The sequence below is a fragment of the Chiloscyllium punctatum genome, chromosome 1 (genome assembly GCF_047496795.1).
Source record: "Chiloscyllium punctatum isolate Juve2018m chromosome 1, sChiPun1.3, whole genome shotgun sequence".
NCBI lineage: Eukaryota > Metazoa > Chordata > Chondrichthyes > Orectolobiformes > Hemiscylliidae > Chiloscyllium > Chiloscyllium punctatum.
Window position 1 is genome coordinate 175,245,392 of NC_092739.1, and position 72,089 is coordinate 175,317,480.

General features: G+C 46.5%; 1 long non-coding RNA gene across 1 annotated transcript; it reads right to left on the reverse strand.

Moving 5' to 3' along the window:
* Positions 1-12,929: 12,929 nt before the first annotated feature.
* Positions 12,930-41,729, reverse strand: LOC140481898 (uncharacterized). Its single transcript, XR_011961632.1, has 4 exons — positions 41,691-41,729; positions 33,724-33,880; positions 22,894-22,964; positions 12,930-13,738 (listed from the first exon to the last, which is right to left on the reverse strand). It is a non-coding gene; the product is annotated as an uncharacterized lncRNA (long non-coding RNA).
* Positions 41,730-72,089: the final 30,360 nt, after the last annotated feature.

A 72,089-nucleotide genomic window follows, 5' to 3' on the forward strand; every position in this document is an offset into this window, starting at 1 on the left:
GTTACCTTCTTCATATATTTTGAGGGGGTCTGATTTAGTCTGGTTTGGTCTGGTTTGGTTTGGTCTGGTCTAGTTTGGTCTGGTCTGGTTTGGTCTGGTCTGGTTTGGCCTGATCTGGTCTGGTCTGGTCTGGTTTGGTCTGGTCTGGTTTGGTCTGGTCTGGTCTGGTCTGGTCTGTTCTGGTCTGGTTTGGTCTGGTCTAGTTTGGTCTGGTCCGGTCTGTTCTGGTCGATAGTGTTGTTCCACTCTGACTACTTGTACCCACCCAGCTGCTGTGCAATGTTGGCTTGTCATTTCTCTTTCACTCTCTGAACCGACCCTCAGATGAATCTTCCACCACCATTTCCTCACTGTTGTGGTTAAACCTCTCCCTATAGTTCTGTTTATACAATTCACCTGCTCTTGAAGGAATCTTAGTGAATTTCTGCAGTGCATTATGTAGATAGTACACACTGCTGCTATTGAGCATCGGTGATGGAGGGAGTGGATATTTGTAGATGTGATGTCAATCAAGCAGGCTGCTCTATCCTGGATGGTGTCAAGCTTCTTGAGTGTTGTTGGAGCTGCCACATGCAGGCAAGTGGGGAGTATTCCATCACACTCCTGACTTGTGCCTTGTATCTGGTGGACAGGGTTTCGGGAGTCAGGAGGGGAGTTACTCACTGCAGTATCCTTAGTCCCTTACCTGCTCTTGTAACCATTCCTCTCTCTCACACACACACACACACACACAGACACACACACACACACACACACACATACACTCACACACACAGGCACATACACACAGACACTCACGCACAGACACACACACAGCAACGCACACACGCACACTCTCTCACACACAAACGCACACACTTTCACACTCAGGCACACGCAGGCACACAGACACACACACAGACACACACACACACACACACACACACACAAGATACATACAATCTCTCGCACACATAGTCTCTCACAGAAATATACTGTATCATGCACACCCTCTCTCAAGTGCTTGTATACACACACACATACACACACATATCTTTGGGGTGAATCATTTTATTGGCAGATGCATTTAATTTGGTTTAAAAAAGCACACAATTTGTAGTCACAGTTGGTCAGTGTGGCATTTTGCAAAGTCCTACTTTTGGAATAAGACCTGCCTGATGTAAAGCTCGGAGACAGACTCTGAAGGCCTCACACCAACAATTCAGTGTCTGACCTGAAATGTCACCTTTTGTATCTCGGCCTGACTGACATTTGGAAAGTTAGGCAGGGACTGATAAAACCCTTCATTATCTTGGAGCAGTGACTTGAAACAGATTCTGAATTTGCTCCTTCATCAGTTGAAACTTGTATTTCCTTTCTAACAGTGTTCTCCATCAGCCATTTTGTTCACTACACTTCCACTAGTTGTATGATCCTTTGCTGCCTCTGCTTTATAAACTGTGTTGCTGTGTGCCCTCTATCACTTCACCTGACGAAGGAGCGTTACTCTGAAAGCTCATGATTTCAAATAAACTTGTTGGACTTTATGGTGAATGTTTAACTCCCAGAATGTTGACAGTGTGAGATTCAATGATGATAACGCGATGGTGGTTAGATTGTCTCTTGTTGGTGATGGATATTACCTGGCATTTGTGTGGCATGAATGCTAAGCAGCCCAAGCCTGGATATTGCCCAGATCTTGTTGCATTTGAACACGGACTGCTTCAGTATCTGAGGAGTCATGAATGGTGCTGAACATTGTACAATCATTGGTGAACATCCCCACTTCTGACCTTATGACAGAGGGATGGTCATTGATGAAGCAGTTGAGACTGAGGATACTATCCTGAGGAACTCCTGCAGAGATGTCCGAGAGCTGAGTGATCGACCTCCATGAATCACAACCACCTTCCTATGTGTCAGATATGACTGAAACCACTGGAGTGTTTGCCCCCTGATACCCGTTGATTCCAGTGTTGCCCAGGATCCTTGATGCCACACTCGGTCAGATACAGCCTTGATGTCAGGGTTGTCCCTCTCCCCTCCCCTCTGGAATCCAGCTCTTTTGTCCATGTTTGAACCTAACATGGTCTTGGTGGAACTGAAACTGGGCGTCACTGAGCAGACTATTGTTGAGAAGGTGCTGCTTGATGGCACTGTTGATGATACTTTCCATGGTTTTACTGATGATCAAGAATAGACTGGTGGGGCAGTAATTGGCCAGGCTGGAATTGTCCTGTTTTATATGTACAGGACATACCTGCGAAATACCTGGAACAACGAGGTGGTGATTCTGGAGTAGGAGAGGGAGAGATCGCTCCATCAAAAAGTAACTTTTATTTCAGTATTCCATACGATTCCAGTGCAGTACAATGCTGTGCCAACCTGTGGAGTCAATCTGAAGCCCATCTATCCAACATTATTCCATTTTCATCCATATGTTTATCTAATGACCATTTAAATGCCTTTAAAGTTAGCGATTCGACTTCTGTTGCAGGCAGAGCGTTCCACGTCTCTACAACTCTGAGTAAAAAAAACTACCTCTGACATCCGGGACGGCACAGTGGTTAGCACTGCTGCCTCACAGCGGCAGGATCCAGGTTCAATTCCTGCCTCGGGCAACTGTCTGTGTGGAGATTGCACATTCTCCTTGTGGGTTTCCTCCGGGTGCTCCAGTTTCCTCCCACAATTCAAAGGTGTGCAGGTGAATTGGCCATGCTAAATTACCTGTAGTGTTAGGTGAAGAGGTAAATGTAGGGGAATTGGTCTGGGTGGGCTGCTCTTCGGAGGATTGGTGTGGAAAAATTGGGCCGAAGGGCCTGTTTCCACACTGTAAGGAATCTAATCTAATATGTCCTATATCTATCGCCCCTCAATTTAAATCAATGTCCCCTCATGCTAGCCATCACCATCCAAAGAAAAAAGCTCTCACTATCTAACTTCTGATTAGCTTATATGTCTCACTACCTGGTATGGCAACTGTACCATTCAAGATCGGAGATGGTTACAGAGAGTAGTGAACTCGGCCCGGACAATTACAAAGGCCAACCTCCCATCTATAGAATCCATCTACCAGGCCCACTGTCAAGGAAAGGCCACCAGCATTCTCAAAGATCCATCCCACCCTGGCAATGTCTTTCTACAACATCTACCATCGGGGAGAAGGTACAGAAGTCTGAACACACACCAGCTGGTTTTGAAACAGTTTCTACCCTACTGCTGTTAGAATACTGAATGGACTCACAAACTCTTAACATTCGCCTGTCCCTGTGTTTTTGTTTTTGCCGCTGTTTACCTATTATTTACTTATCTATACTATTTCACTCTGTGATCTGCCTGTATTGCTCACAAGACAAAGCTTTTCACTGTGCCTCGGCACACATGGCAATAAATTCAATTCAATTCAATTCAATTCATTCTAAAGAAAACAGCTTCAAGTCCCTCCACTTTTCCTCATGAGAACTTCATTCCATACCAGGCAACATTCCAGTAAATTTCCTCTGAACCCTTTCCAATAATGCAGCAACCAGAACTGTATGCAATACTCCAAGTGCAGCCACACCAGAGTTTTGTACAGCTGCAGCATGACCTCGTGGTTCCTCTACTAATAAAAGCTAATACGCCGTTTGCCTTCTTAACAACTCTATCAACCTCAGTGGCAATTTTCAGGGATTTTTGTACATGGACACTGAGATCTTTCTGGATTAGTGATGCTGGAAGAGCACAGCAGTTCAGGCAGCATCCAAGTAGCTTCGAAATTGACGTTTCGGGCAAAAGCCCTTCATCAGGAATAAAAAGCTTTTTATTCCTGATGAAGGGCTTTTGCCCGAAACATCGATTTCGAAGCTACTTGGATGCTGCCTGAACTGCTTGTGCTCTTCCAGCACCACTAATCCAGAATGTGGTTTCCAGCATCTGCAGTCATTGTTTTTACCTCACTGAGATCTTTCTGCCCATCTACACTACCAAGAATCTTACCATTAGCCCAGTCCTCTTTATTCCTGTTGCTCCTTCCAAGTGAATCGCCTCACATTTTTCCACATTAAATTCCATTTGCCACCTCTCAGCCCAGCTCTGCAGCTTATCTCTGTCCCTCTGTAACCTGCAACATCCTTCTACACTATCCACAACTCCACCGACCTTAGTGTCATCCACAAATTTACTAATCCATTCTACTACGCCCTCGTCCAGATCATTTATAAAAAGGACAAACAGCAGTGGCCCCGAAACAGATCCATGCAGTACCCCACAAGTAACTGAACTTCGGGATGAATGTTTCCCATCAACCACCACTCTCTCTCTCTTTTTACAGCTAGCCAATTTCTGATCCAAACCACCAAATCACCTTCAGTCCCATACCTCCCATATTTTGTGCAACAGCCTATCTTGGGGAATCGTATCAAACATCTTACTGAAATCCATATACACCATATCAACCACTTTACCCTCATCCACCTGCTTGGACCCCCTCTCAAAGAACTCAGTAAGGATTGTGAGGCATGATCTACCCTTCACAAAACCATGTTGACTCTCCCGAATCAACTTATTCCTTTCTAGATGATTATAAATCCTATCTCTTTTCACCTTTTCTAACATTTTACCCATAACTGAAGTAAGGCTCACTGGTCTATAATTTCCAGGGTTGTCTCTACTCTCCTTCTTCAACAAGGGAACAACATTTGCTATCCTCCAGTCTTCTGGCACTATTCCTGTGGACAATGATTTGGAGATGCTGGTCTGTACTGTCATTACAGAAGCTGGGGGTCCCCTGTAAAATGGGTTTCAAGATCCATTCGACATAGCCAGAGAAGTTTTGATGCAGGGTCCCATTGCCCTAATGGGACGTCCCAGTGTATTGGCTTTGTGTATCATAAAGATTAAAGCCAAAGGCTCTGCAATCTCCTCCCTATCTTCCCAGAGAATGCTCGGATAAATCCCATCCGGCCCAGGGAAACTTATCTATTTTCACACTTTCCAGAATTGCTAATACCTCCTCCTTGTGGGTCTCAATCCCATCTAGGAGAAAGTGACCCCCAAGTCCCTCCTCCCTACCTTTTATCTTAGCCTGCTGGACACACTTTCCTCATTCCTGAAGAAGGGCTCATGCCCGAAACATCGATTCTCCTGCTCCTTGGATGCTGCCTGACCTGCTGCGCTTTTCCAGCAACACATTTTCAGCTCAATCCCATCTAGTCTGGTAGCCTGTATCTCAGTATTCTTCTGACAACATTGTCTTTTTCAAGTGTGAATACTGACAAAAAAAATTCATTTAGTGCTTCCCTATGTCCTCAGACTCCACGCACAATTTCTCACTACTACCCTTGATTGGCTCTAATCTTTCTCTGGGTAAAAACAATGACTGCAGATGCTGAAAATCAAATACTGGATTAGTGGTGCTGGAAGAGCACAGCAGTTCAGGCAGCATCCAACGAGCAGCGAAATCAACGTTTCGGTATTCCTGATGAAGGGCTTTTGCCCGAAACGTTGATTTCGCTGCTCGTTGGATGCTGCCTGAACTGCTGTGCTCTTCCAGCACCACTAATCCAGTATCTAATCTTTCTCTCATCATTCTTTTATTTCTGACATACTGATAGAAAGCTTTCAGGTTATCCTTGACTCTGCTGGCTCTTCTTAGCTCTTGTTAGATCTTTCCTGGCTAACCTGTAACTCTCATGTGCTCTGAGTCTTCATGTCTCAATCTAATATAAGCCTTCTTCTTCATCTTGACAAGAGTTTTAACTTCTTTAGTGAACCATGCCTCCCTCACTCGACCACTTCCTCCCTGCCTGACATGTACATATTTACCAAGGACACGCAGTAAGGTAAAAACAATAACTGCAGATGCTTGAAACCAGATTCTGGATTAGTGGTGCTGGAAGAGCACAGCAGTTCAGGCAGCATCCAACGAGCAGCGAAATCGACGTTTCGGGCAAAAGCCCTTCATCAGGAATAAAGGCAGTGAGCCTGAAGCATGGAGAGATAAGCTAGAGGAGGGTGGGGGTGGGGAGAGAGTAGCATAGAGTACAATGGGTAAGTGGAGGAGGGGATGGAGGTGATATGTCAGGGAGGAGAGGATGGAGTGGATAGGTGGAAAAGGAGATCGGCAGGTAGAACAAGTCCGGACAAGTCCGGACAAGTCATGGGGACAGTTACTGAGCTGGAAGTTTAGAACTAGGGTGAGGTGGGGGAAGGGGAAATGAGGAAACTGTTGAAGTCCACATTGATGCCCTGGGGTTGAAGTGTTCCGAGATGGAAGATGAGGCGTTCTTCCTCCAGGCGTCTGGTGGTGAGGGAGCGGCGGTGAAGGAGGCCCAGGACCTCCATGTCCTCGGCAGAGTGGGAGGGGGAGTTGAAATGTTGGGCCACGGGGCGGTGTGGTTGATTGGTGCGGGTGTCTCGGAGATGTTCCCTAAAGCGCTCTGCTAGGAGGCACCCAGTCTCCCCAATGTAGAGGAGACCGCATCGGGAGCAACGGATACAATAAATGATATTAGTGGATGTGCAAGTAAAACTTTGATGGATGTGGAAGGCTCCTTTGGGGCCTTGGATAGAGGTGAGGGAGGAGGTGTGGGTGCAGGTTTTACAGTTCCTGCGGTGGCAGGGGTAGGTGCCAGGATGGGAGGGTGGGTCGTAGGGGGGCGTGGACCTGACCAGGTAGTCACGGAGGGAATGGTCTTTGCGGAAGGCAGAAAGGGGTGGGGAGGGAAATATATCCCTGGTGGTGGGGTCTGTTTGGAGGTGGCGGAAATGTGGGCAGATGATTTGGTTTATGCAAAGGTTTGTAGGGTGGAAGGTGGGCACCAGGGGCGTTCTGTCCTTGTTACGGTTGGAGGGGTGGGGTCTGAGGGCGGAGGTGCGGGATGTGGACGAGATGCGTTGGAGGGCATCTTTAACCACGTGGGAAGGGAAATTATGGTCTCTAAAGAAGGAGGCCATCTGGTGTGTTCTGTGGTGGACCACACCAGATGGCCTCCTTCTTTAGAGACCGCAATTTCCCTTCCCACGTGGTTAAAGATGCCCTCCAACGCATCTCGTCCACATCCTGCACCTCCGCCCTCAGACCCCACCCCTCCAACCGTAACAAGGACAGAACGCCCCTGGTGCTCACCTTCCACCCTACCAACCTTCGCATAAACCAAATCATCTGCCGACATTTCCACCACCTCCAAAAAGACCCCACCACCAGGGATATATTTCCCTCCCCACCCCTTTCCGCCTTCCGCAAAGACCATTCCCTCCGTGACTACCTGGTCAGATCCATGCCTCCCTATAACCCACCCTCCCATCCTGGCACCTTCCGCTGCCACCGCAGGAACTGTAAAACCTGCACCCACACCTCCTCCCTCACCTCTATCCAAGGCCCCAAAGGAGCCTTCCACATCCATCAAAGTTTTACCTGCACATCCACTAATATCATTTATTGTATCCGTTGCTCCCGATGCGGTCTCCACTACATTGGGGAGACTGGGTGCCTCCTAGCAGAGCGCTTTAGGGAACATCTCCGGGACACCCGCACCAATCAACCACACCGCCCCGTGGCCCAACATTTCAACTCCCCCTCCCACTCTGCCGAGGACATGGAGGTCCTGGGCCTCTTTCACCACCTCTCCCTCACCACCAGACGTCTGGAGGAAGAACGCTTCATCTTCCGCCTCGGAACACTTCAACCTCAGGGCATCAATGTGGACTTCAACAGTTTCCTCATTTCCCCTTCCCCCACCTCACCCTTGTTCTAAACTTCCAGCTCAGTAACTGTCTCCATGACTTGTCCGGACTTGTCCGAACTGCCTAGCTCCTTTTCCACCTATCCACTCCACCCTCTCCTCCCTGACCTATCACCTTCATCTCCTCCCCCACTCACCCATTGTACTCTATGCTACTCTCTCCCCACCCCCACCCTCCTCTAGCTTATCTCTCCACCCTTCAGGCTCACTGCCTTTATTCCTGATGAAGGGCTTTTGCCCAAAACGTCGATTTCGAAGCTCCAAGGCCACGCAGTAGCTGTTTCTTGAATAAGCTCCACATTTCAATTGTGCCCATCCCCTGCAGTTTCCTTCCCCATCCTATGCATCCTAAATCTTGCCGAATCTCATCATAATTGCCTTTCCCTCAACTGCAACTCTTTGCCCTCTGGTATATACCTATCCCTTTCCATTACTAAAGTAAACGTAACCAAATTGTGGTCACATCACCAAAGTGCTCCCTTACCACCTGGCTGGGTTCATTACCCAGTACCAAATCCAATGTGGCCTTGCCCTGTCTATATCCCTCATAATTTTATACTTCTCAATGCCTGGCCAGTGCCGTGGATGAATTTTTAGTGTTTCTCCTGGGAATCAAAGACAATGCGTTTTGAGTTCCCAATATTTATTAGGAAAACCCTTTGGCTCACTCGAACTGGATATTAAAGAAGGAGTAGAATGGTAAGAGGTGGATGTAAGCAGCCCAGCGATCCGATGAGTTGGTGTTTGTTTTTGGGTCGTGTACATAGTGGTGGTGTTTCTTCGGAGGCTTTCGCCTTGGTGAAATGGCAAGCCAGCATTTCAGTTTCTGTCCCATCATGTTGTTCTCATCGTGGATCTCGGTCCTTTGAGACCAGGAGTCTTTACATGGACTTTGTGGAACTTTGTTTTAAATTTGCTTGATTTTGTAGCTAATGATTTTATCATGACTTCTGTCATTATTGGTGCCATGGTCGGGCGGCTTAGAACAATTTTTCATTATATTTTTATTGTAAAAATACGTATGATAATGAATAAATTCTAAATGCCACCCGCAGCCCCCCACCCCCCCAGTCTCCATTAAGAAAAACAATCCCAGTCTGTCTAATCTCTCTTCATAACTCAAACTCCACAGTGCATTATAGAGTCATTAAGAGATAGAGATGTACAGCAAAGAAACAGACCCTTTGATACAACTCATCCATGCCAACCAGATTTCCTAAATTAATCTGTTCCCATTTGTCAGCATTTGGCCCATATCCCGCTAAACCCTATTCATATACCAGATGCCTTTTAAATGTTGTAATTGTACTAGCCTCCACCAGTTCCTCTGGCAGCTCATCCCATACAAGCACCACCCTCTATGTGAAAACATTGCTCCTTAAGTTCCCTCTTACCCTAAACCTATGCCCTCTAGTTCTTGACTCCCCCAACTCCAAGGAAAAGACCTTGTTTATTTACCCTATCCATGCCCCTCATGATTTTATAAACCTCTATAAGGTCACCCCTCGGCCTCCAATGCTCCAGGGAAAACAGTCCTAGCCTATTCAACCTCTCCTGAAAGTGCAAATCCTCCAACCCTGGTAACATCTTTATAAATGTTTTCTGAACCCTTTCAAGTTTCACAACATCTTTCCCATATGAAGGAGACCCAGAATTGCACACAATGTCCTGTACAGCCACAACATAGCCTCCCAACTCTTGTACTCAATACTCTGACCATTAAAGGGAAGCATACCAAACACCTTCTTCACTATCCTATCTATATGTGACTGCACTTTCAAGGAGCTATGAACCTGCACTCCTAGGTCTCTTAGTTCAGCAACATTCTCCAGGACCTTACCATCAAGTGTATAAACCCTGGTAAGGTTTGTTTTCCCAACTTGCAGCACCTCGCATTTATCTAAATTAAACTCCTTGGCCCATTGGCCCATCTGATCAAGATCCTATTGTAATCTGAAGTAACCTTCTTCGCTGTCCACTACACCTACAATTTTGGTTTCATCTGCAAACTTACTAACTTTACCTGCTATGCTCACATCCAAATCATTGAAATAAATGACGAGAAGGGAGTGAGAGAGGACACGGGCAACTAAATGGTCTGTTAGCCTTCCATCAAGAAGAGGGAGAATACTAGAATCTATTCTAACGGGTAGGATCTATAGGCACCTGATTGATAATAATCTGATTGGGCATTCTCAGCATGAATTTGTGATTCATTTTCATTTATTCTGCCTCCTAATGCACTGTGCCTGTACGTTAGCCTTTAGTGCCATATCAACAAGAACACCCAGGTCCCTTTGTACATTGATATTTTCCAAGCTCTCACCATTTCAGAAATACTCTGCACCTCTGTTTCTCTGACCAAAGTGGATAACCTCACATGTTTCCATATTATATTCCATCTGCCGTGTTCTGGCCCATTCACTGAGTCTATCCCAAATCCTCCTGAAGCTGCTTTACATCTTCCTCACACACACACACACACACATTCCCACTCATATTGCATCATTCATTGGCTCTCCGTATCAATTTTGTCTGGATCATCTTCAAAATAGTTCCAACAAGTGCACCCACGATAATTTTCCATTCACAAACCCCCTGCTGACGATTGTAACAGTTTCCCTCCTCCTGATGAAAGGCTAAGAGACCTGCAGCTGGTTGTGTTCCCTCTCACTCCCTTCTTAGATAATGGGGTGACATTTCCAACCTTCCAATCCACAGGAATCTCCAGAATTTTCGAAGATATTCACCAAAGTAGCCACTCTATGACAATATGTAATGGAGGTACCATTCGAAAGGGGCTGCAGGAGCAGAGGGAGCTGGGTGTGCATGAACACAAATCAATAAGGGTGGCAGGACAGATGGCGAGAGTCACTAAGAACAGTTTATTGATAAATGTAGTCACAGAGTTTAAGAGCAAAGAGGTAATGTTCTGCATGACACTTGTGAGACCTGAGTTGGAGGATTGCATACAGTTGTGGCTGCCACATTATAGGAAAGATATGAACACACTGGGAAAAGTTTGGCAAAAATCTGGAACTAAAATTAGGGTAGCATGGTGGCTCAGTAGCCAGAACTGCTGCTTCACTTCACCAGAGACCCCGGGTCTGATTCCAGTCTGAGGCAACTCTCTGTAGAGAGTTTTTACATTCTCCCCATGTCTGCATGGATCTCCTCCGGGTACTTCAGTTTCCTCTCACAGTCCAGGGATGTGAAGGTTAGGTGGGTTGGTATGGACCCGATGGGCTGAGTGGCCTGCTGTCACACTGTAGGGATTCTCTGGATACCATGAAACCATTGTTGATTGTTGGAAAAACCGATCTGGTTTACTGGCCCCTTCAGAGAAATCTGCCATCCTTACCTCTGGTCTAGCCTACATGTGACTTCAGACCCACAGCAAAATGGTTGACCCTTAACTGCCCTCTGGGTAATGAATGCTGGCCAAGCATTATCCTGTGAAGTGATTTCTAAAAAGTATAGAAGTGTTTGACAAGAATGGTTCCAGAAATGAGAAACTTCACAGAGGAGGATGGATTGAATTGAGATGAAATCTCACAGCAAATTGGAGAGAGATGTTCAAAATCATGAACGGGATGGATGGAGGAGCTTAGGAGAAGCTAGCCCTGCATGTTCCAGAAAACAACAATGAGAGGAAACAGATTTAAATTGATGAGTAAACAAAGTAAGTGCAATGTGAGGGAAACTTTTCCACTCAGAGAGTAATAAGGGTGTGGAATGCACTACCTGGAAATGTCGGGGAGGCAGGTTCCATTGAGGCATTCAGGAAGGGCATGGGGGCATTATTTGGGTCATTATGGTGCACAGGATATAGGGAAAAGGGCAGAAGATTGCAAATGTGAGGTGATGCATTTTGGGAAGTATAATTCTAAAGTGAATTATACAGTAAATGGAAGAGCCTTGGGAAAGGTTGATGAGCAGAAAGATCTGGGAGTTAAGGTTGCTGCACAGGTGGGTAGAGTGGTCAAGAAGGCATTTGGTATGTTTGCCTTCATCAGACGAGGTATTGAGTATAAGAGCTGACAGGTCATGTTAAAATTGTGCAATACGTTGGTTCGGCTGCATTTAGAATACAGTGCACACTTCTGGTCGCCACATTACCAAAAGGATATGGATGCTTTGGAGAGGGTGCACAGAAGGTTTACAACGAATGTGCCTGGTATGGAAGATGCTAGCTATGAAGAGAGGTTGAGTAGATTAGGACTGTTTTCATTAGAAAAAAGGAGATTGAGGGGGGACCTGATTGAGGCCCTCCACATCCTGAAGGGTATAGACAGGGGGATAGAGACAAGCTTTTTCCCCGGGGTGAGGGATTCAATAACGAGAGGTCGTGCTTTCAAGGTGAGAGGTGAAAAGTTTAAGGTGGATACACACGGCAAGTACTTCACACAGAGGGTGGTAGGTGTCTGGAATGTGTTGCCAGCAGAACTGGTAGAGGCAGGCACGGTAGATTCATTTAAGATGTGTCTGGACAAATGCATGAGTAGGTGGGGAGCAGAGGGATACAGATGATTAGGAATTGGGCGATAGGTTTAGACAGTGGATTTGGACCGACACAGGCTTGAGGGCCAAAGGGCCTGTTCCTGGGCTGTAAATTTTCTTTGTTCTTTGTTCAAGAATGATGGGCTGAATGGCCACGCTCTACATGATAACAATTCTGAGAGTTGGTGATGTCTCACACCAGGAACCAGTAACTGGTTCCCTCCTTTACCAACTATTGGAACCAATTAACTCAAACCAGAATATAGTACCATTCAGACAGCATCACCTCACACTTCCCACATGATCTTCCAGCTGCCATGTCTTTTCCCATCCACGTAACCTGTTATATCCCTCTATAAACTCTCTGTGTCACCTTCACCATGTGCCTTCCATCCTGCTCTTTGGCAGGAAGAAGACAGGAGCAACATTGAGGAAATGTCTGGATAATGGCAGGGTGTCGTCAGCTCCAGACCAAGGGCCTGTCCATAGGGTGAGTGCAGTTTGGTGTTTGTTGGTCAGTAGAGACATGATGGGCTGAAGGGCCTGTTTCTGTGCTGGATGACTCCATATGAGCTGAATATTATTTAAATGGAGAAACAGATCAGAGGGAGTGTCCATCTATGAAGCACAATAAACTGGTATCCAAGATCAGCAGATAATAGGGAAGGCAAATGGAAGGGAGGTCTTTATTTCAAAGGGAATGGGCTCTAAAAGTGGGAGTTTTTTCCTGAAATAGTACAACAGCCCAGTCCAGTCCCAGCTCGATCACCGTGAACAGTTTGGGTTCTGATCGAGGAGAACAGACTGGTCTTGGAGGCAGACCAGAGGAGCTTCACTCTGCTGCTCCTGGGGTCGGACTGTCTGATGAGGGAAGCTTGATTAAGTTCGGCCTGTACACATCAGAGTTTAGAAGATGTCGAGGTGCTGGTGTTGGACTGGGGTGGACAGTCTTCATCTGACAGAGGACAACACTCCAAAAGCTTGTGATTACAAGGAAACCTGTTGGACTATAACCTGGTGTTGTGTAACTCCTGGCCAAGTTTAGAAGAATGAGAGGGGACCTTATTGAAGCATCGAAGATGGTGAAGGAACTTGTCAGGGTGGGTGCAGAGGCTGTTTCCCCCTGTGTAGGAGAGTTTAGGACCAGCATCAAGCTGAGGCCATGAAGACAGAGCTGGGGAGTCATTTGTTCAGAGGGGAGTGAATCTGTGGAATTCTTTATCACAGAGAGCTATCGAGGCTGGGTCATTGGTACAATCCAGGCAGAGATGGAGAGGTTTTTAATCAGGAAGGGAATTGGGGGTGATGGGGAAAAAGCAGGAAACTGGAGGTGAGGATGATCTGATCAGTCTTTCAGAAATTCTTTTGATGAACATGGGTGTGAGGCAGAAGCCATCAATTTCCCATCTGCAGCTTCTTCAATATTGTCCAGGGGGAAACAGTCGATGGAGTGGATTTGCATATCATTGTTCCTTAGCTTGTAGGGATTTGGAATAATCCACAAAGATATTGTCATCGTTTCGACAATATCTGAACTGTAGACAGAAGAAAAGTGTCCAATAAATGATTAAAAAACAAGAAATAATCATCAATTCGGTAAATTTAAAGAACGTATTCTGTGTTACAGCTTCATTCTGACTTTGACTACTTTAGGGCGGCACAGTGGCACAGTGGTTAGCACTGCTGCCTCACAGCACCAGGGACCTGGGTTCAATTCCTGACTCAGGCGACTGACTATGTGGAGTTTGCACATTCTCCCTGTGTCTGCGTGGGTTTCCTCCGGGTGCTCCGGTTTCCTCCCACAGTCCAAAGCTGTGCAGGTCAGGTGAATTGGCCATGCTAAATTGCCCGTAGTATTAGGCAAAGGGGTAGATGTAGGGGAATGGGTGGGTTGTGCTTTGGCGGGTCAGTGTGGACTTGTTGGGCCGAAGGGCCTGTTTCCACACTGTAAGTAATCTAATCTTTGATGTTTACAAAACCTAATCCAGGCGTGGAATTTGAAGGGTTTATGCCCAAAATGTTGATTCCGCTGCTCCTCGGATGCTGCCTGACTTGATGTGCTTTTACAGCACCACACTCTCGATACACACGCACGCACACACACACACACGCGCACACACACATGCACGTGCATACATACGCATGCATAAACACACACACTCACACACATACACACATATCCCACACCCCAACACCCACACCCAGACATACAATACACACACATCCCCACTCACACCCACACACAGAAACACACATCCACAGAAACACGCACCCACCCACCCATCTAAACACCCATCCATACAGGCACCCAAATGCACACACACATACACCCCACCACACACACATACATCCACATAAACACACCCGCACACACACAAACCCCACCCCAACACCCACATGCACCCACACGCACACACACACAAACCGACACAAACACATACCCACCCGCGCACACACACCCAACACACATCCACACATGAACACACACACCGACACACCACTCCCCCCACACCCATAATCACACACACACCCACACACACATGCACCCACACACCTCATCTACACGCGCACCCAAATGCACACATACCCACACATGTGCCCACACACCCATCCACACACACACACCCACAAGCACACATAAAAACACACATACGCCCACACCCCCACATGCACACATACACACACACACCCACATGCACCATCACACACAAATCCCCCACACACACCCATACACACTCCCACACAACTGCACACAGATGCCCCACAGATGCAGCAGCACACACCGCCATCCAGTCTCACATACACCCACACACACATCCACACAAACACACCCACACCCACCCACACACCCACACATACGCATGCACAGGCACACAGACACACACACCCCACCCAACACACACGGACCCACATGCACCCACACTCACATACACACAGACACACAGAAACACACCCCCATACCCCACATCCACACGCACCCACACATACACATGCATAGGCACACAGACACACACGCAAACACACATACACACACATGCACACACACATTCACTCACAAAAACACATACCCAGACCCCACACAACCACACATACACACACAAACACACACCCGAACACCCACACAAACCCACATGCACCCCCACACACATGCACCCCACACCCATACACATCCCACACCCGAACATGAACACACACCCACATGCACACATACACACCATCACACACACACATAGCCCAACCACGCCCACACACACATACATCCACACATACACACGCACAGGCACACAGCCACACATACACACAGACACACCCCATCCCTTCCACATGCACCCCCACACACACAAACACATACCCACACACACATCACACATGATCACCCACCTGACCTCCACACACAAACACACCCACACACCCCTCGCCACTTACACACCCACACACACATGCACGCACACACCCATCCACACATAGCTTCCCCACCCCCACCATACACACACCCACACACAAACACACACATACATCCACACAAACACACCCACACCTGCAGACATCACCCCCCCCAACACACACCCCACCTCCAACATCCATATGCACCCACATGCACACACACCCACATGCACCCACATCCACACACCCTCACACACACCCACACAAACACATACCCACCCGCACACAAACACCCACACACCTCCCCCACACACCTAACCACACGCACACCCACAACACACACATGCACCCACACACTCCATCCACACATGCACCCAAATGCACACATACCCACACACACATGCACCTATACACCCATCCACACACATGCACCCACACGCACGCACGTGTCCCATCACACACATGTAGCCCACCCACCTCCCCCCACACACACCCCACACACACCCACATAGACACAGACATACCCTCACACAAACACCCCCACACACTCACACACCCACATACACACTCACACATGACCACACACACAACCACACATACAAAAACACCCCCCCACTTGCAGTCACACATACCCACACAACCCCCCCACAAACACACCTATCCACCCCACACACACAGTCACACATACCCACACACACCCCACAATACCCCCCCACACACACATGCCCACACACACACACCTATACTGCCCACACACAGTCACACATACCCATACACACCCCACAATCCTTACAAACACATACACACACGCACACCTACATAAACATATCCCCCACACTCACACGCATACACATAGACACACACACACACACTCATGCCCACACCCAGATACACACACACCCACAACCAGATACACACACACAGACATACACACAAACCTACTCACACCCACACCCAAATATACACACATCCACACAAACACGCACACACCCACACCCACACTTACCCTCACCCATACGCACTCACACACACACAATTCTCCCTCACGCACCTACACACCCACACTTTACTCACATGTACACCCATACACACCCACAAATATATCCACACACACCCACACAACCACACACACATACACACACACACACACACACGTGCACACAGACCCACACACACACAGGCACACGTACATGCATACACACACACTGGCACACACCTCTCCCCCACACACCCACACATCCACATGTATACCCATACACACCCACAAATATACCCATACACACCCACAAATATACCCACACACCCACCCATCCCCCACACCCCTCACACACCCACATATTCACACACACCCACACACCCAACCAACTACCCACACACACTCTCACATACTTACACCCACACACACAACCACACATGCCCACAGACATGCACACCACCCACCCATACACACACACTCACCACACAAATCCCCCCCCACACACACCCACAGGCACACATATACACACACATCCACACGCACACATACACACATCCACATGCATGCACAAGCACCATTACACACACATAGCCCCTAACACACACTCCCACACAACTGCACACACATCACACAGATGCACCAACTCACACACTCACTCAGACTCACATACACCTACATATATATCCACCTCATACACACCCACATACACACTGACATACCCACACACAAACATCCCCCCACACATACCCACACATACACACTCACACCCACCCACACACACAACCACTCATAAACACTCACATATACCCACACACACACAACTACACACACCCCTACACCCCCCTCATGCACTCAAACATACTTACACACAGCGCCCACACATACACCCATACACCCCCCCCACACACTCACATATAGCCACACATAGCCCACAATCCACATGCGCACACACACACATGCCCAGACATACAGACAACACACCTACTCACACCCACACCTAGATATACACACAGACACAGACACACCCACACACACACTCACACCTCTCCCTCACACACCTACACACCCACACTTTACTCACATGTACACCCATACACATCCACAAATACACACACACACACACACACACACACACACATCCACCCCCCACACAGACACACAGGTACATGTAAATGCACACACACACAGGCACACAACTCTCCCTCACACACCTACACATCCACATGTAAGCCCATACACACTCACAAATATACCCACACACACACTCACACCCAATCATACCTGTCCCTCACACACCTACACACCCACACTTTACTCACATGTACACCCATACACACCCACAAATATACCCCCCCCCCCACACACACACACACACACATGCCCACCCACCCATCCACCCCACTCACATGCACAGGCACATGTACATGCACACACACACACACACACACAGAGGCACACAACTCTCCCTCACATACCTACACACCCATGCACACTCACAAATATACCCACACGCTCAAACACATAGGCACACAGACACACATATCCTCACACACACACCCACACATATACACACATCCTTACACACACAACCACAACCACATGCACTCAAACATGCCCACACACATCCACCCCTCACATGCACACAAACATTCCCACACACACACACAACCACATACACACCCTCACCCCCCACATGCGCTCAAACATACCCATACATCACCCCACACACACACTCACACATACTCACACACACACCCCACAATCCCCACACATACATACGCACACACACACCTACATGCACACAGCCAAACACATGCTCATTCATACCCACACACTCACTCACACCCACACCCACTCATGCCCCTCCCTCCCGCGCCCCCACCCCCCACCAGCCCCCCCCCCCCCCACACACACACACACACACACAGGCACACACCTTTCCCTCACACACCCACACATCCACATGCTATACGTGCTATCGTAAGGACAATGGCCCTGTTGGTAAGGGATGATATTCAGTCCCTTGCGCGGGGAGACCTAGAATCAGGGGATGTAGAGTCATTCTGGATAGATAGAGCTGAGAAATACTAAGGGTAGAAAGACCCTAATGGGAGTTATCTACAGGCCCCCAAACAGTAGTCTGGATGTAGTGTGTAAGTTGAATCAGGAGCTGAAATTGGCCTGTCGCAAAGATATTACTACAGTTGTTATGGGGAATTTCAACATGCAGGTAGACTGGGAGAATCAGGATGGTACTGGACCCCAAGAAAAGGGAGTTTGTGGAGTACCTCTGAGATGGATTCTCAGAACAGCTGGTGCTGGGGCCTACCAGGGAGAAAGCAATTCTGGATCTGGTATTGTGCAACAAACCGGATTTGATCAGGGACCTCGAAATAAAGGAGCCATGAGGAGGTAGTGACCACAATACAATAAGCTTTAATCTGTAGTTTGAAAGGGAGAGGATAGAATTGGAAGTGACAATATTTCAGTTGAATAAGGGGAACTATGGGGCTATGAGGAGGAGCTGGTCAAAGTTCAATGGTGCAATACCCTAGCAGGGATGGCAGTGGAACAACAATGGCAGGTATTTCTGGATATAATGCAGAAGATGCAGGATCAGTTCATTCCAAAAAGGAAGGGGAGGCAGGGGTGGCCGTGGCTGATGAGGGAAGTTAAGGACCATATAAAGACAAAAGAGAAAAAGTATAACATAGCAAAGATGAGTGAGAAATCAGAGGACTGGGAAGCTTTTAAAGAAAAACAGAGGATTACTAAGAAGGAAATACGCAGAGAAAAAATGAGGTACGAAAGTAAACTGGCCAAAAATATAAAGGAGGATAGTAAAGGCGTTTTTAGGTATGTAAAAGGAAAAAAAATGGTTAAGACTAAAATTGGGCCCTTGAAGACAGAAACAGAGGAATATATTTTGGGGAACGAAGAAATGGCAGAAGAGTTGAATTGGTACTTTAAATTTGTCTTCACTGGGGAAGACACGAGCAACCTCTCAGATGTAATAGTGGCTGAAGGACCTGAACTGAAGGGAATTTATATTAGGCAGGAATTGGTGTTGGAGAGACTGTTCGGTCTGAAGGTTGATAAATCCCCAGGGCCTGATGGTCTACATCCCAGGCTACTGAAGGACGTGGCTCAAGAGATCATGGATGCATTGTGATCATTTTCCAATGTTCTATAGATTCAGGATCAGTTCCTATGGATTGAAGGATGGCTAATGTTGTCCCAAAATTTAAGAAAGGAGGGAGAGAGAAAACAGAGAATTATAGACTAGTTAGTCTGATCTCAGTGGTGGGAAAAATGCTGGAGTCAATTATAAAGGATGAAATTACAACACATCTGGAGAGCAGTAACAGGATAGGTCAGAGTCAGCATGGATTTATGAAGGGGAAATCATACTTGACTAATCTTCTGGAATTTTTTGAGGATGTAACTCTGAAGATGGACAAGGGAGATCCAGTAGATGTAGTGTACCTGGACTTTCAGAAAGCCTTTGATAAAGTCCCACATAGGTTAGTGAGCACAATTAGGGTGCATGGTATTGGGGGCAAAATACTGTCTTGGATTGAAAATTGGTTGACTGACAGGAAACAAAGAGTAGTGATAAACGGCTCCCTTTCAGAATGGCAGGTGGTGACCAGTGGGGTACCGCAGGGATCAGTGCTGGGACCGCAGCATCTTACAATATATATTAATGATATAGATAATGGTATTAAAAGTAATATTAGCAAATTTGCTGATGACACAAAGCTGGGTGGCAGGGTGAAATGTGAGGAGGATGTTAGGAGATTACAGGGTGACCTGGACAGGTTAGGTGAGTGGGCAGATGCATGGCAGATGCAGTTTATTGGGGGTGGCATGGTGGCTCCGTGGTTAGCACTACTGCCTCACAGCACCAGGGTCCCAGGTTCGATTCCAGCCTTGGGTGACTGTCTGTGTGGAGTTTGCACATCCTCCCCGTGTCTGCGTGGGTTTCCTCCGGGTGCTCCGGTTTCTTCCCACAATCCAAAAATGTGCAGGTTAGGTGAATTGGGCATGCTAAATTGCCTGTAGTGTTAGGTGCTTTAGTCAGAGGGAAATGGGTCTGGGTGGATTACTCTTCAGAGGGTCGGTGTGGACTAGTTGGGTCGAAGGGCCTGTTTCCACACTGTAGGGAATCTAATCTAATCTAACTAGCCATTTGGATACAGAACTGGCTCAAAGGTAGAAGACAGAGGGTAGTGGTGGAGGGTTGTTTTTCAGACTGGAGGCCTGTGACCAGTGGAGTGCCACAAGGATTGATGTTGGGTCTTGACCAGATGGACAAATGGGCTGAAAAGTGGCAGATGGAGTTTAATTCAGATAAATGCGAGGTGATGCATTTTTGGAAAGCAAATCTTAGCAGGACTTATACACTTAATGGTAAGGTCCTAGGGAGTTTTGCTGAACAAAGAGACTTTGGAGTGCAGGTTCATAGCTCCTTGAAAGTGGAGTCGCAGGTAGATAGGATAGTGAAGAAGGTGTTTGGTATGCTTTCCTTTATTGGTCAGAGTATTGAGTACAGAAGTTGGGAGGTCATGTTCTGGCTGTACAGGACATTGGTTAGGCCACTGTTGGAATATTGCATACAATTCTGGTCTCCTTCCTATTGGAAAGATGTTGTGAAACTTGATAGGGTTCAGAAAAGATTTACAAGGATATTGCCAGGGTTGGAGGATCTGAGCTACAGGGAGAGGCTGAACAGGCTGGGGCTGTTTTTCCTGGAGCATCGGGGGCTGAGGGGTGACCTTATAGAGGTTTACAAAATTATGAGGGGAATGGATAGGATAAATAGGCAAAGTCTTTTCCCTAGGGCCGGGGAGTCCAGAACTAGAGGGCATAGGTTTAGGGTGAGAGGGGGAAAGGTATAAAAGAGACCTAAGGGGAAACATTTTCACACAGAGGGTGCTATGGCTATGGAATGAGCTGGTGGAGGCTGGTACAATTACAACATTTAAGAGGCATTTGGATGGGTATATGAATAGTAAGGGTTTGGAGGGATATTACCGGGTGCTGGCAAGGGGGACTAGATCGGGTTGGGATATCTGGTAAGCATGGATGGGTTGGACCAAAGGGTCTGTTTCCGTGCTGTACATCTCTACGACTGTATGACTCTACGACACACACACCTCTCCCTTACACACCAACACATCCACACTTTACTCACATACACACCCACAAATATATCCACATACAACCACACAAATACACACCAATACACACACATATACTCAAACACACACACACAAACTCTCACACAAACCCATACATATGCACACCCACATACACACACACAAACATACATACAGACATACACACATCTGCACACAAACATAGACATACACACACACATACACGCACACACACGTACACACACACCTCCCCCACACCCACAAATACATACATGTATACACACATGCTCATATCCATACACACCCACACACCCACACACATATCCAACCACACACACCCCCACACACTCACCACACACATCCCCACACACACACACACCCAGACATACACCCACAAAAACACATACACACACATATAACCGCACCAATACAGACCCATACACACACATATACTCACACACACACAAACTCCCACACAAACCCATACATATGTGCACACCAACATACACATACACACAAATACAGACATACACACACATTCGCAAATCTGCACACACCCTCGCACCCCCCCACACATACACCCACACCCACACACCGCACCTCTACACACCCCCACCCCCACCCCCGCCCCCACACACAGCCCGAACACAGCCCGACCTGTTCTGTCCCCTCAGCGTCCCACACCATGAAGCCTGTCTCCATGTCCATTGCCTGCTCAGTCTGTCGGGACATCTCACTGTCTTTCTGCCCGATTCACCGAGAGTGAAACCCCTCCCCCCCCCTCCCACATTCTCCCCACCATATCCCTCAGCACCCCCCCTTCCTTATGACAGGGGAACACAGCCTATCCCAGGCTCCAGACAGCCTGGAGAGTTGGGGGTATGCCTGACATCTGTGCCCTCTCCCCCCCCACATCGTGGAGGGAGAGATTGCCAACCCTTGCAGTAGAAGGTCAGGTCTGATCCTGTGGGAATACTGACATCCCCATACTCCATCAGACAAGGAAACTGGTCCTCTAAGACACTGCCACTCTCCTGTGCTGGTTCTCTCAGGGTACACTGAATCTTTGTGCTCTAATACTAATATTTCATCACTGAGCCGGTGAACACTGCCAACACACTACTATTTGAGAGAGTGACAGTGTCTGAAATGGTTCCTTACTCCTTACTTGTTCAGACTGTTAAACGGTGCTCATCAGGAGCTTGGTTGTTCAATCCAGCGGAGGCATCTTTTTCAACTCTGAATGAAGAAGAAGAAACTGGTGAAAGTTTGTCCCAGTTGGTATGGTCCAGCTCTCTGATGTGTCTGACCTGTGGGGACGGGGTTAGAGAGGTCACTGTGAGCATCAGGCTTCACTGGGGAGGATGAGCAGCAGGAAGCTGCAGCAAGGAAAGCTCTTTCCCTTTCCTTGAATCCAGGAGTTACTGCACAGGAGGCAATGGGAGTTCATGGAGTGATGTGCTCCGGCTGCTCGGGGAGAAACCAAAAGTCCCTGAGAGGTGTGTCACCTGGAAGAGAGTCTGTCTGCAGTTCCTCTCAGACAACATGGAGCTGCAGGTACACTGACTTAGGCACATACAGGCACTTCATTAGGGAACTGGAACTGGAGCTGGACGAACTGAGGATTATTCGAGAGGCTGAGAGGGTGATTGATAGAAGCTACAGGGACATAGTTACGCCGGAGAACAGAGGTAGCTGGGTAACAATTCGAGGTGGGAAGGGGAAGAAGCAGGCAGTGCAGGGTTCCCCTGTGGTCGTTCCCCTAAAAAGTAAGTACACAGCTTTGGAAACTGTTGGGGGGGACAGCCTTGCAGGTGTAAGCTGCAGTGAAGGGGTCTGCGGCTCTGAGACTCAGAAGGGAAAGGGGGAGAAGAGGAGAGCGCTAGTTATAGGGGACTCTCTAGTTAGAGGGACGGACAGGCGGTTCTGTGGACATGGGCGAGACTCTCGGCTGGTTTGTTGTCTCCCGGGTGCTAGGGTCCGAGATGCTCGGACCGTGTCTTCAGAATCCTTAAGGGGGAGGGTGTGCAGCCAGAAGTCGTGGTACACATTGGCACCAACGACATAGCTAGGAAGAGGGGTGGGGAGGTCATTCAAGAGCTCAAGGAGTTAGGCTGGAAGCTAAAAGCTAGGACAGACAGAGTCATCATCTCTGGGTTGTTGCCGGTGCCACGTGACAGTGAGGCAAGGAATAGGGAGAGAGTGCAGTTGAACACATGGCTGCAAGGATGGTGTAGGAGGGAGGGCTTCAGATATTTGGACAATTGGACTGCATTCTGGGGAAGGTGGGACCTGTACAAACAGGACGGGTTGCACCTGAACCAGAAGGGCACCAATATCCTGGGGGGTAGGTTTGCTAGCACTCTTCGGGGGGGTTTAAACTAATTTGGCAGGGGGATGGGATCCGGACTTGTAGTCCAGCAAGTAAGCTAGCTGTGTGTCAGGATGCCCAAGACTGTTGGGAGGCTGTGGAGAAGGTAGCACTGACAGGGACTACTTGCGGACACGGAGATGGGCTCAAGTGCGTATACTTCAACGCAAGGAGTATCAGAAATAAGGTGGGTGAACTTAAGGCGTGGATCGGTACCTGGGACTTCCATGTTGTGGCCATCACGGAAACATGGATAGATGAGGGACAGGAATGGCTGTTGGAGGTTCCTGGTTACAGATCTTTCAGTAAGATTAGGGAGGGTGGTAAAAAAGGAGGGGGGGGGGGGGTGGCATTGCTAATTAGAAATGGTATAATGGCTGCAGAAAGGCAGTTCGAGGGGGATCTGCCTCTGGAGGTAGTATGGGCTGAAGTCAGAAATAGGAAAGGTGCAGTCACCTTGTTGGGTGTTTATTATAGGCCCCCCAATAGCAACAGAGATGTGGAGAAACAGATTGGGAAACAGATTTTGGAAAGGTGCAGAAGTCACAGGGTCGTAGTCATGGGCGACTTCAACTTCCCAAATATTGATTGGAAGCTCTTTAGATCAAGTAGATTGGATGGGGCGGTGTTTGTGCAGTGTGTCCAGGAAGCTTTTCTAACGCAATATGTAGATTGTCCAACCAGAGGGGAGGACATATTGGATTTGGTACTTGGTAATGAACCGGGACAAGTGGTGGGCTTGTTAGTGGGTGAACATTTTGGTGATGGTGACCACAATTCTGTGACTTTCACCTTGGTTATGGAGAGAGATAGGTGCACACAACAAGGTAGATTTTATAATTGGGGGAAGGGAAATTACGATGCTGTAAGAAAGGATTTGAGGAGCATACGTTGGGAGCATAGGCTGTCAGGGAAGGATGTGGTGGAAATGTGGAACTTTTTCAAAGAGCAGATACGACGTGTCCTTGATATGTATGTACCTATCAGGCAGGAAAGAAATGGTCGTGTGAGGGAGCCTTGGTTGACGAGGGAGGTTGAATGTCTAGTAAAGAGGAAGAAGGGGGCTTACATAAGGTTGAGGAAACAGGGTTCAGACAGAGCAGTGGAGGGATACAGGATAGCCAGAAGGGACCTGAAGAAAGGGATTAGGAGAGCTAAGAGAGGGCATGAAAAATCCTTGGCGGATAGGATCAAGGATAACCCCAAGGCATTTTGTGCGTATGTGAGAAACCTGAGAATGACGAGAACGAGGGTAGGTCCGATCAAGGACAGTAGTGGGAGACTGTGAACTGAGTCGGAAGAGATAGGAGAGGTCTTGAACAAGTACTTCTCTTCAGTATTTACGAACGAGAGGGACCGTATTGTTGAAGAGGAGAGTGTGAAATGGACTGTTAAGCTAGAAGAGATACCTGTTAGGAAGGAAGATGTGTTGGACATTTTGAACAACTTGAGGATAGACAAGTCCCCCGGGCCTGACGGGATATATCCTAGGATTATGTGGGAAGCAAGAGAGGAAATTGCAGTACCGTTGGCAATGACCTTCTCGTCTTCACTGGCAATGGGGTTGGTACCAGGGGACTGGAGAGTAGCGAATGTTGTGCCCCTGTTCAAAAAAGGGAATAGGGATAACCCCGGGAATTACAGGCCAGTTAGTCTAACTTCTGTGGGAGGCAAAGTAATGGAAAGGGTACTGAGGGATAAGATTTATGAGTATCTGGAAAGACACTGCTTGATTAGGGACAGCCAGCACGGATTTGTGAAGGGTCGGTCTTGCCTTACAAGTCTCATTGAATTCTTCGAGGAGGTGACCAAGCATGTGGATGAGGGTAGAGCAGTGGATGTAGTGTACATGGATTTTAGTAAGGCATTTGATAAGGTTCCCCATGGTAGGCTTATGCGGAAAGTCAGGAGGCATGGGATAGAGGGAAATTTGGCCAATTGGATAGAAAAGTGGCTAACCGGTCGAAGTCAGAGAGTGGTGGTAGATGGTAAATATTCAGCCTGGAGCCCGGTTACAAGTGGAGTTCCGCAGGGATCAGTTCTGGGTCCTCTGCTGTTTGTAATTTTTATTAATGACTTAGATGAGGGAGTCGAAGGGTGGGTCAGTAAATTTGCAGATGATACGAAGATAGGTGGAGTTGTGGACAGTGAGGAGGGCATTTGTTGTTTGCAAAGGGACTTAGATATGTTGCAGAGCTGGGCTGAGGAGTGGCAGATGGAGTTCAACCCTGCCAAGTGTGAGGTTGTCCATTTTGGAAGAACAAATAAGAATGCGGAATACAGGGTTAATGGTAGGGTTCTTAGTCAGGTGGAGGAACAGAGGGATCTTGGGGTCTATGTACATAGATCTTTGAAAGTTGCCACTCAGGTGGATAGAGTTTGTAAGAAGGCCTATGGAGTATTATCGTTCATTAGCAGATGGATTGAATTCAAGAGTCGTGAAGTGATGTTGCAGCTGTACAGGACTTTGGTTAGGCCACAGTTGGAGTACTGTGTGCAGTTCTGGTCGCCTCACTTTAGGAAAGATGTGGAAGCTTTGGAGAGGGTGCAGAGGAGATTTACCAGGATGTTGCCTGGAATGGAGAATAGGTCGTATGTGAATAGGTTGAGAGTTCTCGGCCTTTTCTCGTTGGAACGGCGAAGGATGAGGGGTGACTTGATAGAGGTTTATAAGATGATCAGAGGAATAGATAGAGTCGACAGTCAGAAACTTTTTCCCCGGGTACAACAGAGTGTTACAAGGGTACATAAATCTAAGGTGAAGGGTGGAAGGTATAGGGGAGATGTCAGGGGTGGATTCTTTACCCAGAGAGTGGTGGGGGCATGGAATGCGCTGCCCGTGGGAGTGGTAGAGTCAGAATCATTGGCGACCTTTAAGCAGCATTTGGATGGGTATATGGATGGGTGCTTAATCTAGGTTAGAAGTTCGGCACAACATCGTGGGCCGAAGGGCCTGTTCTGTGCTGTATTGTTCTATGTTCTATGTTCTATGTTCTATGTTCATTTCATCAGAGGCAGTTGGAGTGGGAGAAGTAACAGCAAGGACCTGATGGGAAGGCAAATGTTAAATATATAAAAGCTTACCTCGTGAATAGGCAGAGAGCATACTGAGCAGGAGCAGACACGGGACTGCTGAGTAAGTGAAGTAATATATTTGGGTGGTTGCTTTACCCGAAACACTACTTAGGTAGTGACTCACCCCTATCCACCTCCTAGAACTGAAACTGAAGGTTCCATGCACCGGATTGGAAAGGTAACTAGTTTGTTTTATTCTTTATTTTTCTACTGTCCCTTTGGGAATTTCGAACAGTGGGAATGGAGGTTTGGGCAGTTGAATGTTCCTCCTGCAGAATGTGGGAGGTAAGGGTCACCACTAGTGTCCCTGCTGGCTACATCTGTGGGAAATGAACCCAACTCCAGCTCCTCAAAAACCACGTTAGGGAACTGGAGCTGGAGCTGGATGAACTTCAGATCATTCGGGAGGTGGAGGGGGTTATTGAGAGGAGTTACAGGGAGGTAGTCACTCCTCAGGTACAAGAAAAAGGCAGATGGGTTACAGTCAGGGGACAGAAAGGGAACCAGCAGGCAGTGCAGGGATCCCCTGTGGCCGTTCCCCTCAATAACATGTATACTGTTTTGGATACAGTTGGGGGGGACTTACCAGGGGTAAGCAATGGGGTACAGGTCTCTGGGGAAGGGGGGAGAGGAGCAGAGTGTTAGTCATTGGGGACTCCATAGTTAGGGGGACAGATAGGAGGTTCTGTGGGAATGAGAGAGACTCACGGTTAGTGTGTTGCCTCCCAGATACCAGGGCTTGGGATGTCTTGGATCATGTTTTCGGGATCCTTGAGGGGGAGGGGGAGGGGGATTAGCCCCAAGGCATGGTCCACATAGGCACCAACAACGTAGGTAGGAAAAGGGATGGGGATATAAGGCAGAACTTCAGGGAGCTAGGGTGGAAGCTTAGAGTTAGAACAAACAGAGTTGTTATCTTGGGTTTGTTGCCTCTGCCACATGCTAACAAGGTGAGAAATAGGGAGAGAGAGGAGTTGAACATGTAGCTATAGGGATGGTGCAGGAGGGTGGGTTTTGGATACTTGGATAATTGAGGCTCTTTCTGGGGTAGGTGGGACCTCTACAAACAGGACGGTCTTTACCTGAACCAATGTCCTGGGGGGTCGGGGGGGGGGGGAGTTGCTAATGCTTGATGTAAGTTTGCTCACTGAGCTGGAAGATTTAGGTTTCCTTTGTTTGGTGGTGTCATTTCCTGTGGTTATGTTATTTCCTGTGGTGATTTCATTTGCTGTTCTTTTTCTCAGGGGGCGTTAAATGGGATCCAAGCCAATGTGGAACTCGATCAACAAATATATTGACTTGGATCCTATTTACCACCCGCTGAGAAAAAGAACAGGAAATGACATCACCACCAGAAATGACATCACCAACCGAAGGAAACCCAAGCACAGAAATAAAAAGTGGGCCATACCACCAGTGCTTAACTGGAGGCTACTGATGATGTTGCCTATTATGGTGATGAACCGTCTGAAAACAAACCTTCCAGCTCAGAACTGAGTACAGGAGTTGGGAGGTCATGTTGCAGCTGTACAGGACATTGGTTAGGCCACTGTTGGAATATTGCGTGTAACTCTGGTCTCCTTCCTATCAGAAAGTTGTTGTCAAACTTTAAAGGGTTCAGAAAAGATTTACAAGGATGTTACCAGGGTTGGAGGATCTGAGCTATAGGGAGAGGCTGAACAGGCTGGGGCTGTTATCCCTGGAGCGTCGGAGGCTGAGGGGTGACCTTATAGAGGTTTACAAAGTTATGAGGGGCATGGATAGGATAAATAGACAAGGTCTTTTCCCTGGGATGGGTGAGTTCAGAACTAGAGGGCATAGGTTTAGGGTGAGAGGGGAAAGATCTAAAAGACACCTAAGGGGCAACTTTTTCACACAGAGGGTGGTATGTGTATGGAATGAGCTGCCAGAGGAAGTGATGGGGTCTGGTACAATTGCAACATTAAAGAGGAATTTGGATGGGTATATGAATAGGAAGGGTTTAGAGGGATATGGGCCGGGTGCTGGCAGGTGGGACTAGATTGGGTTGGGATATCTGGTTGGCATGGAACGGGTTGGACCGAAGGGTCTGTTTCCAGGCTGTACATCTCTATGACTCTAGTGATTTAATGTTTGGATCAGAAGTTGTCTGGCTGAAAGAAGACAGAGGGTGGTGGTTGATGGGTAATATTCATCCTGGAGTTCAATTACTCGTGGTGTATCACAAGGATCTGTTTTGGGTCCACTGCTGTTTGCCATTTATTTAAATGACCTGGATGAGGGCATAGAAGGATGAGTTGTGGATAGTGCTGAAGATGTTGCAGGTCACAGAGGGACATACAAAAGCTGCAGAGCTGGGCTCAGGTGTGGCAAATGGAGTTTAATGTGGAAAAGTGTGAGGTGATTCACTTTGGAAGGAGCAACTGGAATACAGAGTACTGGGCTTAATGGTAAGATTCTTGGTAGTGTCGATGAGCAGAGAGATCTTAATGTCCATGTCCATAGATCCCTGAAAATTGCCACCCTGGTTGATAGGGTTGTTAGGAAGGCATACGGTGTTGTTAGCTTTTATTGGTAGAGAGATTGAGTTTCGGAGCCACAAGGTCATACTGCAGCTATACAAAGCTCCGGTGCGGCCGCATTTAGAGTATTGTGTACAGTTCTGGTCACCGCATTTTCGGAAGGATGTGGAAGCTTTAGAAAGGGTTCAGAAGAGGTTTACTCGGATGTTGCCTGGCATGGAGGGAAGGTCTTATGAGGAAAGGCTGAGGGAGTTAAGGCTGTTTTCGTTCGAGAGAGGAATGTTGAGAGGTGACTTAATTGAGTCAGATAGGTGGATAGTGAGAGCCATTTTCTTCAGATGGTGATGGCTCGCACGAGGGGACAGAGCATTAAATTGAGGGATGATCGAAATAGGACAGACGTCAGAGTTAGTTTCTTTCCTCAGGGGTGTGGAATGCCCTGCCTGCAATAGTTATAGACTTTCCAACTTTAAGGACATTCAAATGGTCATTGGATAAACATATGGATAATTCTGGAATAGTGAAGGATAGACAGGCTTCAGATTGGTTTTCCAGTTTGGTGCAACATCGAGGGCTGAAGGGCCTGTACTGCGCTGTAACATTCTATGTTCTCTGTTCTATGTTCTATATCTATATTCTATGTACTGTGTCTCGGTTCTATGTTCTATGTTCTATGTTCTATGTTTATGTTCTATGTCTATGTTCTGTGTTCTGTGTTGTGTGTTCAGTGTTCTAAGTTCTACAGGAGGCTGAACATCATATAGATCAGAGTTTCAGGAAAGTGGTTACCCCAAAGGTTCAGTCAGATCGATGGGTGACCACCAGGAGGGGCAGGCAGTGAGAGCAGGAGGCTCCTGGGGATACTCCCATCTCCAACAGTTAGATCATTTTGCAGGCAGTTTGGGGCAAAGAGCTCTGAGGGGAAAGCAGCAGCAGCCAGATCAGTGGCACCATGACTGGCACTGCTGGGCAGGAGGGAGGTTGGCAGTGTGGGTGAGTGGTACTAATAGGGGCCTCCATAGTCAGGGGAACAGATAGGTGTTTCTGTGGCTGTGAGTGAGGCTCCAGGGTGGGGTGTTACTGCCCTGGTGCCAGGGTCAAAGAGGTCTCTGAGTGGACACAGGATATTCTGAAAGGGAAGGGTGAACAGCCAGAGGTTATGCTCCATATTGGTGCCAACAACATGGGCAGGAAGAGAGATGAGGCTCTGCAAAGGGAGCTCAGGGAGTGAGGTTGAAAAACATCACCTCTAGGTTTGTAATCTCAGGATTACTCTGTGTGTCATGTGCCAGTGAGGCTAAGAACAGGGAGGTAGGACAGTTAGATACATGGCTAAAGAGCTGGTATAGGAGACAGGCCATCATCAATGTGGATCATTGGGATGTTTCCTTGGGCAGGAGGAAACTGTACAAGAAGGATAGGTTCCACCTAAACAGGAGGGGCACCGATATCCTGGCAGGGTGGGTACTCAGTGTATGGAAAATAAAGAATATGAAAGCATGGGAAGGGTTAAAGCATGAAGACTACTGGCAATCTGTGTTCTGTGGAAGGCAGGATGGGATAACCACAGTGGAACATTCTTACACCAATTAGCAGAGTAAGGTTAAGACTGAAAGATCACTATGGCAAGATGAGATAACGCAAGTAATAAAGCAAGTTTCTCTGTTAAGTGTTATTCTGACAGGATTGGGATCATAAATATTTGGGACATGACATTAAAATATCTAATTAATAGTTAGGAGAGTCAGCTTGAGACAGGAGACTATTGTAATAGATGGAATAGCTAAATATCTATCATGACAGGTTAGTCTGCAATGGAAGAACATTGTAGCAGAGTTAGCGATAAATATCTAACCGTGACATTAGAATAACATTAAGTAGAATGTACAACTAAAGAGATCATGGGAACTAACATCACTGGTTTATTGTGTAGATAGAGTGAAGTACTATGATTAATATAATTGGACATGCTGATAAGCTAACAGAAACATGATAAAAAAAATAAAAATCCACGGACTCTGAGGTTCGTGGGCATTCAAGAATCTGCTTTCTCAGTGTCACGGTTTTTGTTTGCAAATAAAAGACCTACTTCTTGAGGAACTCTCTGCGTCTCCTGGTGATTCTCTATATTTTCTCTACAACAAGTGCCACTTGGGAAGTGTGGTGTTGGGGGCTGGGGAAAAGGGGAACCTGACCAGAAGCTCAGCCCGTGGAGTGATTGAGGAGACAGTGCTGGTTAGCTCAAGTCAGTCTAATGGGAGGAACAGGCAGGGCCAGATTAATGAACACAGTAGGACTGACGGTCGGAGGTGGATTTATTTTAACAGGTTAAGCAGAGAAAAAAAGAGCCTGGATGAGTACATGGGATGACAATGTTGTAGCCACGACAGAATCTTGGCAGCTCAGTGTTTCGGGGTTCAGATGTTTCAGGTGAGATACAGAGGGGTCTAAAAGGGGTGGGGAGTTACATTACTGATTAAGACGAATGTCACAGCCATATTAAGAGAGGACGGGGCGAATCAGGGAAAACAAAGGTGCAGTCACTATGATGGGGTGATGCTATAGCCCTCCCAATAACCAATGGGAGAGAGAGCAACAGATATATAAACACATCATGGGAAGATGTTAAAAGAACAGGGTTGTAGTAGGGAGTGATTTTAATTACAGAGAAAAAGAACAGGACAGCAGTGAACAGGCCCTTCAGCCTTTCAAGCCTGTACTGACACATGCCGCCTCCCTGAATAAAATCCCCTTTTCGCCCCTCCATGGTCTGTCGGTCTCCATTCACTGCCTGCTCATGTTTCTGTCAAGATATCTTTGAAATGTTGCCATTGTACCTGCCTCCAGCACCTCCACTGGCAGCCTGTCACAGGCACTTCACAGACTGAAAGATTTGTGGTAATGCAGAAAGAGGCCACTCAACCCATTAAACAGAATAGTGGGCAAGGGATCTTTTTTACACCAGAGGAAGGTTTGTTGTGGAGTTCCTTGGGGTTGAGTTGCCTTGGCACCTTATTAATAATCTGGGTAATGTCAATGTTTGCAGATGAGAAAGATGAGGAACATGGAACATAGAACAATACAGCGCAAAACAGGCCCTTCGGCCCTTGATGTTGCACCGACCTGTGAACTATTCTCAGCTTGTTTCCCCACGCTATCCCATCATCATCCATGTGCTTATCCAAGGATTGTTTAAATCTCCCTAATGTGGCTGAGTTAACTACATTGGCAGGTAGGGCATTCCACACCCTTACCACTCTCTGAGTAAAGAACCGACCTCTGACATCTGTCTTAAATCTATCACCCCTCAATTTATAGTTATGCCCCCTTGTACAAGCTGATGTCATCATCCTAGGAAAAAGACTCTCACTGTCTATCCTATCTAATCCTCTGATCATCTTGTATGTCTCTATTAAATCCCCTCTTAGCCTTCTTCTCTCCAATGAGAACAGACCCAAGTCTCTCAGCCTTTCCTCATAAGACCTTCCCTCCAGACCAGGAAACATCCTGGTAAATCTCCTCTGCACCTTTTCCAATGCTTCCACATCCTTCCTGTAATGGGGCGACCAGAACTGAACACAATATTCCAAGTGCGGCCGCACCAGCGTTTTGTATAGTTGCAGCATGATATTGCGGTTCCGGAACTCAATCCAGAAGTGAGGTGATGCATTTTGGTTGGAAGAACATTCACAGACAATGTGGGCGGCATGGTGGCACAGTGGTTAGCACTGTTGCCTCACAGCGCCAGAGACCCGGGTTCAATTCCCACCTCAGGCGACTCTCTGTGTGGAGTTTGCACATTCTCCCTGTGTCTGTGTGGGTTTCCTCCCACAATCCAAAAATGTGCAGGTGAGGTGAGTTGACCATGCTAAATATGGTGGGGGTAGTTACAACTGAGGCATTCCGAAGGGGACTGGATGAAGATGTGGACAGGGATATGGGGATAAAGGCAGTTGGTAATGACTCCTGTTGAAAGAGCTGGTCTGGGTACGATAGTCTCCTTTGGCACTGTAAGAATTGGATGCTGCTGTGAATAGCTGATGGGTGTTACCTTGTGCAGGTTAACTGAGCAGCAGCTGATAGTCCAGGTGGTTTCCTGCAGACAATCCCCTTTCGCAGAAGCAGCTTCGAGAGTGAATATGTCATGACGGCTAATGTTAAAATTGGCACCACGATTCCTGTCCACGCACTGTTTGAATCAGGCTCTTCTGTGGGATTGAGAAGAACAAGGTCAGAGGAAGGTTGGATAGCCCCAGGCACCAGCTCAGTTTGTAACTGAGGTGCTGAGGGTAGACACAGCTCCTGCTGAGGACACAGCAGTAAATTACTCATCCCCTTCCAATGTATTCCCCTCAGTATGGACACAATGCATCGCTGCTGCTTTCATAGACTGCAGTTCAGGAGATCACTCCCTGCTCCAACAGTGACATCTCAGTCTTGGCCAGGACTCCATCCATCTTGCACACCCAGCTTATACCCTGATTACACCTTGTCCAACTATAAAACCATTCGACACAGGAGCAGAAACTCGCCCATTCAGCCCATCGAGTCTTCTCCATCATTTGATCATGGCCGATAGATTTCTCAACTCCATTTTCCCCCTTTCTCCCGGTAACCTTTGATCCCCATGGCAATCAAGAGCCTATCAATCTCTGTTTTAACTATCCTCAATGACCTGGCCTTCCCAGCCTTCTGTGGTAGTGAATTCCATCGATTCCCCACTCTCTGGCTGAAGAAGTTTCTCCTTATCTCTGTTCTAAAGGATCTTCACTTTCCTCTCAGGCTGTGCCCTCGGGTCCGAGTCTCTCCGACCAATAGAAACATCTTCCCAACACCCACTCTGTCCAGGCCATTCAGTATTCTGTACGTTTCAATTAAATCCAATTAAAAACAAAGCATTTAAGCCTCAAATTGAAGATTAGTTCCCTTTCAGAAACAGCTTCCCAGAGCAAACTCGATTATTCACACCCCATCAATCACAAATTGCTAACTGTAGTGTAGCTGTATGACTTTACACTTTATAACAGAATTAATATTAGAAATCTTAGCACAAGACGATGAGAAGTATTAGCGGACTAACTGGATTTGACAAAGGCAGCACTTTGAAAACAATGAGGAACAGAATTTGAGCTGTTTTTAGAGATTAGCCAACCTGAGGCAGATCCGAAGGAGCCTAGCTAAGTAACTTTGGAATGCAAATGAATAGGATGCACAGAAAGATCCCAAGGCCCAGCGATGACAGTGTCTGCTAAACACCATGACAATAGGGGAACATAGGGCTGTCCAAAGGGATGCTCATCATTGATGAGGTGTTCCCTGGGATTGGGTAACCAAAGTAAGAGGGAGAAACATTGTGATTATTAACAGCAAGTGGATAAAAATATTGTTTTTTATTGTAGAATTGTTGGGGGGGACCAGGCCAGACCACCCATTCACCCCACTCCCCACCCCCCCACCCCAAAATATTTGAACCCAAACTTTATCTTATTTTAATGACAGATGTGAAGTAGATATTCCAGGCATGATGCAGCTGGTCAAACCAGTCAGCTTTAAGCAAAACAGAATTTATTTCAACATTAGTGATGAAACACCAAACAAAACAAAATGGGATTTAGAATAATGTAAGTCCTGAAAAACTGAACCAACTTGAGACCGCAACTTAACTCAAGGGCTGTTCCAATTCCCAGAACGTCCCATAAACGCACCCCTTGGCAAAAGGTCCATTCAAACCCAGGTTCTTACAGGCAGGAGATATTTCAGGGAGAAAGCTCAGCCAGGGATCATCTGCTGAATCAGGAACCTTTACACTGGACCAGTTTCTGGACCTGCTGTCAGCAGCATCTCTGTATGAAATACATGAGGAAACCAAACCAGACTGAAACTGAGCTGGGAGAACAGGACACTGCCCTGCCAATGTTAAACTAGACTCTTTCAGAGACATTCCAGCTCCTCTGCCTTTATCACTGCTCTTTAAAAAATCCCCAAGGACAAAAGAACCTTCTTAAAGTGACAACATCTCCAGAAATCCAAGTGTGTCATTGATCTCCCATTCTAGGGCAGTCTCGGGATGGACGAGGGTCGGGGGTTGGCGGGGGGGGGGAGGCGGGAATCTGTTTGATCCTCTCCCTGCATTAATTGGTTTCTGCTTGAATAAAGGAGGTCCACTTGTCTGGAGTCTGCCTGCCTGCTTCCTCAGTATCTATTCCAGGCGATAGGAAAACACACCTTCAACCTTCAAAAGCCCAGCATTTACAACCGCAAACTGTTTCCACAAGTCTCGCTCGGTAGATACATATTTCCAACATCTGAGCAATGAAGACATTTTCAGAAATGATCCAGGTCAGGGTGCGGAGGGACCAGGAACAGATCCCAGGATCAATGATCCAGGTCAGGGTGCGGAGGGACCAGGAACAGATCCCAGGATCAATGATCCATGTCAGGGTGCGGAGGGACCAGGAACAGATCCCAGGATCAATGATCCAGGTCAGGGTGCGGAGGGACCAGGAACAGATCCCAGGATCAATGATCCATGTCAGGGTGTGGAGGGATCAGGAACAGATCCCAGCATCAATGATCCAGGTCAGGGTGCGGAGGGATCAGGAACAGATCCCAGCATCAATGATCCAGGTGAGGGTGTGGAGGGATCAGGAACAGATCCCAGCATTAATGATCCAGGTCAGGGTGTTGAGGGATCAGTAACAGATCCCAGGATCAGTGATCCAGGCTGGGTGTGGATGGATTAGTAACAGATCCCAGGATCAGTGATCCAGGCTGGGTGTGGATGGATTAGTAACAGATCCCAGGATCAGTGATCCAGGCTGGATGTGGATGGATTAGTAACAGATCCCAGGATCAGTGATCCAGGTGAGGGTGTGGAGGGATCAGTAACAGATCCCAGGATCAGTGATCCAGGCTGGGTGTGGATGGATTAGTAACAGATCCCAGGATCAGTGATCCAGGCTGGGTGTGGAGGGATCAGGAACAGACCCCAGGATCAGTGATCCAGGTGAGGGTGTGGAGGGATCAGTCACAGATCCCAGGATCAGTGATCCAGGTGAGGGTTTGGAGGGATCAGGAACAGATCCCAGGATCAGTGATCCAGGCTGGGTGTGGAGGGATCAGTAACAGATCCCAGGATCAGTGATCCAGGCTGGGTGTGGAGGGATCAGTAACAGATCCCAGGATCAGTGATCCAGGCTGGGTATGGAGGGATCAGTAACAGATCCCAGGATCAGTGATCCAGGTGAGGGTGTGGAGGGATCAGTAACAGATCCCAGGATCAGTGATCCAGGCTGGGTGTGGAGGGATCAGTCACAGATCCCGGGATCAGTGATCCAGGTGAGGGTGTGGAGGGATCAGTCACAGATCCCGGGATCAGTGATCCAGGTGAGGGTGTGGAGGGATCAGTAACAGATCCCAGGATCAGTGATCCAGGCTGGGTGTGGAGGGATCAGTAACAGATCCCAGGATCAGTGATCCAGGTGAGGGTGTGGAGGGATCAGTAACAGATCCCAGGATCAGTGATCCAGGCTGGGTGTGGAGGGATCAGTAACTGATCCCAGGATCAGTGAGACAAGGGTGGGTGTGGACGGATCAGGAACAAGTGCCAGGATCAGAGAGCCAGGCTGGGTGTGGAGGGATCAGTTACAGATCCCAGGATCATTAATCCAGGACTGGATATCGAGGGATCATGAACAGATAAATTTATGAGCTATGAATGTGAAGGGATCAGGCTGGGTGAGGAGGGATCAGAATCAGGTCGCAGGATCAGTGAGCCAGGCTGTGTATGGATGGATCAGTAACAGATCCCAGGATCAGTTGTCCAGGCTGGGTGTGGAGGGATATGGAACAGATCCCGACATCAATGATCCAGGCTGGGTGTGGAGGGATCAGTAACAGATCCCAGCATCAATGATCCAGGCTGGGTGTGGAGGGATCAGTAACAGATCCCAGCGTCAATGATCCAGGCTGGGTGTGGAGGGATCAGTAACAGATCCCAGCATCAATGATCCAGGCTGGGTGTGGAGGGATATGGAACATTTCCCAGCATTAACGTTCAGGTGAAGGTGTGGAGGGATCAGGAACAGGTCCTAGGGTCAATAATCCAGGACTGGATATCGAGGGATCATGAACAGATCTGAGCATCAATGAACCAGGTATGAATGCGAAGGGATGAGGCTGGGTGAGGAGTGATCAGAATCAGGTCCCAGGATCAATGATCCAGGTGAGGGTGTGGAGGGATCAGTAACAGATCCCAGGATCAGTGATCCAGGTGAGGGTGAGGAGGGATCAGTAACAGATCCCAGGATCAGTGATCCAGGTGAGGGTGTGGAGGGATCAGTAACAGATCCCAGGATCAGTGATCCAGGCTGGGTGTGGAGTGATCAGTAACAGATCCCAGCATCAATGATCCAGGCTGGGTGTGGAGGGATATGGAACATTTCCCAGCATTAATGTTCAGGTGAAGGTGTGGAGGGATCAGGAACAGATCCTAGGGTCAATAATCCAGGACTGGATATCGAGGGATCATGAACAGATCTGAGCATCAATGAACCAGGTATGAATGCGAAGGGATGAGGCTGGGTGAGGAGTGATCAGAATCAGGTCCCAGGATCAATGATCCAGGTGAGGGTGTGGAGGGATCAGTAACAGATCCCAGGATCAGTGATCCAGGTGAGGGTGAGGAGTGATCAGAATCAGGTCCCAGGATCAATGATCCAGGTGAGGGTGTGGAGGGATCAGTAACAGATCCCAGGATCAGTGATCCAGGTGAGGGTGTGGAGGGATCAGTAACAGATCCCAGGATCAGTGATCCAGGTGATATTGTGGAGGGATCAGTAACAGATCCCAGCATTAATGATCCAGGTTAGGATGTGGAGGGATTTGGAACACATACTAGCGTCAATGATCCAGGTGAAGTGTGGAGGGATCAGGAACAGATCCCAGCATATATGATCCAGGTCAGGGTGTGGAGGGATCAGGAACAGATCCCAGCATTAATGATCCAGGAAAGGGTGTGGAGGGATTCAGAACAGGTCCCAGCATCATCAGGTGAGGGTGTGGAGGGATCAGGAACAGATCCCAGGATCAATAATCCAGGACTGGATATCCTGGATAGCAAATGTGGTTCCCTTGTTCAAGAAGGGGAGTCGGGATAACCCAAGTAACTAGAGGCCGGTGTGTGTCACTTCTGTCGTGGGCAAAGTCTTAGAGAGTATTGTAAGGGATAGGATTTATGAACATCTGGATAGGAATAATGTGATCAAGGATAGTCAGCATGGTTTTGTGAAGGGCAGATCGTGCCTCACAAACCTTATTGAATTCTTTGAGAAGGTGACTAAGGAGGTAGATGAGGGGAAAGCGGTAGATGTGGTATATATGGATTTTAGTAAGGTGTTTGATAAGGTCCCCCATGGTAGGCTACTGCAGAAAATACAGAGATATGGCATTGAGGGTGAGTTGGAGGTTTGGATTAGGAATTGGCTGGCTGGAAGAAGACAGAGGGTAGTAGTTGATGGTAAAGGTTCATCTTGGAGTGCCGTCACTAGCGGTGTTCCGCAAGGATCTGTTTTGGAACCATTGCTGTTTGTCATTTTTATAAATGACCTGGAGGAGGGGCTAGAAGGTTGGGTGAGCAAGTTTGCGGATGATACGAAAGTCGGAGGAGTTGTAGACAGTGAGGAAGGATGTGGCAGGTTACAGCGGGATATAGATAAGCTGCAGAGCTGGGCAGAAAGGTGGCAAATGGAGTTCAATGTCGGTAAGTGTGAGGTGATTCACTTTGGTATGAGTAACAAAGAGATGGGGTACTGGGCTAATGGTCGGATACTTGGTAATGTGGAAGAGCAGAGGGATCTTGGTGTCCATGTACACAGATCTCTGAAAGTTGCCACCCAGGTAAATCGTGCTGTGAAGAAGGCATATGGCGTACTGGCTTTAATTGGTAGAGGAATTGAGTTCCAGAGTCCTGAGGTCATGTTGCAGTTGTATAAGACTCTGGTGCGGCCTTATCTGGAGTATTGTGTACAGTTTTGGTCGCCATACTATAGGAAGGATGTGGAGGCACTGGAACGGGTGCAGAGGAAGTTTACCAGGATGTTGCCTGGTATGGTAGGAAAATCCTATGAGGAAAGGCTGAGGCACTTGGGGCTGTTTTCATTGGAGAAAAGAAGGTTTAGGGGTGACTTGATAGAGGTGTACAAGATGATTAGGGGTTAGATAGGGTTGGCCATGAGAACCGTTTTCCACGTATGGAGTCAGCTATTACGAGGGGGCATAACTTTAAATTAAGGGGTGGTAGGTATAGGACAGATGTTAGGGGTAGGTTCTTCACTCAGCGAGTCGTAAGTTCATGGAATGCCCTGCCAGTAGCAGTAGTGGACTCTCCCTCTTTATGGGCATTTAAACGGGCATTGGATAGGTATATGGAGGATAGTGGGTTAGTGTAGGTTAGGTGGGCTTCGGTCGGCGCAACATCGAGGGCCAAAGGGCCTGTACTGCGCTGTATTTTTCTATGTTCTATGTTCTATCGAGGGATCATGAACAGATCTGAGCATCAATGAACCAGGTATGAATATGAAGGGATCAGGCTGGGTGAGAAGTGATCAGAATCTGATCGCAATATTTGTGAGTCAGACTGGGTGTGGAGGGATCAGGAACAGATCCCAGGATCAGTGATCCAGGCTGGGTGTGGAGGGATCAGGAACAGATCCCAGGATCAGTGATCCAGGCTGGGTGTGGAGGGATCAGGAACAGATCCCAGGATCAGTGATCCAGGCTGGTTGTGGAGACATTAGTAGCAGATCCCAGGATCAGTGATCCAGGCTGGGTGTGGAGGGATCAGGAACAGATCCCAGGAACAGTGATCCAGGCTGGGTGTGGAGGGATCAGGAACAGATCCCAAGAACAGTGATCCAGGCTGGGTGTGGAGGGATCAGGAACAGATCCCAGGAACAGTGATCCAGGCTGGGTGTGGAGGGATCAGGAACAGATTCCAACATCAATGATCCAGGCTGGGTGTGGAGGGATCAGAAACAGATCCCAGCGTCAATGATCCAGGTGAGGGTGTGGCGGGATCAGGAACAGATCCCACCACTAATGGTCCAGGTGAGGGTTTGGAGGGATCAGGAACAGATCCTAGCATCAATGAGCCAGGTTAGGATGTGGAGGGATTCGGAACAGATACTAGCGTCAATGATCCAGGTGAGGTGTGGAGGGATCAGGAACAGAGCCCAGCATCAGTGAGCCAGGCTGGGTTTGGAGGGATCAGGAACAGATCCCAGGATCAATTATCAAGTCTGGGTGTGGAGGGATCAGTATCAGATCCCTGGAATAGTGAGCCAGGCTGGGTGTGGAGGGATCAGTAACAAATCCCTGGAATAGTGAGCCAGGCTGGGTGTGGAGGGATCAGTAACAGATCCCAGCATCAATGATCCAGGTGAGTGTGTGGAGGGATCAGTAACAGATCCCAGCATTAATGATCCAGGTCAGGGTGTGGAGGGATTCGGAATTCATCCCAGCGTCAATGATCCAGGTGAGGTGTGGAGGGATCAGGAACAGATCCCAGCATCAATGATCCAGGTCAGGGTATGGAGGGATTCGGAATTCATCCCAGTGTCAATGATCCAGGTGAGGATGTGGAGGGATTCGGAATTCATCCCAGCGTCAATGATCCAGGTCAGGGTGAGGAGGGATCAGTAACAGATCCCAGGATCAGTGATCCAGGTGAGGGTGTGGAGGGATCAGTAACAGATCCCAGGATCAGTGATCCAGGTGAGGGTGTGGAGGGATCAGTAACAGATCCCGGGATCAGTGATCCAGGTGAGGGTGTGGAGGGATCAGTAACAGATCCCAGGATGCTGTCCTTTCAGATCCCCTGTCTGCCTGAACCTTGATGGGTCTCTGTGCCTGGCTGTTGTCCCGGGTTGTCTCTGTGTTTCTGTGAATTCCTTTCCCACATTCTGTATTAGTGGAACATTACAAACATCATTCACTCTTGTTATTGAAGAGATTCCTTACCTGTGGTACTTTTTACTGTTGTCCAAGGCGATGTCGCTGTGGAAAGTAACAAAGCAGAAGCTGCTGTATAAATATGTAATGATTGACCCGGAGTTTGAGAACGTTTCCTGGATGAGCTTCATGGTATCTATTCCTTACCGTGGCCCACAGCTGGACCCACAGAAAGCTCCTGTCCCAGTCACTGCTGCTGGACCTTCCACCCCCAAAATGACTCCAAGGAAATCCAAACCTCCCTTATATTTCAAACATCCATCCACCTCCTCTTGAAATACTTTCATTGATCTAGCCTCCATAACACTCTGGGGTACACTCAGTCAGGGGCTGTGCTGGAAACGAGCAGTTTTCACAAGTCATGTGACCAGCAGAGGGTGGCTGAGAGGGAGAGGCATCACTTTGGCCCACACATTCTAGCCTGGAAGCAGTCCCCTGGCCTAGAGAGTAGGCCTAGTATCCAAAGTGTACTGAAGGCCCAAACACTGCAGCACTGTCATGTTCCCCTCCTTCCTGCCTCCTCCACCAAAACAAATAGTGGAGGGGTAGAGAGACGTGCTGTTGGAAAATTTGTTGGTAGCAGGGGGATTAGTGAGGTTTTGGCCTGAGAGGATTCGGAGAGCAGCAGCTCTGTTAAAAGGTCCAGGTGAGCTCAGGTAAAGTCTTTTTAACTTTCCTCTTTAGTTTTGCAGCAGCTAAGATGGCAGTTAGGGCAGTCGTATGTTCCTCCTGCAGGATGTGGGAGCTCAGGGAGACTCCCATCATCCCTGATGACTACACATGTGGGAAGTGCACCCAGCTGCAGCTCCGGGGAGACCGTGTTAGGGAGCTGGAGATGGATGTACTCAGGATCATGGGAGAGGCTGAGTACTTCAGAGGGAAGAGTTTCAGTGATGTGGTCACACCGAAGGTACAGGCAGAGAGTAGCTGGGTGACCACCAGGAATGGGAAAGGGAGTCGGCTGAGAGTGCAGGAATCTCCTGGGACCATTCCCCTCGAAACCCAGAATACCGTTTTGGATACTATTGGGGGAGAGGAGTGTGGGGTAGGGGTGACCGTTCAGGGGAAAGTAGCAATAGTCAGGTCAGTGGCACTGTGACTGGCTGTGGGGCACAGTGAGAAAGGGGAAAGGTAACCTGTACCTCAGGGATAGGAGACGCGGTCATTAGGGGGAAAGACAGGATCGGAGATTCTGTGGCTGCAAACAGGAATCTGGGTGTTGTCTCCCACTGCCCAGGGTCCAGGATATCTCAGAGCAGCTGCAGAACGTTCTCAAGGGGGAGGGGGAGCAGCCAGAGGTCAATGTGCACATTCGCCCAAATGACATCGGTAGAAATAGGGGTGAGGACCTGCAGAGTGATTATAGAGAGCTCGGAAAAATCTTAAAGCAAGGACCTCGCCAGTGATAATCTCCAGATTACTCCCAGAGCCATGTGTTAGTGAGGGTAAGGACAGGAGGATATGGCAGATGTGGCCATAGAATTGGTGCAGGGAGCAGGGATTCAGATGTTTAGATCATTGGGATCTTTTCTGGGGCAGAGGTGACCTGTTCAAGAGTGACGGGTTGTACCTGAACTGGAGGGGAACCAATATGTTGGTGGCCAGGTTTGCTAGTGCTACAAGGGAGGGTTTAAACTAGATCGGCAGGGAGTGGGATACCCAACAGCAGGGAGGCAGGTGAGAGGCTGGAAGGAGATACAGTGAAGTGAAGAGACAGGTCAGGCTGGAACACACCAGGGAGAGCGCAATGCCTGTTGGATTCAATGGCATCTATTTCAATGCAAGAGGGCTGACAGGTAAGGCCAATGCCCTCAGGGTGTGGATAGGTGTGTGGGACTGGGATATTATAGCCATCACAGAAACATGGCTCAGGGAGGGACAGCACTGGCAGCTTCATGTACCAGGGGACAGGTGCTTTAGGTGGGACAGAGGTGGTGGAAGGAGGGGAGGGGGAGATGTATTTCTGATGAAGGTGAGTATTACAGCAGTAATCAGAGATGAAATAACTGAAGGATCATCCAGTGAGGCTTTGTGGGTGGAGCTAAGAAATAAGAAGGGGATGGTGGTGTTATTGGGGTTGTACTATAGGCCCCCAAATAGTCAGCAGGAATTCAAGGAACAAACCTGCAGGGAGACTGGGGAGACTCCCAGGAGTAATAGGGTTGTCATAGTCGGGGATTTTAATTTTCCGAACATTAGACTGGGACTGCCAGAGTGTTAAGGGCTTAGATGGGGTGGAATGTGTTAAGTGTGTTCAGGAAAGATCCCTCAAGCGGTATGCAGAGGGTCCCACTCAGGAGGGGGTAAAACTCAACCTCCTCTTGGGAAATGGGGCAGGACAGGTGACGGAGGTGACAGTGGGGGAGCACTGTGGGAGCAGTGACCATAGTTCTATTAAATTTAAAATAGTTATAGAGAGGGACAAAACTGGTCCACAGGTTCAAGTCCTAAACTGGGGGAAGGTGAACATTGATGGAATTAGACAGGAGCTTGTAGGGGTTGGTTGGAGCAGGACCGCTGGCTAGTGGGAGGCCTTTAAAAGTGAGACAGCTAGAGTTCAAGGATGATATGTTCCTGTGAGGGTGAAGGGCAGGGTTGGCAGGAACAGGGAACCCTGGATGACAAGAGATATTGAGGCTGTGACCAGAAAAAAGGAAGCAGCTGGGATCAAGTGAATTCCTGGAGGTATATAGGGAATACAGGAGTTTACTGAAGAAGTAAATCAAGAGGGCAAAAAGGGGGCACGAGGTAGTCTTGGCTAATAAGATTAGGGTGTATCCAAAGGGAAAATAATAATAACTCGAGAGAGAATAAGGCCCGTCAAGGACCAAAGTGGACATGTATGTGCAGAACTGTAGGAGATGAGGCAGCATCCACAATGAATATTTCTCCTCTGTGTTTATGGTGGAGAAAGACATGAAGACCTGGGAAGTTAGTGGTAATATCTTGGGGACAGTCCATATCATAGTAGAGGAGGTGTTAGATGTATTAGACTGTATGAATTTGGATAAATCTCCTGGTTCTGACCAGATATATCTAAGAACATTGCAAGAGGCTCAAGAAGACATTGCGAGGACCCTGGCTGATATTTTTGCATCATTGTTAGCCACAGGTGAGGTCCTGGAAGACTGGAGGGTAGCGAATATTGTGTCATTATTCAAGAAGGGCTGCAATGAAAAACCTGGGAACTATAGACCAGCAAGCTTAACATCTGTGCTGGGTAAGTTACTTCAGAAGAATCTGAGGGAGAAGATATACATGCACTTGGAAAGACAGGGTTTGATTTGGTGTTGTCAACATGGCTTTGTGTGTAGGAGATCATGCTTCATAAATTTGTTCGAGTTCTTTGATGAAATGACCAGTAGGGTTGACGGGGGGCAGTGTGTAGATGTAGTCTATGTGGATTTCAATAAGGCCTTTGATAAAATTTCACATGGTAGGCCACTCTAGAAGGTTGCATCGCATGGATCCCAGGTGGAGCTGGCAAATTGGATACACAATTGGCTTGATGGGAGGAAGCAGGGGGTAATAATGGAAGGATGCTGGTCAGACTAGAGGCCTGTGACTAGGGCAGTGCCTCAGGGATCAGTGCTGGGCCCATTGCTGTTTGTTATCGATATCAATGATTTGGATGAGAATGTACAAGGCATGATTACTAAGTTTGATGATGAGACTAAAATAGGAGGTATCACGGACAGTGAGGAAGGTTATCAGAAATTGCAGCAGAACCTTGATCAGCTGGGGAAGTGGGCCAAGAAATGGCAAATGGAATTTAGTACAGATAAGTGAGAGGTCTTACATTATGGAAAGTCAAATCCATGTAGGAGTTTCATGGTGAATGGTAGGGCCTTCAGGATTGTAGTCAGTCAGGGCACGGAGTATAGAAGTTGGGAAGTTATGTTGCAGTTATACGGGACATGGGTGGGACTGCACTTGGAGGATTGTGTTCAGTTTTGGTCACCATGTTATAGGAAGGATGTTATTAAACTGGAAAGAGTGCAGAAGAAATTTACAAGGATGTTGCCAGGACCCAAGCGTCTGAATTAGACGGAGAGATTGGATAAGCTCAGGCTTTTTTCTTTCCAGCAGGAGGAGACTGTAGGGGTTCTTATGGAAGTTTATTCATACCATGAGAGGCATGGTTAGGGTGAATGCACTGAGTCTTTTACCCAGGGCTGGGGAATCAAGGACGAGAGGGCATCAGTTTAAGGTGAGAGGGGAAAGAATAAAAGGGAACCTGAGGGGCAATGATTTTGCACAGAGGGTGGTACGCATATGGAATGAGTTGCCAGCGGAAGTGGTTGAGGTGGGGTCATTAACAACATTTAAAAGGTACTAGGACAAATATATGGATAGGAAAGGGTTAGAAGGATATGGGCCAAGTGCAGGGAAATGGGGTTAGTGTGGATGGAACCAATTTGGATATGAACATAGAGGATGCAGCTAGCAGGTTCGCAGATGACACCAAAATTGGAGGTGTAGTGGACAGCGAAGGTTACCTCAGAGTATAAAGGGATTTTAATAGGCAATGGGCCGAGGAGAGGCAAAGGGAGTTAAATTTAAAGTTGTGCAATTGGTAAAACAGTTTTAGTTTGTTTATCTATTATTTGAGGTGACAGTTGGATTAAGTGAAGTTTAAGATAAAAAATAGCAAACAATCACTGATCCATGTTCTGTTGCTCTTGTTGAATGTGGGAGCTCAGGGACACGGCTGATGTTCCTGACTCCTTTATGTGCAGGAAGTGAGTCCAGTTGCAGCTTGTGTTAGACCACATGATGGCTCTGGAGCTGCTGATGGATCCGCGATGCTGAGGGGGGTCATGGATAGAACATTTAGTGAAATGGCCATACCGCAAATTAGAATTACTGAGGGAGAAAGGGAATGGGTGACCAAAAGGCAGAGACAGAGCAGGAAGGTAGTGCAGGTGTACCCTGTGGTCATCTCCCTCCAAAGCAGGTTCACCAATTTGGATACGGTTAGGGGAGATGGCTCACCAGGGGAAGGCAGCAGTAACCTGGTCCATGGCACCGTGGCTGGCTCTACTGTTCAGAAAGGTGGGAAAGAGAGTGGAAGGGCTAGAGTCATCGGGGATTCAATCGTAAGGGGAGGAGCTAGGCATTTCTGTGGTCCAAAATGAGACTCCCGAATGTTATGTTGCCTCCCAGGTGCACGGGTCAGGGATGTCTCAGTTCAGCTGGAAGACATTCTGAAGGGGGAGGGTGAACAGGCAGCTGTCGTGGTGCACATAGGCACCAATGATACAGGTAATAAATGGGATGAGGTCCGACAAGCAGAGTTTAGGGAGTTAGGAACCAAGTTAAAAATAGGATCTCAGGGTAGTAATCTCAGGATTGGCACCAGTGCCACGTGCTGGTCAGAGTAGAAATGAAAGAATAGACAGGATGAATGTGTGGCTTGAGAGATGGTGCAAGAGGGAGGGGTTCAGATCTTTGGGACGTTAGGACCGGTTCTGGGGGAGGTGGGACTATTACAAATTGGATGGTCTCCACATGGGCCGGACAGGAAGGAGGTAGTAATTAAAACCTGTAAGGAAATAGACAATGAAGTCAGCATGACTCAGGGGAGGAGTAGGCAGGGGGCAGATGATGAACGCAAAGGGACTGGTGGTCTGAGGTGCATTTGTTTTAATGTGAGAAATGTAGTAGGTACAGGGGATGAATGTCGGGCTTGGATTAGTCCCTGGGAGTGTCATGTTATTCCTGTTACTGAGACGTGGTTGAGGGAAGGGCACTACTGGTAACTAAGTATCCCAGAATGTGTGAGGACCATTCAGGAGGATTTTCCAGAGCAGTATGTATGGCCCCAGTGTGAGAAGGGGCCATACTGGACCTACTTTTGGGGTATGAGCCCGGCTGGGTGGTTGAAGTTTCAGTCGGGGATTACCTTGGGAATACTGAACACCATTCCATAAGTTTTAGAATACTCATGGATAAAGACGAGAGTGGTCCTCAAGTAACAATACTAAACTGGGGAAAGACCAACTATGGCAAAATTCGGCAGGAGCTGGGAATGTGGATTGGGAGCAGCAGTTTGAAGGGAAATGCACATTCGATATGAGGGAGGCTTTTAAAGAGAGGTTGATGAGAGTTCAGGACAGATATGTTCCTGTGAAAATGAGGGATAGAAATGGCAAGATTAGGGAACTATGGATGGCAGGTGAAATGAACAAGACTAGCTTAGAGGAAAAGGGAAGCATACATAAGGTCTTGGGGACTGAAAACAGACAAAGCTTTGGACGAATATCAGGAACGGAGGACCAATCGGAAACGAAGAGTTAAGAGGGCTAAAATGGGTCATAAAATATCTTATCAAACAGGGTTAAGGAAAATCCCAACACCTTTTATTCGTATATAAAGAGCATGAGGGGAACTAGGGAAAGGGTTGGCCCACACAAGGACAAAGGAGGAAAGAAGTGGGCCAAGAAATGACAAATGGAGTTTAATACAGAAAATTGAGAGATCTGGCATTATGAAAAGTCAAATCCATGTAGGAGTTTCATGGTGAATGGTAGGGTCTTAAAGAGTGTAGTGGAACAGAGGGATCTTGGAGTTCACGTGCATGGTTCTCTGAAAGTGGAGACACAGGTAGACAAGGTAGTGAAGAAGGCATTTGGCACTCTGGCCTTCATCTGTCAGGGCATTGGGTATCGAAGTTGGGAAGTTCTGTTGCAGTTATACGGGACATGGGTGGGGCTGCACTTGGAGGATTGTGTTCAGTTTTGGTCACCTTGCTACAGGAAGGATGTTATTAAACTGGAAAGAGTACAGAAGAAATTTACAAGGATATTGCCAGGACCCAATAGCCTGAGTTACAGGGAGAGGTTGGACAAGTTATAAGTTTTTCTTTTGAGCGTAAGAGACTGAGGGGGGATCTTATAGAAGTCCATAAGATCATGAGAGGCATAGATAGGGTGAATGTACTCAGTCTTCTTCCCAGAGTTGGGGAATCAAGGACTAGAGGGCATCAGTTTAAGGTCAGAGGGGAAAGGATAAAAGGGACCCTGAGGGGCATCGTTTTTTACACTGAAGTTGGTATGCATATGGAATGAGCTGCCAGCGAAGGTGTTTGAGGCAGGTACATTACATTTGAAAGGCATTTGGACAAATACATGGATAGGAAAGGTTTAGAAGGATACGGGCCAAGTGCAGGGAAGTGGGGTTAGTGTGGATGGACAGTTTGCTCGGCATTGACCTGTATTCGGCCAAAGGGCCTGTCTCTGTGCTGTAGGACTGTATGACTACTCAGAAATGTCATGTTAAACACTAAATTCTCATTCTGTGCTTTTGTTGAGCCCATTCATTAATGGGATGTGGCTGTTGCTGGCTGCGTCAGATTTATTACCTCCCCCTAATTGCTCTGGAACTGAATGGCTTCAGAGGCCATTCCTGAGGGCAGTTCCAAGTGAACCATGTAATTGTGGGTCTGGAGTCACATGGACGCCAGGCCAGGTGAGGATGGTTGATTTCCTTCCATGAAGGATATTAGTGAACTCGATGGGTTTTTGCGATGATTGACAATAGTTACCAATGTGGATGAAATTAGCTTTTGATCATCTGAATTTGGTGGGATTCGAAGTCCTGTCCCCACAATAATAACCTGGCCCTCTGGGTTACTGAACCAGGGATATTCCTGTGATATAACCAAATAACCAGGTATCCACAATCCTTCAAACTGAAACCCATGACAATGATTGCTAATATGAAGTGTTTTTGGAACCCATGCTACAAGGTAAACGTTGAGAATATCTCGCGGTGTCATGACTGCATTGAGTCAGCAGTGACTCAGAAACACTCGCTACTTCAATCCCTGGCTTCCCAGTGCGAGCACTCTGGAATGCTTATTGTTATGTTACTCAGACTGTGTCAGTGCTAACTCATATCCTCTCGTTGCTTTATCTCAACAACTCTTCAATATACAAACCAGCAGCAGGAGGAGGCCATTCAGCACCTCCAGAGTGTTGCACCATTCAGTAAGATCATGGCTGATCCAGTTGGAATACCCAAATCCACATTCCCACCAATCCCTGATAACCTTTCAGTGTTGAGCACAAATTCATCTTGTTCAGCCTCAGTCACATCCAAAGGCTCTGCTTCCACCAGCTTTTCTAAAAGAGAGGTTGAAGGACTCACAAGCCTCCGAGAAACAGCATTCCCTCATCTTTGTATTAAACGGGAGATCCCTCCGTTTTAAAAAAATGAGAAACCCCTCGCCCTAGATTTTCTCCCAGGATTCATACAATGCAGGAAAGGCCCTTCAGCCCATTGAGTCTACACTGACATAACAACCACTAACAGTATGCTCCTCCCAATTTCCTGCACTTGTCCTGTATCCTTCAATTTGTTTTTAGATTACTTACAGTCTGGAAACAGAACCTTCCGCCCAACAAGTCCACACCAATGCGAAACCCCTTCCCCGACATTTACCCATCACCTAACACTATGAGCAATTTAGCATGGCCAGTTCACCTAACCTGCACATTTTTTGGACTGTAGGAGGAAACCCACGCAGACACGGGGAGAATGTGCAAACTCCACACAGTCAGTCACCTGAGGCGGGAATTGAACCCGGATCTCTGGCGCTGTGAGTTAGCAGTGCTAATGATACTTGAAGTGCTAATTTATTTAAAGATTGCAAGGTTTCCAGCCCTCCACTACCTACCCAAGCAGTGAATTCCATATTCCCACCATCTACTGAGTGAAATCCCCCTCTGAATTTCTTGCCCCAATACCCTAAAACTATGCCCCAATGTGATTGACCCCTCAACCATGGGGAACAGCTGCTGTCTACTGTCACAAAGCTAGTCCCTTTTGTTTCTAAAAGCTGTTCCTTGGCTCAAGGAGACTCTGTCCTTGATTGTTTTCAGAGGGGTAATAAACCAGGCCGGGCTCCAATCAGACTGGTTTGGTCAATAGATTAAAGGGTATTGAGAGGCCTTTTGTTTATATGTAAACAGATGAGACTTCAGGCCAAAGTGGTCATGTTTTAGAAGTGACCTGTATAATGAAAGGGGAGTAGTCATCTCTCTAACTGAGCAGGTCAGTCCAGAACTAGTTGGGAGCTCAACAGTGAGCTGTGTGAAAACAAACTGTCTCTCTCTGTCTCTGCCCATCTAGCTTCAACCTGTAAGCAGCTGTTCCATTCATTTATACTAGTTTTTAAGGGGGTTTGCTTATTGGGACTGTTGTGTGTATTCGGAACAGCATAATTAAGTTCTGGTTTGGAGAGACTGAGTCTTGGGGGGGTTCTTTATTCTGTTCTTTGTGTTTGATGGTGTCATTTTGTGAATAAAGTTTTGTCTATTTTAAAATCTAGTAGTCAATCTAGCTAACTGACTCCTGGTAATTTTCCCTGGAGCCTTACTGAAACAAATTGCAAAGTTCAGGTCAGGGACTGCCTGCTTAAGAATGTGCTGAGTGCTCTGGCCTAGTCCATTATAGATTGGGAGCTCTTTGCGGGAGTTTAAACAGCGAGAGGTTGGTGTGAGGGTCTGTATTTCGGGTTTTGGTTTGGTTGTATAGACAAAGCTTGTGATAGGAATGGCTCTTTCAGTCGCCAAGAGTTTTCTGGATGTGGATGCAGTGACATTGGAAGTTTTGCAAAAAGTGAATCAGACCAAGCTGCAGGAATGAGCAGAGAAGCTGGAATTGGAACAGCCTGCTTCTGTGAGGAAAGGAGAGAGAATTACAGCAGTAGGTCACATTTAAAACTGCTGGAGAAACTATCAGAATAGATAGAGATGGCAAGGATTCAAGTACAAATACAGCAGCTTGAGTTCGAGGCGAGAGATAAGGAAAGGGCAGCAGAAATGAAACACTTTGAGTTACGATTAAAAGTAGAAGAGAGGGAAAAAGAGAGAGCAGAGAAAGAAAATGAGAGTGAGCTTTTGAATTTCAAAAACTGGCACTTAAAAAGGAAAGTCAGTTTAAAAGGCTGAGGGTAGGCTCAGTGAGAAACAGAGTGAGGATGAGCAAGCCCCTGGTAGTCAGAAGCCCAGTGAGGAACTGTTTAAGTATGTTCAAGCATCACCTACATTGAATGAGAAGGATGTGGAAGCCTTTTTCATCTCATTTGAAAAGGTGGCTAAATAAATGCAGTGGCCAGTGGCAGTGTGGGTTTTGTTGATCCAAACAAAACGTGCAGGTCGGGCTAGTGAGGTACTTGCATCACAATCAGAGGAGGTATCTGGGGAATATGAGGAGGTGAAAAAGCCATCTTAAGTCCATATGAGTTTGTACCAGAAACCTCCAGACAGCGTTTCAGCAATCGAAGGAGGGATCCTGGTCAAAGCGATCTTGAGTTTGAAAGGACCAAACAAAGTAATTTCGAAGATGGATAAGAGCTTTAACAATCAAGCAAACCTATGATGCCCTTAGAGAGGTAATTATTTTGGAGAAAATCAAAAGTTCACTGCCTGAAGTAGTGCAAACTCATGTGGAAGAGCAGAGAGTTAAAACAGCAGGATTCGCAGCTGAAGGGACTGATGATTATGAATATAGAACATAGAACAAAGAATATTACAGCGCAGTACAGGCCCTTCGGCCCTTAATGTTACACCGACCTGTCATACCAATCTGAAGCCCATCTAACCTACACTATTCCATGTTCATCCATAGCATCTGTAAGGAGAGAAAAGAGCTGACGTTTCGAGTCTAACTGACCCAACTGAGTGAGCATGAACTATCCGATAAGGACTCCAGACAGGGAGAAATCTCAGAGTGTGTCGTGTGAATATGCTCAAAAGGTATTTTGATAGGGAAGGAAAGCAAGAGGAGAAGGTGTTAGTGATGACAGGACAGAAGGAAGAACCAAGCTCAGAGGATTCTAAATTGGACATTCCTCAAATCAAATTGGACAATGAGGACATTGTCAAAAATTGGGATAAATTATTGAGTTAACTTTCAAGAAAGGATCAAGACAAAAGATGGAAAATTATAGGCCAATTAGCCTAACCCCGGTTGTTGGTAAAATTCTAGAATCCATCGTTAAGGATGAGGTTTCTAATTTCTTGGAAGAGCAGGGTCAGATTAGAACAAGTCAGCATGGATTTAGTAAGGGGAGGTCATGCCTGACAAACCTGTTGGAATTCTTTGAAGAGATGACAAGTAGGTTAGACCAGGGAAACCCAGTGGATGTGGTCTATCTAGACTTCCAAAAGGCCTTTGATAAGGTGCCACAGGGGAGGCTGCTGAGTAAGGTGAGAGCCCATGGTGTTCGAGGTGAGCTACTGGGATGGATTGAGGATTGGCTGTCTGACAGAAGGCAGAGAGTTGGGAAAAAAGGTTCTTTTTTGAGAATGGCAGCCGGTGACGAGCAGTGTCCCGCAGGGTTCAGTGTTGGGGCCACAGCTGTTCACGTTATATATTAATGATCTGGATGAAGGGACTGGGGGCATTCTAGCGAAGTTTGCCGATGATACGAAGATAGGTGGACAGGCAGGTAGTACTGAGGAAGTGGGGAGGCTGTAGAAGTATCTAGACAGTTTGGGAGAGTGGTCCAGGAAATGGCTGATGGAATTCAATGTGAGCAAATGCAAGGTCTTGCACTTTGGAAAAAAGAATACAAGCATGGACGACTTTATAAATGGTGAGAAAATTCGTAAAGCCAAAGTACAAAGGGATCTGGGAGTGCTAGTCGAGGATTCTCTAAAGGTCAACATGCAGGTTGAGTCCGTGATTAAGAAAGCGAATGCAATGTTGTCATTTATCTCAAGAGGGTTGGAATATAAAAGCACCGTTGTGCTACTGAGACTTTATAAAGCCCTGGTTAGGCCCCATTTGGAGTACTGTGTCCAGTTTTGGTCCCCACACCTCAGGAAGGACATACTGGCACTGGAACGTGTCCAGCGGAGATTCACACGGATGATCCCTGGAATGGTAGGTCTAACATATGAGGAACGGCTGAGGATCCTGGGATTGTATTCATTGGAGTTTAGAAGATTAAGGGGAGATCTAATAGAAACTTACAAGATAAGACACGGCTTGGAAAGGGTGGACGCTAGGAAATTGTTTCCGTTAGGTGGGGAGACTAGGACCCGTGGGCACAGTCTTAAATTAGAGGGGGTCAATTCAGAACAGAAATGCGGAGACATTTCTTCAGCCAGAGAGTGGTGGGCCTGTGGAATTCATTGCAGCAGAGTGCAGTGGAGGCCGGGACGCTAAATGTCTTCAAGGCAGAGATTGATAGATTCTTGATGTCACAAGGAATTAAGGGCTACGGGGAGAATGCAGGTAAGTGGAGTTGAGATGCCCATCAGCCATGATTGAATGGCGGAGTGGACTCGATGGGCTGAATGGCCTTACTTCCACACCTATGTCTTATATGTTTGTAAAGTTGGTGAATCTACTACCATTGTAGGCAAAGCATTCCATACCCTCACTACTCTCTGGGTAAAGAAACTACCTCTGACATCTGTCCTATATCTATCACCCCTCAATTTAAAGCTATGTCCCCTTGTGCTCGCCATCACCATTCCTGGAAAAAGGCTCTCCCTGTCTACCCTATCTAACCCTCTGATTATCTTATATGTCTCTATTAAGTCACCTCTCAACCTTCTTCTCTCCAACAAGAACAGCCTCAAGGCCCTCAGCCTTTCCTCGTAAGACCTTCCCTCCATACAAGGGCTTTTGCCCGAAACGTCGATTTCAAAGCTCCTTGGATGCTGCCTGAACTGCTGTGCTCTTCCAGCACCACTAATCCAGAATCTGGTTTCCAGCATCTGCAGTCATTGTTTTTACCTCCTTCCCTCCATACCAGGCAACATCCATGTAAATCTCCTCTGCATCCTTTCCAAAACTTCCACAATCTTCTTATAATGTGTGACCAGAACTGTACACAATACTTCAAGTGCGGCCGCACCAGAATTTTGTACAGCTGTAGCATAACCTCATGGTTCCGGAACTCGATCCCTCTATTAATAAAAGCTAAAACACTGTATACCTTCTTAACAACCATGTCAACCTGGGTGGCATCTTTCAAGGATCTGTGTACCTGAAGACCGAGATCTCTCTGCTCATCTACACTACCAAGAATCTTACCATTAGCCCAGTACTTTGCATTCCGGTTACTCCGACCAAAGTGTATCACCTCACACTTGTCCACATTAAACTCTATTTCCACCTCTCAGCCCAGCTCTGCAGCTAATCTATGTTTCTCTGTAACCTACAACATCCTTCATCACTATCCACAACTCCACCGACCTTAGTGTCGTCTGTAAATTTACTAACCCACCCTTCTACACCCTCATCCAGGAAATTTATAAAAATGACGAACAGCAGTGGACCCAACTCCGACCCTTGCGGTACACCACTGGTAACTGGACTCCAGGATGAACATTTCCCATCAACCGCCACCCTCTGTCTTCTTTCAGCAAGCCAATTACTGATCCAAACTGCTATATCTCCCACAATCCCATTCCTCCGCATTTTGTACAATAACCTACTGTGGGGAACCTTATCCATATACACCACATCAACTGGTTTACTCTCATCTACCTGTTTGGTCACCTTCTCAAAGAACTCAATAAGGTTTGTGAGGCACGACCTACCCTTCACAAAACCGTGCTGACTATCCCTAATCAAATTATTCTTTTCCACCTGATTATAAATCCTATCTCTTATAACCTTTTCCAACACTTTACCAACAACTGAAGTAAGACTCACTGGTCTATAATTACCAGGGTTGCCTCTACTCCCCTTCTTGAACAAGGGAACCACATTTGCTATCCTCCAGTCCTCAGGCACTATTCCTGTAGACAATGACGATTTAAAGATCAATACCAAAAGCTCGGCAATCTCCTCCCTGGCTTCCCAGAGGATCCTAGGATTAATACCATCCGGCCCAGGGGACTTATCTATTTTCACACTCTGCAGGATTTCTAATACCTCTTCCTTGTGAACCTCAATCCCACCTAGTCTAGTAGCCTGTATCTCAGTAATCTCCTCGACAACATTGTCGTTTTCTAGAGTGAATACTGTCAAAAAATATTAATTTAATGCTTCTCCTATCTCCTCTGACTCCACACACAACTTCCCACTATTATCCTTGATTGGCCCTAATCTTACTCTCATCATTCTTTTATTCCTGACATACTTATGGAAAGCCTTAGGGTTTACCCTGATCCTATCTGTCAACAACTTCTCATGTCTCCTCCTGGCTCTTCTGAGCTCTCTCTTTAGGTCTTTCCTGGTTACCTGGTGACCCTCAAGCACCGTAACTGAGCCTTCACATCTCATCCTAACATAAGCCTTCTTCTTCCTCTTGACCAGAGATTGCACTTCCTTCGTAAACCACGGTTCCTGCACTCTACAGCTTCCTCCCTGCCTGACAGGTACATACTTATCTAGGACACACAGTAGCTTTTCCTTGAATAAGCTCCACATTTCTAATGTGCCCATCCCCTGCAGTTTCCTTCCCCATCCTATGCATCCTAAATCTTGCCTAATTGCATCGTAATTGCCTTTCCTCCAGCTGTAGCTCTTGCCCAGTGGTATACACCTCCCCCTTTCTATCACTAAAGTAAACATAACAGAATTGTGATCGCTATCACCAAAGTACTCACCTACTTCCAAGTCTAACACCTGGCCGGGCTCATTACCCAGTACTAAATCTAACGTGGTTTCACCCCTTGTCGGCCTCTCTACATACAGTGTTAGGAAGCCCTCCTGCACACACTGGACAAAAACCGACCCATCTATAGTACTCGTACTATAGCATTCCCAGTCAATATTTGGAACGTTGAAGTCCCCCATGACAACTACCCTGTCTGTCTCACTCCTATCGAGAATCAACTTTGCTATCCTTTCCTCTACATCTCTGGAACTATTCGGAGGCCTACAGAAAACTCCCAATAGGGTGACCTCTCCTTTCCTGTTTCTAACTTCAGCCCACACTACCTCAGTTGACGAGTCCCCAAACATCCTTTCTGCAACTGCAATACTGTCCTTGACCAACAATGCCACACCTCCCCCTCTTTTACCATCTTCTCTGTTCTTACTGAAACATTTAAATTCTGGAACCTGCAACAACCATTCCTGACCCTGCTCTATCCATGTCTCCGAAATGGCCACAATATCGGAATCCCAGGTACCAACCCATGCTGCAAGTTCACCCACCTTATTCCGGATGCTCCTGGCGTTGAAGTAGACACACTTCAAACCAACTTCTTGCTTGCTGGTGCCATCTTTCAACACTGAAACTTGATTTTGGAGCTCCCAACTCTCAACCTTTTCTATACTCAAACTACAATTTTGGTTCCCATCCCCCTGCTGGATTAGTTTAAACCCATCCCAATAGCCTTAGCGAATTTTCCCCCAGGATATTGGTACCCCTCTGGTTTAGATGAAGACCATCCTGCTTGTAGAGCTTCCACTTACCCCAGAAAGAGCCCCAATTATCCAAGAATCCAAAACCCTCCATCCTGCATCATCCCTGTAGCCACGTGTTCCACTCCTCTCTCTCCCTATTCCTTGCCTCACTAGCACGTGGCACGGGCAACAAACCAGAGACAACAACTCTGTTCGTCCTAGCTCTAAGCTTCCACCCTAGCTCGCTGAATTTCTACCTTAAATCCCCATCCCTTTTCCGACCTATGTCGTTGGTGCCTATTTGGACCACAACTTGGGGCTGCTCGCCCTTCCCCTCAAGGATCCCAAAAACATGATCCGAGACATCACGAACCCTGGTACCTGGGAGGCAACACACCAACCGTGAGTGTCTCATTCCCACAGAAGCTCCGATCTATCCCCCTAACTATGGAGTCCCCAATGACTACTGCCCTGCTCCTCTCCCCCCTTCCCCAGAGACCTGTACCCCATTGCTTACCCCGGTAAGTCCCCCCCAACAGTATCCAAAACAGTATACATGTTATTGAGGGGAACACCCACAGGGGATCCCTGCACTGCCTTCTGGTTCCCTTTCCGTCCCCTGACTGAAACCCATCTGCCTTTTTCTTGTACCTGAGGAGTGACTACCTCCCTTTCACTCCTCTCAATATCCCCCTCCACCTCCCGAATGATCCGAAGTTCATCCAGCTCCAGCTCCAGTTCCCTAACGTGGTTTTTGAGGAGCTGGAGTTGGGTTCATTTCCCACAGATGTAGCCAGCAGAGACACTAGTGGTGACCCTTACCTCCCACATTCTGCAGGAGGAACATTCCACTGCCCAAACCTCCATTCCCACTGTTCGAAATTCCCAAAGGGACAGTAGAAAAATAAAGAATAAAAAAGCCTAGTTTCCAATCTGGCGCACAGAACCTTTTTTTTGAATTGAGGAGGATGATGGGTGGGAGACACTACCCGAGGAGTGTTTCAGGTAACCCAACCACCCAAATAGATGACTTCCCAGAAGTCCTTCGCTCCTCCCTCGTACCTCTCGGCAAATTATGAGCTGGTTCACGGTTTGGCTTCCAAAACCAATTTCAGTCCCTGAGGGATAGAAATTGGGGCAAAGAGAAATTCTTACATGGAAAGGGAAAGATAGATCTCAGTGAAGATCATAAGGAGAACTTAGCACAGGGTAAGAAAGAAACCCTTGAGGGGGACAAAGAAATTAAAAAGCTCCAGTGTTTACATTGTAATAAAATGGGCCAACACAAAATCACAGTGTTGGTGGGCGAGGAGAAAACCAGATGGAGGAAAACCAGACAAGCCTGGGAATTTTGTTGGACTAGTAACAAAAGCACAAGGGAAGTGAGACAACTGCCTCAGAGCGTACAAGATGGTCAGAGGTTTGTTAAGGAGGAAGTGCCAGATCTGCTTAAAAAATATCCATGCAAGGGTCAAGTTTATTCACACAGGGCCAGGAGCAGTAGGTTACAATATGAAGGGACACAGGATCCTCTCTGTGTGTAATGCTGAGGGATGAGGAGATATGTACTCCTGAGGGACTATTGCCAGAAAAGATGCTGCTAACAGGAATTCATGATGAGACAAAAAATGCTCAATTATGTAAAGGAAGCTGGAGAGTCCAGAGAAGAGTGGAGAGTTTGTGGTAGGAGTACTGGACATACTTTCAGTTCCATCAGCTGATTCATCGGTAGGCGTGCTGCCTACTCTAGCTGAAAAGCCAGTGGAGACACAGGCACCTGAAGACATGAAGAATGTTTTTTCAGGAATTTTCCCTGATTGTGTGATCACCGAATCACAGAGTCACAAGCTGATGCAGGAAAGATCAAAAGGCACAGATAAGGAAGCTGACATTGTGTTATCCTAAACTTGCTTTGATCAGGTAAGTGGGACAGAGAAGGAGCACATAGGTAAACATGCCAGTATCTTTAGCTCGATTGAGATGATTGAATTATAGCAGAAAGAGAAGGAGTTCAAACAGTTCTATCAAATGGCATTTACAGAGAAGGAGAGTGAATACATCCCTGTATGTTATTACTTAACAAAGATGGTTTGATGAGTAAATGGAGACCATCACACATTCAAGCAGATGGGAAATGGGCCGAAGTGTACAGAAAGGAGGCGCTGCGAGTGACACATGAGCTACCACTTGGAGGTCATTTCGGGGTGAGGAAAACACGGGCTCAAGTCCAAAGGCATTTTCACTGGCCTGGACAACACAAAGATATAGTTGAATTTTGCTCGACGTGTCATACAGGTCAGCTAATCCGAAAACCACAGGCAGTAATAAAACCTGCAGCTGTAATATCTACTCCAGCATTTGAGGAACCTTTCACAAGAGTCTTGATTGGTTATGTCAGTCCCCTACCTCAAACAAAAAGCGGAAATAAGTATTTATTATCAATAATGAATGTGTCGACTAGATTTCCAGAGGCAATCCCATTACGCAACATCACAGCTAAAAGAGGCAGAGAAGAATTACTTACACTTTTTACTCAATACTGACTGCCAATAGAGATCCAGTCAGATCAAGGATCAGACTTCACATTCAAACTATTCAAGGAGGTTATGGATAACTTGGGAATAAAGCAATTCAAATTGACTGCGTACCATCTGGAATCATAGGGAGCACTAGAGAAATGGCATCAAACATGAAAGACCATATTGAGGGCTTATGGTCAGGATTATCCAGCTGATTGGGATAGGGGAGTTCTGTTTGTACTTTTTGCGATCAGAGATGCACCGAACTAATCGACCAAATACAGTCCATTTGAATTAATATTTGGGCAAGAAGTAAGAGGACCGTTAAAACTGATTAAGGAGAAATTAATAAGTCAGAATTCAGAGATTTGGACTGTGTGTCAAATTTAAGGGAATGATTAAATAGAGCTGGAGAGTTGGCTGGACGGCAGTTAAAAGTATCACAGCATACAATGAAACAGGACACAGACAAGAAATCAAAATTCACAACTTTGTAATTGGGGATAAGGTATTGGTGTTACTTCCAGTAACAGGTGAACCTTTACAAGCAAGGTTTGGTGGACCTTATCAAATCGAGAGGAAATTGAGTGAGGGCAAACTACCTGATAAGGACTCCAGACAGGAAGAAATCTCAGAGTGTGTCGTGTGAATATGCTCAAAAGGTATTTTGATAGGGAAGGAAAGCAAGAGGAGAAGGTGTTAGTGATGACAGGACAGAAGGAAGAACCAAGCTCAGAGGATTCTAAATTGGACATTCCTCAAATCAAATTGGACAATGAGGAGGTTGTCAAAAATTGGGATAAATTATTGAGTTACCTTCCACAAGAAAATCAAAATGACCTGAAATACTTGTTACTATCGCATGGGGCAATATGCCTAAATAAACGGGGAAGGACTAACCTAATTGTGCATGATGTAGATATAGGAGATGCTGTTCTGATTAAGCAACATCCTGATAGGCATAACCCTCTAAAGTTGGCACAGGTTCAGAAGGAGAGAGAGCGCATGCTCCAAGATGGTATAATCGAAGTGATGGAGCTCACCCATAGCCATGGTGCCAAAGCCAGATGGTACTCAATGGTTATGTGTGGACTATCAGAAAGTCAATGCCGTTACAAAGACTGATGCATATCCAATTTCACAGTTGGAGGACTGTGTCGAAAATGTGGGACAAGCAACTTACATTTCTTAAACTGGACTTGCTCAAAGGTTACTGGCAAGTACCTCTGTCAGAGAGAGCAAAGGCAAGTTCAGCTTTTATAACACCAAATGGACTATGTCAGTCCAAAGTCATGCCATTAAGTATGAAAAACACTCCAGCCACATTTCAGAGACTGACTAATAAGGTCATTGCTGGATTTCCCAACTGTGTGGTGTATAGTGATGGTCTGGTGATTTTTAGTCACTCAGGGAGGGAACATCTACAACATTTATCGGACTTGTTCAATTGACTTCAGAAGGCAGGCTTGGTGGTAAACCTAGCGAAAAGTGAATTTGCCAAAGCCCAAGTCACCTTTCTGGGCCATGTTATTGGACATGGACAAATGGCCCTATGGGACGCAAAACCCAAAGTAATTGGGAAATTTCCCATACTTTCAACGAAAAAAGCAGTACTCTGGCTCCTGGGGGTGAGTGGATTTTACTGAAAGTTTGTGCCAAAATTTAGCAGGTGTGGCTGCTCCACTCACTGAACTGTGAAAAAGGACAAGAAGTTTCACCAGACAGTGGACTGTCAGAAGCTTTGACAACCTAAAAACCATGTTAACCACTGCCCCAGGATTAGCCACACTGGATTACATGAAGGCTTTCAAGGTGGTTATCGATGCCAGTGATGTGGATGTTGGTGCGGTGCTCCTGCCGGAGGAAGATGAGGGAATAGAAAGACCCATCGAGTATTTTTCCAGGAAGTTGAATGCTCATCAACAGAAATATGCAATGGTGGAGAAAGAGACTTTAAGCTTGGTGTTGGAATGACAACATTTCAGTGTTTATATTCCCAGCAATGCATCTGAGACAATCATATACACTGGTCATTGAAGTTTGAGGAGAAATTTAAGGACAGGAATCCAGGTTGTTTAGATGGAGCCTGTTGTTGCAGCCATTCCATTTGACAATTGTGCAGGTGGCAGGCCGCAGAAACATGATTGCCAATGTGTTATCGAGACTCGAATGAGACGCATTTGGTGGTGGGTGTACTGTGGCCTGAATTTGCATGTGGGTTGTGCATGTTTGCATGTGTGTAGTTAGTATAATGTATATGTGTTTAGATTACTAATGTGTTCTTGAAGGATTAAAAGTGAAGCCATCTTTTGGTACTGATGGTTCATTTTTTAAGTGGGGAGGTGTCACAAAGCTGGCTCCTTTTTTTTTCCAAAAAGTTGCTCCTTGGCTAAAGGAGACTCTGTCCTTGATTGTTTTTCAGAGGAGTACTAAACTAGGCCGGGCTCTGATCAGACTGGTTTGGTGCAGAGATTAAATCATATTGATAGGCCTTTTGTTTCTATGTAAACAGATGAGACTTCAGGCCAAAGTGGTCACGTTTGAGAAGTGACCTGTATAATGAAAGGGGAGTGGTCAGCTCTCGAGCTGGGCAGTTCTCGTTCAGTCCGGAACTGAGTGGGAGCTCAACAGTGAGCCGAGTGGAAACAAACTCTCTCTCTCTCTCTCTCTCTCTCTCTGTCCTTTTATCTTCAATCTGAAAGCATCTGTTCTATTTTTTCAACTGTGTTTCAAGAGGATTTGCTTATTGGGACTGTTGTGTATATTTGGAACAGCATAATTAAGTCTAATTTGGATAGACTGAGTTCTGTAGGGGTTCTTTATTCTGTTTTTCTTGTTTCATTGTGTAATTTTGTGAATACTTTTTGTCTGTTTTAAACCTGGTAGTCAACCTTGCCAAGTTAATCCGGGTAATTTTCACTGTACATTTACCAACTCAAATCACAAAGTTATGTTCTGGGCTGCCCGCTTAAGAATTGTTTGAGTGGTCTGGCCTAGTCCGTAACACAGACCCTTCAGTCCCACTCGTCCAAGCTGATCAGATATTCTTAATTAATCTAGCCCTATTTGCCAGCACTTGGCCCATATCCCGCTAAACCCTTCCTATTCATATATCCATCCAGAATACTTTTAAATGCTGTAATTGTACCAGCCTCCACCACTGCCTCTGGCATACACGTACCACCCTCTGCGTGAAAATGTTGCCCCTGGTCTCTTTTATATCTTTCCCCTCTCACCCTAAACCTATTCCCTCTAGTTCTGGACTCCCCACACTGGGAAAAATACCTTGTCTATTTACCCTATCCATACCCCACATGATTTTGTAAACCTCTATAAGGTAATCCCTCAGCCTCCAATGCTCCAGGGAAAGCAACCCCAGCCTATTCAGCCTTGCCCTATAGTTTAAACCCTCCAACCCTGTCAACATCCTTGTAAATCTTTTCTGAAACCTGTCACGTTCCACAACATCCTTCCTTTCACGGGGTGATCAGAACACAATATTCTAAAAGTGGCCTAATCAAGGTGCTGTGCAGACACATCATGACCTCCCCAATCCTATACTCAGGGTAATGACCAATAAAGTCAACTAGGATCAAGTGAATCTCTTGAAGACCTGCAAATCAAGATGGTAAAAAAGGGGATATGAGATAGATTTGGCAGATAGGTTAAGGATAATCCAAAGAAATTCTATAAGTTTATTAAGAGTAAAAGAACAACTAGAGAGAGAATAGGGCCCTTTAAAGATCGACGAGGTTGTCTGTGTGTAAAACCACAAAAGATACCAAACAAACTTTTATCATCAGTTGTTACTGTGGACAAAGGCATGGATGCCAGGGAACTTGGGGAAATAAAAATTAATGTCTTGAAAAGAGTCCATATTAAAGAAGACGAGGTGCTGGAGGTATTAAAAAAAACATAAAGGTGGATAAATCTCTGCAACCTGATTGAGTGTATCCCAGGACATTATGGAAAGTTAGGGAAGAACTATGGGGCCCTTGGCAGAGAGATGAGTAACATTTCCAGCCAGAGGTGAGGTGTGGGAGGGCTAGACGGGAAACAATGTTGTGCCTTTATTTAAGAGTGGTTGGAAGGAGGAGCCTGGGAACTACAGATCTGAGAGTCTGACATCAGTGGTGGGTAAGTTGTTGGAGGGAGGGGGATTCTGAGAGACAGGGTTCATATGCATTTGGACTGGCAAGGACAGATTAGGGATAGTCAGCATAGCTTTGTGCATGGAAAACATTTAATCGTAGAGTCATAGAGGTCAACAGCATCAAAATAGATCCTTCAGCTCCTTGCCCATGCCACCCAGTTTTCACAATTTAACCTCGTCCTATTTGCCTGTGTTTGGCCCATATCCCTTCATACCTACCCCATTCATGTTCCTGGCTAAATGCTTCTTAAATGACAAAATTGTACTCGCTTCCATCACAATCTCTGGCAGCCTTATTCCAGCACTCACCACATTCTCTGTGAAAGAATTGCCCGTGTGGAACCATTTGTATCTCTGCCCTCTCCCCTTCAAGCTATGCTCTCTAGTTTTAGATTCCCCCACTGGGGAAGAGTTGTCTGCTGTCTACCTTATCTCTGCCTCTCATGATTTCATAGACCTCTGCAAGATCACCCCTCAGTCTCTCTGCTCCAGGGAGAAGAGGCCAGTTTATCCAACCTCTCTGTATAACACAAACCTTCCAGTCCAGGTAGCATCCTTGGAAATCTTTTCTCCACTCTTTCTAGTTTAATAATAACATTCCTATAGCAGGGTGACCAGAACTGCACGCGGTCTCAAAATGTGGCCTCACCAGTATATTGTACAGCTGCAACAAGACTTCCCATCTCCTATACTCAATGCTCTGCCCAATGAAAGCAAGCATGCCAAAAGCCTTCTGCACCACCCTGTCTACCTGTTGTGATTCCATTTGCAAGGAGCGATGAACCTGTATCCCTAGCTCTCTTTATTCTATAACACTCCCCAGGGCCCCTCCATTGACTAGAAGTGTTACCCTGATTTGTTTTATTAAAATGCAACACCTTGAATTTCTCTGGATTAACCTCCACCTGCCATTCCTCAACCATTCCAGTTAGTCAAGATCTCACTGCATTCTCAGATAACCTTCTTCGCTGTCCACTGTAGCTCCAACCTCCGCTTCACTCGCAAACTTTCTAACTATACCTCCTAAAATCTCATTCAAATCACTGATAAGAATCACAAATAAGAGTGGACCCAGCATCAATCTCTGTGGCAGACTGCTGGTTATAGGTCTCCAGTCTGAAAAGCAATCCTTTACTACCACCCTCTGTCTTCTACCTTCAAGCCAATTGGTTTTCTCTCCCTGGATCCTGTGAGATTTAACCTTACTCAACACTCTACCATGTGGTACCTTCTCAAAGGCCTTGCTAAACTTCATATAAACCATGTCTACTGCACTGTCCTAATTTACTTTCTAGGTCACCCCTTCAAAAAACTGAACCAAATTTGTGAGATACGATTTCCCACGTACAAAGCCATGCTGACTATCCAAAATGTGTCTTTGCCTCTCCAAAAGTCTGTCTCTCAATCCCCTCTAACAACATACCCACCACTGACATTAGACTCACCAGTCTGTAGCTTCCAGGATTTCCCTGCAGCCTTTCTTAAATAATAGCACAACATTCTACTCGTTCTAATAGTGAAGATTAGACTAGGCGGGATGTTACTCATGCCTCCCTACACATTAACAGCGCTGAGGTGGAATGAGTGGAGAGTGTCAACTCTTATGAATGGTCATCCACAACAAGCTTTCTTGGACTCTCGATGTGGACGTACTGGTTACAAAGGTCCAACAACGTCTCTTCTTCCTCTGGCTGCTGAGGAGATATGGCATGATGGTGAATACCCTTGCCAACTTTTATAGATGCACCATCGAGAGCATTCTGTTTGGATATATCACTACCTGGTATGGTAACTATACCATTCAATATCGGAGGCGGTTACAGAGAGTAGTGAACTCAGCCCAGACAATCACAAAGGCTAACCTCTGTTCTATGGAATCCATCTACCAGGCCTGCTGTCAAGGAAAGGCCACCAGCATTCTCAAAGATCCATCCCACCCTGGCAATGTTTTTCTACAACCTCTACCATCAGGGAGAAAGTACAGAAGCCTGGACACATGCACCAGTTTCAAAACAATTTCTACCCTACTGCTGTTAGAATACTGAATGGACTCACAAACTCTTAACATTCACCTGTCCCTGTGTTTTTGTTTTTGCCACTGTTTACCTATTAATAACTTATCTATGCTCCTTAACTCTGTGATCTGCCTGTATTGCTTGCAAGACAAAGCTTTTCACTGTGCCTCAGTACACATGACAATAAATTTAGTTTAATTCAATTCAATTCAATTCATCAAGTATTTTCCCAAGTGTTCTAACTACTGTCAGCCTTAGCCATGGGCAGCTGTTAGCCATTCTGTGCTGCTCAGTCGTGGGCATCCCTCACACCATATTTAACCCATATCACTCTAAATCTTTCCGATTCATGTACCTGTCCAAATGTCTTTTAAATGTTGTAACTGTAACTGAATTTACCACCTCCTCTGGCAGCTAGTTCCATACGTACACCACCCTCTGTGTGAAAAAGTTGTCTTTCTCCTCTCACCTTAAAAATATGCCCCCTACTTTTGAACTCCCCCACCCTGGGGAAAAGGCTTTTACTGTTCACCTTATCCATACCCTCATTTTTTATAAACTTCTATCAGATCCCCCCGAGCCTCCTACATTCCAGTGAAAAAATCCAGTCCCTCCTCATAACTCAAACCCTCCAATCCCAGCAACATCCTGGTAAATCGTATCTGAACCCTTTCCAATTTAATAATTTCCCTTCCTATAGCAGAGAGATTGTAACTGCATACAACACTCCAAAAGTGGCCTTTAGTAATGTCCTGTACACCCTCAACATGACTTCTGTATTCAATGGCCTGAGCAATAAAGGGAGTGTGCTAGTCATCTTCTTAACCACCCTGTCTACCTGTGACGCAACTTTCAAAGAACAATGTACCTGAACCTCGAGGGCTCTCGAAAGAACAACACTACCAAGGGTCCTACCATTAACCATATTAGTCCTGCCTTGTCCACTTTACCAAAATGCAATACCTCGCATTTACCCAAATTAGACTTGAATCTGCCACTCCTCAATCCATTGGCCCAATTGATTAAGATTCCTTTGTAGTCTTAGATAATCTTCACTGTCCAATTTTCCCTCCAACTTTGGTGTCATCCCCAAACCTACTAACTATGCCTCCTAAATTCTCATCCAAATTGTTCATATAAATTCAAACTGAAGTGGGCCCAGCACCAATCCCTGCAGAGCACTACTGGTCACAAGTGTCCAGTCAGAGGAACAACACTCCACCACTGGGCTCTGACTCATCATCAAGCCACTTTTTATCCAATTGACAAGCTCTCCCTGAATCTCATATGATCTAGTGTTACTAACCAGTCTCCTACACAGAACCTTGTCAAGGCTTTACTAAAGTCCATGTAGATAATGTCTACTGCTCTGCCCTCATCAATCTTTTTTGTTTTTGCAGCCAAAACAAAACTCACTTAAAACACATTATGGTAGACACATCCCTAGGATGAGGCATATCCCAGGACTTTGTGGAGGCCAGGGACAAAATTACAGGGCCCCTAGCAGAGGTATTTTTATCATCAATAGCCATGGGTGAACTGCCTGAATGTTTGAGGGTGGCTAATTAGATTAGATTCCCTACAGTATGGAAACCAGCCCTTTGGCCCAACAAGTCAGACTCATGCCTCTGCCCTATATATTTCCCCTGACTAATGCACCTAACACTTTGGGCAATTTAGCATGGCCAATTCACCTGACCTGCACACGTTTGGATTGTGGTAGGAATGTGCAAACTCTACACAGACAGTCGCCAGAGGCTGGGATCAAACCCAGGTGCCTGGTGCTGTGAGGCAGCAGTACGAACCACTGAGCCACTGAGCCAGTGCTCACCACTGAGCCAAGAAGGTGAATTCACAAAGAATCATTTTAACAGGATAAGGACGGGTATGCCAGACCTGGGTAAGGTAAGGAAAATACGGGGAAAGCCCCTGCTGAAGGGCACAAATTATGGTCTCAAATATTCAAAGCAGAATATGGGTGACCCCTACTAGATTAGTTTGTGTTCCTTCTTTGCTGCTGCCTATTTTAGTTGTTTATGTGTATTTTGTATATACTTATATACAAGGAAGAAACTGATACTCTTACTAAAATAGTGGGCAAGCACATGCAGCTGCCAACCAGGCAGCCTTACACCCCAAAAGTCTGATACAATTGAGTCCCCAGCAAAATACTTTACCTTTAAAAGATATTTGGACAGGTACATGAATCGGAAAGATTTAGAGTGATATGGGTTAAATATGGTGTGAGGGATGCCCACGACTGAGCAGCACAGAATGGCTAACAGCTGCCCATGGCTAAGGCTGACAGTTAGAACACTTGGGAAAATATTTGATTAATTAGCCTTCACTGGTCAAAAAATAGCAGCTCTGTAGACCCAAGGTTACTGACTGAGATGGAACGTGCAGCTGCAGTTGGTTACAGGTATGACATAAATAAGAACACCACACACTAATTAGTGCTCTTGAATTACTGAATCAATCCATTACAATATTAAGAGTAAGTTTTAGTTAAGATTCTTCAGAAAATCATAGACACAGATTCCAAAGTAGTTCTAGAGCTACCCATATACAAAGAAAGTCTTAAAAAGCTTTCGAAGAAAAGATTCAAATCCGTGTCAGACAGTAAAAGCAGCCCTCTCACATCATTCACATTGACATAAGGACGGAAGATGTGCTGGGTAGGCTAAAGGTCATTAAGGTGGACAAATCCCCAAGACTGGGTGGGATCTATCCCAGGTTGCTGAGGGAGGCGAGAGAGGAAATAGCTGGGGCCCTGACAGATATCTTTGTAGTTTCCTTAAATACAGGTGAGATGCCGGAGGACTGGAGGGTTGCTCATGTTGTCCCCTGTACAAGAAGGGTAGTAAGGATATTTCCGGTAACTACAAACCAGTGAGCCTGACATCGATGGTGGGGAAGTTGCTGGAGAAGGTACTAAGGGATAGGATTTATTTATATTTGGAAAAGAATGGGCCTATCAGTGATAGGCAACATGATTTTGTGCAGGAGAGATCATGCCTTACCAACTTAATAGAGTTCTTTGAGGAAGTGACCAAGTTGATAGATGAAGGAAGGGCTGTTGATGTCATATACATGGACTTTAGTAAGGTGTTTGATAAGGTTCCCCATTGTAGACTAATGGAGAAAGTGAAGTCACATAGTGTGCAGGGTGTACTAGCAGGTGGATAAAGGACTGGTTGAGCAACAGGAGACAGAGAGTAGTAGATGAAGGGAGTTTCTCGAAATGGAGAAAGGAGACTAGTGGTGTTCCACAGGGATCAGTGCTGGGGGCTCTGTTTTTTGTGATATACATAAACGATCTGGAAGAGGGCATTATTGGTCTGATCAGTAAGTTTGCAGATGCTATGAAGATTGGTGGAGTAGCAGAAAGCATAGTGGACTGTCAGAGAATAGTGGAGAATATAGAGTTGGCTGGAGAAGTGGCAGATGGAGTTCAATGCAGGCAAATGTGAGGTGATGCATTTTGGGAAGTCTAATTCTAGAGCAAATTATACTGTAAATGGAAGAGCCCTGGGAACAGTTGATCGGCAGAGAGATCTGGGGGTTCAGGTCCATTGTACCCTGAAGGTTGCTGCACAGGTGGATAGATTGGTCAAGAAGGCATATGGTATGCTCGCCTTCATTGGACGGGGTATTGAGTATAAGAGCTGACAGGTCATGTTAAAATTGTACAAGACATTGGTTCAGCCACATTTAGAATACTGCATACAGTTCAGGTCGCCACATTACCAAAAGGATGTGGACGCTTTGGAGAGGGTGCAGAGAAGATTTACAAGGATGTTGCCTGGTATGGAAGGTGCTAGCTATGAAGAGAGGTTGAGTAGGTTAGGATTGTTTTCATTAGAAAAAAGGAGATTGAGGGGGGACCTGATTGAGGTTTACAAAATCATGAAGGGTATAGACAGGGTAGATAGAGATAAGCTTTTTCCCAGGGTGAGGGATTCAATAACGAGAGGTCATGCGTTCAAGGTGAGAGGTAAAAAGTTTAAGGGGGATACACATGGCAAGTACTTTACACAGAGAGTGCTAGGTGCCTGGAACACGTTGCCAGCAGAGGTAGTAAAGGCAGGCATCATAGATTCATTTAAGATGCATCTGTACAGATGCAGGATTTGGTGGGGAGCAGAGGGATACAGATGCTTAGGAATTGGGCAATAGGTTTAGACAGAGGATTTGGATCGGCTCAGGCTTGGAGGGCCGAAGGGCCTGTTCCTGGGCTGTAAATTTTCTTTATTCTCTTTGTTCTTTGTATTACAGGGAGAAATGAATCAGAGATCATACATTGGAATGTGGACTGAATGAACACATTAAGACATAACTTGTTAGCTGAAGCATTCTAACATTAGGTGTAACCACATAACTTTATTGGAATCAATATTTTTTTGTATTTCCTGTGAAGGTGAATTTAATAGGTCCTTAAGTGATTGGCAAATATCCAATTAATTGGTAGTTAACATGGTGCAGCTGTCCATTGTGAAAAACCACAAGAAGGGAGCTACGAAAGTGTAGGAAACATCATGAAGAACCAGGGAGGGACCAGAAACCTGTCCATCCCTTTGTCGTTCAGTGATATGATTAGCTTCATTGGTAATACAGTGAGATTACTGAGACAAGCTGAAACTGTATAAGGTGCTGCACCAGGGACCCAATTACAAATGGACAGCTCGGCACCACTGACCAATAGCAATGAAGGGGCAGGGCGTCTGCACTGTAAGTTTAAGACATTCTGAAGCTTTGTGTATGCCTTATTGCTCTCTGGAGAAATGATATTGTACCAAAAATAAAGCTGCAATAAAGGTTACCTGAGAGCAACCCACGACTCGGACTCTCACTGGTGCTATGAAGGTATAGGTAGGTGTGTACTGTACCTGTCAGAGAGTGAAAGCTGGCAAGGACTTAACAAGCACAGAGTGTGCTGAACAATTTAAAAACGTAACATTTGGCTGTGAAACAAATAGCTGGGGCTGAGTTGCTATGGTACACAACAAATTCAAATCTGGCCAATCAGTTTAAATTATGCGAAAATGAGGACTGCAGATGCTGGATATTAGAGTCAAAAGTGTGGTGCTGAAAAAATACAGCAGGTCAGGCAGAATCTGAGGAGCAGGAGAATCAACATTTCAGGCAAAATCCCTTCATCGGCTCTTCCTGTGCTTTTCCAGCACTACACTCTCAAGTTTCAATTATGCTCCAAGATACCAAAATCCAATCAAACTTGAATTTTAATGTTTTGATGACATCAAACCAATGAGACAATCCAATGTTGTGGGATATATTAAATCAGGTATTTTGAACAGTTAGCCAGAGTGGCAAAGTGCACCAACAGACTGCGCCCACAGAACTGATCTCCGAAAGGTATCTGAAAAGCACAAGACCAAAGAAAAGATGACCCAGGAAAATACAGAGGGAAATCTACACCACTGACTGGGTTTGAAATTTGAGTTTTTGTTAAACTTAATCAGAGTATTGTATCATATCAGTATATTGTTGGAGAGTGGGAGGTAGTTAAACTTTAAGTCAAAGGAGGTTTACAGAGTAGATAGTTGTGCCTTAATTTTTTTAACTTGGAGTTGAAGAATAAATTGGGTTTTATTTTCTTTACAAAGTAGGAGTTTGTAGTTCTCTGTCACTGATGCTTTAACAGATTGCATGGCCAGGTGAGGATTTCTGAGCATCTGGTTTAAACAATGAGATTAGACAATAGGAAAGTGGTTGTAGTTTATTTTGGAAACAGGGTTGGCCTGGATGAGTCGGAGTGAAGGGTCTGTTTCCATGCTGCATGACTCCATTACTCCACATATAATTGATTGCACTTGTTGAAACAAACAGGCTCCCAGAGACAGTGAAATTCTGTTAGATCCCCATACAAATGTTCCATATAATCAGAATCACCCTGCCAGGTCTGACAATGAAGATTGACAGTTAATTCCAGACAAAAAAACCAAAAAAACTACGGTTGCTGAAATCTGAAACAAAAACAGAAGTTGTTGGAAAAACTCAGCAGGTCTGACAGCATCATTGTTGGTAAGGGAGGATATTCAGTCCCTTGCGCGGGGGGACCTAGAGTCAGGGGATGTAGAGTCAGTGTGGATAGAGCTTCGAAACACTAAGGGTAAAAAGGCCCTCATGGGAGTAATCTACAGGCCCCCAAACAGTAGTCTGGATGTCGGATGTAAGTTGAATCAGGAGCTGAAATTGGCCTGTCGCAAAGATATTACTACAGTTGTTATGGGGGATTTTAACATGCAGGTAGACTGGGAGAATCAGGATGGTATCGGGCCTCAAGAAAGAGACTTTGTGGAGTGCCTCAGAGATGGATTCTTAGAGCAGCTGGTGCTGGAGCCGACCAGGGATAAGGCGATTCTGGATCTGGTAT